At 38.3% G+C, this 59,360-nt stretch overlaps 1 protein-coding gene across 1 annotated transcript; it reads right to left on the bottom strand.

Annotated features, from left to right (window-relative positions):
• Positions 1-18,767: 18,767 nt before the first annotated feature.
• On the bottom strand, positions 18,768-48,217 carry LOC139735087 (ATP-binding cassette sub-family C member 8-like). Its single transcript, XM_071645860.1, has 32 exons — positions 48,143-48,217; positions 46,402-47,060; positions 45,746-45,994; positions 44,968-45,162; positions 44,146-44,307; positions 41,932-42,087; positions 41,271-41,405; positions 40,850-41,012; positions 39,709-39,749; positions 39,201-39,434; positions 36,577-36,750; positions 35,761-35,839; positions 33,473-33,575; positions 32,859-32,957; positions 32,232-32,397; positions 31,184-31,321; positions 30,445-30,713; positions 30,091-30,373; positions 29,401-29,564; positions 29,046-29,115; positions 27,702-27,859; positions 27,059-27,151; positions 26,691-26,793; positions 25,960-26,073; positions 25,298-25,409; positions 24,640-24,767; positions 24,145-24,223; positions 23,844-23,952; positions 23,392-23,495; positions 22,637-22,770; positions 21,399-21,461; positions 18,768-20,796 (listed from the first exon to the last, which is right to left on the bottom strand). The coding sequence occupies exons 2-32, from the start codon at positions 47,008-47,010 to the stop codon at positions 20,659-20,661; spliced, it is 4,824 nt and encodes a 1,607-aa protein (XP_071501961.1). The 5' UTR covers positions 47,011-47,060; positions 48,143-48,217; the 3' UTR covers positions 18,768-20,658.
• Between the last annotated feature and the right edge of the window lie 11,143 nt (positions 48,218-59,360).

Here is a 59,360-nt window from a genome sequence, read left to right as displayed (position 1 = left end):
TCAAAGACAAAGATGAAATAATTTCGGCCATTGCCTTTGCAGAGTTGGTTTTGTACATAGAATCATGCATGGACGAAGAAACAGCACCCGTATTCAAATTGGCTGATCTTGCACGACTGTATACATCAAGGCTTGAGGAGCTTGGTGTCAAACTAGAGGGAAGGGTACATACCACTAGACTCAAGGAGCGTCTTTTGGCCCAGTTTCAAGGCATGCGTGCGCAGAACATAGGACGAGATGTCCTGTTAGCTTTTGAAGAAGACATTGCCATTGCATTAGCTAGTGCATGCGAACTTGATGAAGACACTGATGCAGTTCATCTTGCACGAGCGGTACAGATTGTACGACGACACATCTTCGAGGGTGGTACAACAATTGCTGGGTTTTCAGCAGAAAGCCAAAAAGAATCGGTGTCATCTTTTCTACCTGCTTTCATTAGCATGATACTCGAAGGTCCTAATACTAAACACCAAGCTAAAAGGGTGAACCCTGCAGCACTATCAATCGCCCAGCTTTTGAAGTTCAATAGTGTCAAACACACCAGGACGGAAAACACAACTCAATCCTCCATCACAAGACATCACATTTGTCAAGAAACGCCTGTACCTGTATACATAGGACTTATGTTGCATGCTCATACTCGCAAGAGGGAATTGGTAGACAGAATTTCTCACCTTGGAATAAGCATTTCCTATGACCGCGTTCTTCGTCTTTCATCACAAATAGGAAGTCGTGTCTGTCAGCAGTTTCACAAGGAAGGTGTTGTCTGTCCTCCAACATTGCATGAGAAGGTGTTCACTACAGCTGTTGTTGACAACATTGATCACAACCCCAGTTCAACAACGTGAAAGGACTCGTTGCATGGCACTGCTATCTCCCTTTTTCAGCACCCCACTTCTGATAACAGAGGAGTAGAACGCAAGGTGGATACAGCCAAGGAGTCAAAGTACACAAGCACCAAATCAGTTGATTACTTGCCACACTTCTACACTGATGTGCCCCCTGTCGCAGGCAGTGTCAAGTCGTCATCCGTTACGCCAACCTCAGTGACATCTTTAAGCCGGAATGGCTTCAAGCTGCATGTTGAGGAAGAACACAAGTGGCTTGCTCATACAAAGCTTCATCTAATCATGTCATCTGTCGCACTGCCATTCTTCCCCTGTTCCATGAAAGTGCACACACAGCGGCAATGATTAAGCATGCTATGGGTATGGTCAAAGCTGCAATTGATCATCTTTGCCCTGGGCAGACACTAGTAATCACCTTTGATCAGGCATTGTTTGCACTGGCAAAGCAAATCCAGTGGAAGTGGCCAGAGAAATACGGCGAAGACAAGTTTGTGATCATGTTCGGTGGTCTCCACATTGAGATGGCAGCTCTGAAAGTCCTCGGAGACTGGTTGCAAGGCAGTGGCTGGGTGGAAGCACTTGTACAAGCACAGATGGCCACAAGTGGAACAGCAGACTCGTTCTTGAAAGCAGCACACATTGCTCGTACAAGAAGGGCTCATCAAGTTACAGCCGCTGCATTGTACATTCTGAAACATCGTGCCTATGAAAGATATGTTCTATCATGTGAAAGAAATGACCAGGAAACAACGACAGTGGAAGAATGGAGCAATCATCGATTTGAGACAGGCATCCTACACGATGTGCATCGATGCTCTAACAGAGCTAGCCCCATGGTTCTGTGCTCTTGATCACACAAACTACGCTAGATGGATACCTGTTCATCTCAAAGACATGGCTGAACTACCAATGAAGCATCCAGAAGTTGCCAAACAGTTCAGTGCCGGTAACTTTCGTAGTGAAGAAGACACAGCGGAAGTTCTCTGCTATTCCCATTGACCAGGCTCACGAGCAGAACAATGCCTACATCAAAGGAGATGGTGGAGCTGTTGGTCTCACGGAGAACCCTCAAGCACTCCGACGCTGGATGGTTGCAGGTCCAGAAATTGCCAGGTTAATCACAGAGTTTCAAGATGGACAGCACGGGGGAAGACAAACGATGGACAGACGTCATCACGACCAAATACCAAGCATGCAATCGTCATTTGGTAAAGATGTCGGCGCCCTTGTCAATGTGATTGAGGATTTGGGAAATCCCTTCAAAGAAGAGAGTACAGACTTGCTCAACCTCCAAAGCAAAGAGATTGCCAACAATGCAGCTGTGCAGACAATCAAAAATGTGCGCAAGATTGGCCAAGGCCAGTTTCAGACATTTGTAAAAGAATGTCTGGTGGAACGATCTAAATCCATCAATGTCGCCATTCATCGTAACCAGCTGAAGCTGTTCAAAAATGCTTCAAAACAAAGTGGAAGCAAGGTAGGAAAACACATGGCCTCCCTAAGAAATGATGTCCAACTTTTCTCCCGACTGTACATTGGCTGCCAATCACGAGATGGAAATCTTGATGAATTCTTTCACCACGAAAATCAGCAATGCCCTCCGTCTCTTTCTGATGGTGAGAACATCCATCTTGGAACGAAAAGTGATCTCGTGAAATGCTTGGAAGAACTTAATGTGGCACAAATTGAAGCTCCAGTGACAAGTTGTGTAATACTCGATGGAGCAGCCATTGTCCAAATGCTGAAACCGGCCACGGCAAAGAACTTCGAAGAATATGCTCATCACATCTTCATCCCGTACATTTCCTCACAGTTTCGAAATAATGTATCTCGGGTTGATTTAGTGTGGGATCAATATCACGTCAACTCTTTGAAGGGAACGGCACGGGCCAAGCGAGGCAAAGGAGTATGCAGAAGAGTTGTAGCAAAGGCTGCTATGCCAGGGAAATGGCAAGACTTCCTGAGGGTGGATGAGAACAAGATTGAACTTTTCACCTTCCTTTCCCACACTCTGCTGGAAGAATTCAAGCACAGTGAGCTCAAACAAATAGTCATAACTGACAGAGAAAGTGTTCTTACCAAGCCCAAGATGACAGATCTTGCCTCGCTAACTTCTTGTAACCACGAAGAGGCAGATAGCAGAATGCTACTACATGCCACCCATGCAGCATATCACGGTCATCAGCAAATCCTAATTCGGTCGGTAGACACAGATGTTGTCGTCCTAGCAGTGTCTGTGGCAGAGCAACTTGGCGCAGGATTGGAACTCTGGGTAGCATTTGGAGCAGGCAATAGTCTTCGATACTTAGCAGCTCACGAGATAGCACAAAGCCTCGGAACAAAGAAAGCACGCGCACTACCCATGTTCCATGCTCTTACAGGTTGTGATACGGTATTAAGCTTCGTTGGACATGGTAAGAAAACGGCATGGGCATGCTGGAGGGCATTCCCAGAACTCACTGATGCACTTCTGAAATTGTCTTATGCTCCAAATGACATTCCAGAATGTGTTATGCAATCCATTGAGAGATTTATCATCCTGCTCTATGACAGAACCAGCGCATGCACAGACATCGATAAGTGTCGAAGCAAACTTTTTGCAAAGAGAAACAACGTGAAAAAGATCCCTCCAACCAAAGCAGCATTGCAGCAACATGTAAAGAGATCAGCGTACCAAGGTGGTCATGTCTGGGGCCAAGCACTACTGACAAATCCTGATCTTCCTTCTCTAACTGACTGGGGCTGGACGATATCAGCAAATGGCCTGTATGAACCAATGTGGACAACCTTACCCGAAGCTTCTGAGGCCTGTCGTGAACTAGTAGCATGCAAATGCAAGACGGGGTGCATGGTACGATGCAAGTGCAAGAAGGCGGCTCTTGAATGCACAGCTCTGTGTGCCTGCCAAGGGGAGTGTTTGAAGAAATAACCTTGAGATTTCCTGTCACAACACAGAGAAATAGGTATGCATGTATAGCATATGTGATTTCCAAATTTTTAATGCTATACATACAATTTTACCCAAGAACATTTTTTTTCACTTTATGCTTCATGTCAATAATATGCACAAGCACCATTTCTTTATTGTTGTTGTTGCACACTGCAAGCAAACACTCTGAAACATATCTCGTTCATATTTACCTAAGCAAATTTCATACGAAATTAGACATGTACAACTGTGCACTGTCATTGACTCCTACTTTTGGATCTTGCAAATTTTAAAAAAAAAAATGCTTATGGCAGCCATTTTTAATAACTTCTGTGGCAATTAGGGAGCCCAATTTATGATGGTCCATAATGTAGATTTCGTTTAAACGTTATTGTGATCTTGTACGCAAATGGTATGGTCTTCTACCTCTGAAAGGAACAAATCTTAAAGGAAGAATGGCATATATGACTTCCGTTTTAAGCAATGGTTCTCATAGCTGTTGAGGGTGCAATTAAAGATTGCCCATGATCTAGGTTTATTGGAATGTAGTTGTCAACATGTATGAACAATCTTATAGTCTTTTGCATCTGAAATTAGCAAATATTTTAGGAAAAAAAGTATTTATGCAGGTGGCCATTGTGAAGAATGACTTACACAGCCGTTAAGGGCGCAGTTTAGGATTGTCCAGTATCTAGACTTATGTGGAACGTATGTAGACTTATTAGTTGTCTTTTTCTGAAATTATTATTTTTTCTTTTTATTTGTAATGGAAATATCCTGTGATCCCTCACGGTATATCGGAAAAAGACACGTTTGATTCATGTATGGATTTTTTTTTTTGTGTGTGTGTATGTTACTGTAATGTGCAATAGTTGCGTGTCATGGCATCAGTGAAAGGAAGCAGATTTTAGCTGTGTGTATGGGGGGAGGGGTGTAAGGAATATGTGCAATATGTGTTATAATTTATGGAGTATGATGTTGGGATGGATTGTATAAAGTAAGGTGTTTTAGAATTTGTGGTTATATGTACCTCTTGCAGCAATTGACTCTTCCATAGTTTTCTGTGTATGTACACAAATATTTTCATTTTTCCCCTCTTTGCACGTTCAACACATGACGCTATTCAGTCTGTGTTGTGATGTATGTTTAGTTCCCTGAATCTTTTGAGTATTCATTTGATGTTTCATATGTAATGTAATTTGTTATTTGTCTGTTGTCAATATGCGTTATGAATGTGTGACAAAATTAAATTTCCATGTCATGTTTTTACACATAATTTGGACAATAAACAAATGAAATGAAATGAAATGAAATAATCCTTCTTGAAAAATGGCATTGATAGTCCCTGAGCCATTTTGATAAATTGCAGCCATGGCCGTTGAGGGCAAAATCTAGGATTGGCCAGTATCTACATTTATGTGAAGTGTTACTCATAACTCATATGCACATTTTTATTGCGTCTACCATTGCAAATTTACAAATCTTCAAGAAAAAATGACGTCTATGGCGGCAACTTTGTAATATGACTTCCACGGCCATTGAGGGCTCCTGTGTATATTTATGTGGAACGTGTTGTAGTTGTCAACTTACAAACACCATGTTGCTGTCTTGCCCTTCTGAAGTTAGCCAATCTTCAAGAAAAAACAGCATCGACGGTGGCCATTTTGAAAAAATTGCCTCCAAGGCCGTTGAGGGCGCAATTCAAGATGGCCCAAAATCATTTTTTAACATAGTTGTCAATTTACATACACCACTCTGCAGTCTTGCCCTTCTGAAGTTAGCTAATCTTCAAGAAAAAAAAAATAGCGTTGACGGCGGCCATTTTGAAAAATTGCCTCCACAGCCGTTGAGGGCGCAATTTGAGATGGCCCAATATCAAAATTAATTTTGAAGATAATTGTCGACTTACATACACCATTCTGCAGTCTCTCCCTTCTGAAGCTAGCCAATTTCCAAGAAAAAAATAGTGTCGATGGCGGCCATTTTGAAAAATTGCCTCCACGGCCGTTGAGGGCGCAATTCAAGATTGGCCAATATCAAAATTTATTTTGAACGTAATTGTCAACTTATATACTCAAATTTACCATCTTGTCCTTATGAAGTTAGCCAATCTTAAAGAAAAAATAGTCTTTATGGCAGCCATTTTGAAAATTTCCTGCCACGGCCGTTGAGGGCGCAATTCAAGATGGCCCAATATCTAAATTTGTTTTGAATGTTATTGTCAACCTTTGTACCAAATTTGGTGCTTTTATCACAAAATGCACAATTGTTCGGCTATGCCGCTCCACTAATAGGTCTACAGTACATGTAGACAATGTGTGATTACATTTTCACAAAATTGGCAAAATATCAAAATGACAAGTTGTCACAAATGTGTTGAATGTTCATCTTCCTTGACCTAGGTTTAATTGGATGAATAGGAGAGCATGTATTTGGGGATTTAAGGACTTTAACTTGACTTTGACCCATTCATAAGTTTATGCATTGAGTAATTTTCAAGGTATGGAGAAAAAGTGCAATTTCTGTATTGAAAAGTTCATTGTTACCATTTTCATCTGGCCTTTGACCCTAACATTCATAGGATAATCACTGTCAGGCACAACATGCATAAATATGTAGTAAGTTTCAAGATAACTTGAGCCACTTTTGAGATATGGAGGAAAAAGTTAGTTCAGCACTTTCCCTTGATCTTTGACCTTTTGACCTTTGAGGCAAAAAAAAAAAAGTGCAGGTGGCAATTGGCAACAACATCGAAGTGGATAAGGACAAGTTCCACCTTGTTTCATCAGAACAGAAAAACTCTCGCTTTGTAAAGGAGCTAGGTGTGCTCCTCTTCGGTTCAGAGGTGTTAAGGTCCAGCTCCATAAAAGGCAAAGTTTGCCCTCGATTCAAGGATCGTCCTGTGAAGGTGCCCTTGGATCCTGAACGGGTCAAGCATGCTAAATGACGAAATACAAGCATGCTAAATGACGAAATATAAGTTTTCATTGTCCATATGACTTTGATTATAAAAGAAGGAGAAGACCGCCACCCTCGGAGCGGCGAGGAATATCCAACTTAAGAAGATCATGGCAAATAAGATGGAGAAGCGGGCTCCAGTGGCGACGCCAACAGCTGCATGCAGCCGTACGACCTGTGCCTGAGGCTGAGCAGGATGCCCCTAACCCACTTGTGAAGGCGAACAAGCGCCTCAAGATAGAACTGGCGTCTCTGCGCACCGAGGTGAAGAGCCTCAGAAATCTGAATCGTTGCCTCCAAGAAAGGCTGCTACACCGCTTGGAAGCCAAGCAGGACTGTCAGGACTGTCAAACTCCTGGTATGTACAATTACACATGCACCTTGATTTTCATTTTTATTCTAAATTATTGAAATGCTAATGGTATGAAATATTTAAGGTAGTTTGCTGTAAACTGTTCTAAAATCTAAGTAATATTTCAGTATTTAAAAAAGAATGTATAAAGTCTTATGCTGCATATATGGGATAGGTATCATGCACATTTCATCCTCCTTGCCTTGTCATATTTTGTCATAGTGCAGGTGGTAATTGGCAACAACATCGAAGTGGATAAGGACAAGTTCCATCTTGTTTCATCGGAACAGAGAAACTCTCGCTTTGTAAAGGAGCTAGGTGTGCTCCTCTTCAGTTCAGAGGTGTTAAGGTCCAGCTCCATAGAGGGCAAAGTTTGCCCTCGATTACAGGATCGTCTTGTGAAGGTGCCCTTGGATCCAGAACGGTTGAAAGTTTTGACTGGTGAGTGGAATCAAAATATGGTGTTAGATACCGCTCAGGGACTTCACATTGCTTTTATATACTTCTTATTGCTTTAGCATAAAAAATTCCATAAATTGTCATTTTCATGCTTGTTAAAGAAAAGAATCTGTTTCACAGAGGGGATGTGCTCAGTAATATGTGTAGGGTACAGGTTCATCATATGGGTAGTACAATAGTGTATATGAATACAGCTTTATATATTTTTAGCAATCCCTATAAATTTTAACACTTAGGAAATTTTGTATATATTTTGTATGATTTAAATGTCACTAAATTATTTGTTTTTGTTTACAAAAACAGATGATATGTATATGTAACACAGATGGAAACTTTTTGCTTAATAATGCCAAAAAGTTTTGCTTAGGAAGTTGCCTATGTAGAGTTTAATAATTAATGGTGCTTGTCCACAGTCAAAACATGTACATTGCCAGCATATACCACTTGTTTTTTCCCCTTCCACTTACATATGCAGCTCGCTTCGAACAACGACTTTAGAAGCAGCTGATCAGTGATGACGAAAGAAGGAAAGAGCTAGGAAAGCTGAAGGGATACCTGTGGAAGAAAATGATGGACCTATATACATAGGAATAATTATATTTCTGTGTGCATGACGGAGTTGGGCTGTTTATAATCAGCTGCTTTCGTACAGTTGTAGGTCCCTGGCAAACCAGTTTTGGTTGGGTGCAGCCATTTGTCTGCATTATTATGTACCCCTGATGCATGATAGAAATAAAGATATTATAATTGGTCTTCGGCATAATATCCATCGGATAATAGTATAGCATTCATAATGGGTGTATGTATTGTGCATTGATGGTAGAAAACATTATAATTATAGTATATCCATTCATTGTATTTTTGCTAGTAAGGAGTAACTTTAAAAATATTTGGAAAAAAAAAAGAAAAAACACAGATAAGTGTTTAAATTGTCTGTACCAAAGAAATGGCTTTATATGGTGTTGAAGTAATAATCATGTACTAATAATAATCATGAACTCCCGCCACACCCTGAACTCCCGCCACAGCCACAGCCCCAACACCGGTTCCAACCAGAATCCATGCGCCAAGCCTTGGACTTTCTCTCCCAAGTGAGGCAAGAGGTCCGGGAAATCAATTACAAACTGGATAGAATTGAACAGTTATTGATCCAGCCAAATGACCCTCCTCGAGCTGAGGCTCATCATGACATGCCCAATGCACAGGACGTGCCCAATGCACAGGACGTGCCCAATGCACAGGACATGCCCAATGCACAGGACGTGCCCAATGCACAGGCGGGAGACAAACTTGTAAATGAGGAAAGGGGAGAGAATATGCTGCCACATGACGTCATCGACGAACTTATTCACACCGATGTAAACTCAAAGAGAGTGAGAATCCTGGTGAAATATTTTTTCACCAATGACGAGCGAGTCAATTGTAATGTCTACAGCAGGAGGGGGAAGGATGCACTCAATCCCGTCAGAGTGCAATTGCTGAAAAATGCCTACGGTACGGTAACATCGGTACGGTACGGTAAAAGTTGTGCCAACGGTAAGCCCTCTCTTTTCCTAAGCATTTTCCTGGTAATCATGTCAGCTTTGCAGCGGTTTTCTAACGGTAATGCTTGAATGAAAGCAGATCGGTAAGATAATATTTTACTGGTAAGGAACGGTTTTCCCGGTAGAGCATTATAAAGTTACTTCATAGCGGTAGTGTATGTGTTTACTGTATTGTGAGTATAAATTATGCTTGTATGATTGTGTATATATTGAAAATTGTATTTATTTATATGTGTACATGTACATGAATGTACGTAATGTATCATGTATGTATGTATGCAGATATTCCTATGTGTACACCCATATGCCAACAAGAAGAATTTCCTATATGGACAATAAATGAATCTGAACCTGAATCTGAATTTGAATCTGAAAGGTATCATGCCAATTTCATCGTCCTTGCCTTGTCATATTTTGTCATAGTGCAGGTGGTAATTGGCAACAACATCGAAGTGGATAAGGACAAGTTCCATCTTGTTTCATTGGAACAGAAAAACTCTCGCTTTGTAAAGGAGCTAGGTGTGCTCCTCTTTGGTTCAGAGGTGTTAAGGTCCAGCTCCATAGAGGGCAAAGTTTGCCCTCGATTACAGGATCGTCTTGTGAAGGTGCCCTTGGATCCAGAACGGTTGAAAGTTTTGACTAGTGAGTGGAATCAAAATATGGTGTTACATACCGCTCAGGGACTTCACATTGCTTTTATACACTTCTTATTGCTTTAGCATAAAAAATTCCATAAATTGTCATTTTCATGCTTGTTGAAGAAAAGAATCTGTTTCACAGAGGGGATGTGCTCAGTAATATGTGTAGGGTACAGGTTCATCATATGGGTAGTACAATAGTGTATATGAATACAGCTTTATATATTTTTAGCGATCCCTATAGATTTTAACACTTAGGAAATTTTGTATTTATTTTGTATGATTTCAATGTCACTAAATTATTTGTTTTTGTTTACAAAAACAGATGATATGTATATGTAACACAGATGGAAACTTTTTGCTTAATAATGCCAAATAGTTTTGCTCAGGAAGTTGCCTATGTAGAGTTTAATAATTAATGGTGCTTGTCCACAGTCAAAATATGTACATTGCCAGCATATACCATTTGTTTTTTCCCCTTCCACTTACACATGCAGATTGCTTCGAACGGCGACTTCAGAAGCAGTTGATCAGTAATGATGAAAGAAGGAAAGAGCTTGGGAAGCTGAAGGGATACCTGTGGGAGAAAATGATGGACCTTAACAGTGATCAGTAATGACGAAAGAAGGAAAGAGCTTGGGAAGCTGAAGGGATATCTGCGGGAGAAAATGATGGGCCTAAATATGAAGAAGCGAGGGCGAGTGAGTGACACTCCTGAAGTGTAAGAGATATATGTGTGATACACATACAAGAGAACCGCTTTATGAAGGACATGGAACCGACAAACTCTCATTACGAGATACCTTTTCCAGTACAACTTCGTAGTAACCTATAGTATTTTAGCCCTGATGTAGCAAGATTTCAGAATAACAAGGTAAACTCTCTGGTCCCAAGGATATTGTTAATAACGAGGTTCCCCTGTATCTGTTGTGTGATTATACTCCAAACCATGAAGGCAGAGTACCACGGTACTCTTTGATTTATCACTAACCTTCCACGAGTTGGTTCCGAGGAGACGGCTGTCAGGTCAGTCTGGATAAATAATCCGGTTTTTTTTTCTGGCATACTTGGATCATTTCATCAATCATTCACGACGCAATGTGGAGCGCAAAGTTTTACTGATTCTGAAGAATTATGAGGCCTATATCTCACTCGCAGCAGTAGACAAAGCAAAAACCAATGATACAATGTATCATCCTTCTCACGATTCCCCCCGCACAGATCACACAAGTTTCAACCGCTTGATGGTCCCTACAAAAGAGCCTACTCACGTGCCACGGATGATAAGATGCGCTGTAATCCGGGCAAAAACATCACCATCTTTGCAATCTCTTCACTAGTGACCGAGGCTCAAATTTCATCTTGCGTTCCACGCACAATTATGGCAGGATTTCAGAGCACTGACATCTTTCCTTTCAACGGGGACGTGCTCACAGAAGCTGAATATGACCCCTGTGGCTGTCACTGACAGGGAGTTTGACGCAGGACAGATGGTAGAAGACAAACTAAAATAATAGACCCCAGGCAACCAGCTCAAAGACTTAGTCACTTAGTCAAAGACTTAATCACAAATATTTATTTTCCCACTCTATTTTTAGGTCAAAGTGAGCACTACATCCACTGCGGCAAGCACAGAGTCTACAACCAAAGTGAATCTGGCTTCTAGTAAGAATCCTCCTTCTGCAGGCCATAGTGCTGCCCCAGGACCAAGTTCGGGTAAAGACTCATCTTCATTGAGTGGTCAATAAGTTAAAGAGTCTATCACAGGGTACTGAAGTTGTTTGCCGCTTCATGGTCGTGTAGTCACACTTTTAGCAAGGAAGGGGTGACACCCAAGAGTACAAAGTCTTCATCACATGGCAGAACTCTTGCTGGGTCATCTCAACAGAGCACAAACAAGGCTGGTGGAATCTTCAGCAAGTTTCAGGATAGGAATAAGTTGTGCTGCTTGTTCATCCAAAATGCCATCCCAATGTACAATTGCCTGAATTTGGAGCTCCAAGAAAGCTCCAAAAATACATCTACTGTATGACAAACTACAACGCCTTGTTCATGATCTGTTAGTTCGCTTTGTCAAGCCTACTGTCATAGCTGGTACATCTAAAATCAGCTTGGTAGACTACAAGTCTGAAATGAATCAGAAAAGCAATGAAGACCAATTCTAGGAAATACAGTCCGAGAATTTCTTGCTTCGGGGAAGCTCACTCAAAATGAAAAGACTGAGTTCTTTGCAGCAGTCCGAAAGTACTCTGAGTCTGTGTGCAATTATGTTCTGGCGAAGTTATTTTTGTCCTATTTTCGAAATAGAATTGAGTGTATGAATGTGAAGGCAGCCCGGATCCATGGTTGGTTATTTCGAGTAAAGTGGACAAAGCTTAATACTTTGTCATTCATTCTTACACTAAAGCAAGATTTCACTTATTGAATAATTATGAATAATTATGTTAATGAAAACATATTTCTGTGTGCACTACGGAGTTGGGCTGTTTATAATCAGCTGCTTTTGTAGGTCCCTGGCAAAGCACTTTTGGTTGGGTGCGGCCATTTGTCTGCATTATTGTGTACCCCTGACGCATGATAGAAATAAACTAAGATATTATAATTAGTCTTGGGCATAATATCCATCGGATAATAGTATAGCATTCATAATGGGTGCATGTATTGTGCATTGATGGTAGAAAACATTATAATTATATTATATCCATTCCTTGTATTTTTGCTAGTAAGGAGTAACTTAAAAAATATTTGAAAAAAAAGAAAAAACACAGATAAGTGTTTAAATTGTCTGTACCAAAGAAATGGCTTTATATGGTGTTGAAGTAATAATCATGTACTAATAATAATCATGAACTCCCACCACAGCCTGAACTCCCGCCACAGCCACAGCCCCAACACCGGTTTCAACCAGAATCCATGCGCCAAGCCTTGGACTTTCTCTCCCAAGTGAGGCAAGAGGTCCGGGAAATTAATTACAAACTGGATAGAATTGAACAGTTATTGATCCAGCCAAACGACCCTGTCTCCTGCTGTGGTGGTGCACAGAGGTAGGCTCCACAATCTTGTCACTTTTCTTTCAAGCCACAACTTAATCTTCATGCAATAAACATGTAATCCTAGTATATCACTGTTCATCGCACCTCTGGGATACTTTTGTTTTGGATTTGATGACCGCTTGATGGATTTTTAGTGCAGCTATGACTGGAACTTTTTGTCTCTCAGCTTCAGCAATGTGGTCTCTGTGGCACTGTGGTCCCACATATTAAACTTCCAGTAAGTAACATGTAGTTCAATTCAGGGTAATTACTCTTTGCAGCCATAGACCATCTCCCTTCGTGCTTGATATACAGTATATCCAGGTCTACTTCTCTTATTTCACGGGTTCATCTGTTCATCATGCCAGGTCAAGGCAACACAAAGAAAGCAACGAGTGACGTCAGTAGTCTAAATTCAGACCTGGCTGACACGCTAAAACAACTTCTACATGAGGATGAATTTATTCAGGCACTTGGACGGTGTGTAGAAAAAATTCTCCTAGTGAGGATCGAGAAGAGTGAAGAGAAAATTGCTAAGCAGGAGGGTGAGCTTCATGACTTGAGGGTGGCCCTCACAAAGAAGGAGAAAGAGGTAAAATCTCTAGCCTCTTCTCTGGAAAAGCTCGAAGGCGAGATGGCAGCATTTCAGTCCAAAGCAGACGACCTGGAGCAGTACAGTCGACGAAATTCAGTGCGTGTATTTGGTGTCCCCGAAGGTCGTGAAGAAGACACAGATGAGCTAGTTGTTAAAATTGCATCTGAGAAGCTTGGGTACAACATGTCCAGGTCCGAAATCGACAGATCGCACCGATCTGGGAAGCCGCGCTCAGACAACAGGCCCCGCCCAATTTTAGTAAAGTTTTGCTCCTACAAGAGCAAGGCCATCCTGATGAAAAATCGTCGGAAGATGAAGGGGTCTGGTGTCTCAATCCAGGAGGATTTGACGAAGCTGAACCACAGTATCCTGATGAAGTTGGCAAATCACCATAAAGTCCATGCAGCTTGGTCAACCGACGGGAGGGTTATGGCGGCTCTGAAGACCACCCAGGATGGAGTGCACGTCAAGAAGGCCTTCACATCGCTTCAACAAATTGACACCCTGTAATTCAGATGCTTGCTATAATATCCAAAGAGACAAAACATGTTATTTTTACTCTAACTAAAGTCTCCTTTCCCAGGGGTCTATATTTTCTTTCTTTCTTACCATACCTTTACTCCGTTTTTGTTTTGTTTTTTTTTCCCCATCATGGGTCTTAGCTTAGATTTGCATCTTTTAAATGTTGCCGCTAACCATCGGCATCTCACTTTGTACATATATGGTTATATTACTTATACTCTTTGTGTTTACTTTTTATGTGTGCATGTAATTACGTGTGTATGTGTTTGTGATTGTGTATTTGTGCACGTGTGCTTGTGCTTGAATGCTCGAAGATACTATCTCAACATTTTGCTTCTTTATCTGGTGATTCAGTTATCTCATAGTCTTGTTTACATAACTGTTGGGTATCTACTGTGTTTTCATCTTTTTTTCCCTAATGGATGATAATTTTGATGATGTTTTTGATGTTGTAGGTAATGACTGTAGTTATATCAATTGCCCTGATTTTCGTTACAGTGAAAAAAATAAACTGTCACTTTTGCATGTTAATTCTAGGAGCCTTTATAAAAATTTTGAAGATTTTGTTGTGTTTTTATCCAGTATAAAATATGATTTCACTGTAATTGGTATAACCGAAACTTGGTTTAAACCTTCAACAGATGTAGCTATATTTAACATTCCTGGATATTCTTTTATTCAGTCATGTCGGTTGAATAAAAAAGGTGGTGGGGTTGCATATTATATAAAGGAGGGAATTGACTTTCGGCTACGAAGTGACTTATCTGATACAAATTTGTATTATGAATCTTTGTTTATAGAAGCGAATATTACAAACACTAAATATGTTATTGGATGTGTGTACAGAGCGCCTGGTGCTGATATAAGATCGTTTATTGATAGATTTGATGATACAATGGAAATTGTGAGTGCAGAAAATAAGAAAATATATATTACGGGCGACTTTAATGTAAATTTATTAAATATTAATGTAGATAATAAAGTTAAAGATTTTGTTGACTTTGTGACTTCATATGGTCTATTCTCCCTAATTAATAAACCAACTCGTGTTACGTCTTCAACCGCAACCTTAATTGATAATATATTTACAAACTGTGTTAAAGACCATTTTCATTCTGGTATTCTGTGCGCAGATTTTTCTGACCATATGCCCATTTTTAGCATCAATAAAGGTGATGCTGTTACAGCTGTTAACAGCAAAGGTAAAATATTTTGGCGTGTTATTAATGGAGAGAAGATTAATGTTTTTAAGCAAAAGTTATCTGACGTTAATTGGTCTTGTTTGTATGATTTGTATGATGCTAATGACTCTTATGAACAGTTTATTGATACTTTTTTAATATTATATGATTCAGTTTTTTCTTTAGTTGAGAAGAAGTCAAAGAAAAAATGTAGAAAACCATGGATTACCCCAAGCCTCCTGAAATCTATTAATCAGAAGCATAAGTTGTACTCTAGGTTTATTAAAGATCGAAGTGATGCAAACTTTAAAAAGTATGTGGTATATAAAAATTTGTTGACTTCTGCTGTCCGACAGAGCAAAAAGAGGTATTATGATAATGTTTTTCGGTCTACTCAATATGATATTAAGAAGACATGGTATCACATAAATGAATTATTAGGGAGAGGGAAGAAACCATTAATTCCGAGTGAAATGTACCATAATGGCATTACACTTCAGTCAGATTTACATAAAGCTGAATATTTTAATAAATATTTTATTGATTTGCCCTCAAAGATAACCAATGATATACCCGCTGCCAAAAGTTCATTTCTAGAATATTTATCTGTGCAAAGTCACTCCTCATCATTGTATTTTACTCCAACATCTGTTCATGAAATTATAAAATTTGCTACTGCCCTAAACCCATCAAAATCATGTGGGTCAGATGATGTATCTCCAATGGTTGTAAAGAGTTGTATACAGTATATTGCTGATCCCTTGTGTGATATTTTCAACAAGTCTCTTTCACAAGGAATTGTTCCACAAAAATTGAAATTAGCAAATGTAATCCTTGTATTTAAAAAGAATGATAGCAAATGTATAGAAAATTATAGACCAATTGCTTTGTTGCCCATTTTCTCAAAGATCCTTGAAAAAATTGTGTATAAAAGATTGGATGATTATCTTCAATCATATAGTGTTTTGATTCCACAGCAATTTGGTTTTCGGAAAAAATGTTCCACGAGCATGGGTGTCTTGAATTTAGTGAATACTGTCGTTAATGCTATTGATAGTGGCAGGTATTGTATTGGTATATTTTTAGATTTGTCGAAGGCTTTTGATACTATTGACCATTCGATACTCCTGTGTAAGCTTGAGCATTATGGTATTCGTGGGGTAGCTCTAGCTTGGTTTAAAGATTACTTGCAAAATAGACAGCAATGTGTAACGGTAAATGGAGTTAAATCACAGTCGAGGCAAGTAACATGTGGTGTTCCACAGGGCTCAGTCCTAGGCCCTTTATTGTTCCTTATTTATATTAATGACATTATCAATTCATCTAGCTTGTTTACTTATTCACTTTTTGCAGATGACACTTGCTTACTTGCCCACCACAACTATTTGTTACCCTTAATAAACTCTGTAAATGATGAAATTGGTAATATATTTGAATGGTTTTGTTGTAATAAACTATTATTGAATACTAGCAAATCTCAATATGTTGTATTTAGATTAAGAGGGAAAAGAATCCAAAATGACATTGTTCCACTGGTTATAGGCGGTAACCAGATTGATCGAAGCCAAAATGTATGATTCCTAGGCGTTATAGTCGATGAATATTTATCGTGGAAAGACCACGTCAGTTACGTCTGTACTAAAGTTTCTTGTAGTGTTGGTATCATATCCAAGTTACGTCTCTATTTACCAAAAGAAACCTTAATTACTCTGTATAATGCCATAGTTATGCCTCATTTAATGTACTGTAATGTAGCATGGGGAAATACTTATAAGACTCATATAGATAAGTTGATTGTTCTTCAGAAAAAAGCTGTAAGGTATATTACAAATTCAAACTATAGAAGTCCAAGTTTGCCATTGTTTATTCAAAATTATTTATCTTGAGTTGCTTGATTTTTATGTTTAAGACACAAGGTGATCCGAAATCTTTCAAGAAGGATGCGTTTGTGTTAAATTCTACCGTTCATGCTTATAATACGCGTAAAAGTAATCTCATTCATCAACCCTTTGCAAGAACTCAAACTGCCCAAAATTCATTTGTATATGTTTGTATTAGAGAATGGAATAATTTGCCATTGAGAATTAGGTCAGCCTCATCACTTTCCAACTTTAAACGTACATGTCGCATCTATCTTGAGGGAAATTTGTAAAACAAGAATTGATCAGGGAAGCTGAATTTAAAAGTATAGTAAAATAGAAAGTATCTTTCTGCAATTTCATGTGAATTATATGTACATGTATGTGCATGAGCGTTTTTGTGACACGTGTTTGTGTGATTGAATGTGTGTGTGTGCGCATGTGTGTGTGTGTGTGCTTGTGTTGCATCTGTCCTATGTAAATATGTTACTATTATACTTCTTGTTAATATGTTTAAAACTTTAGTATGTTTTGCTTTGTTTTATATGTTTATCCGGGACCCCTATTTTACAAGCTCTGCTTCTTTTGGGGTCCCAAACCATTCATTATTCTTAATGCTGTATCCTTTTGTAAAATGTCAAATGTTTAATGAATTGGTTAAATAAACTTGAACTTGAACTTGAACCCTCCTCGAGCCGAGGCTCATCATGACATGCCCAATGCACAGGACATGCCCAATGAACAGGACATGCCCAATGCACAGGACATGCCCAATGCACAGGACATGCCCAATGCACAGGACATGCCCAATGCACAGGACGTGCCCAATGCACAGGCGGGAGACAAACATGTAAATGAGGAAAGGGGAGAGAATATGCTGCCACATGATGTTATCAACGAACTTATTCACACCGATGAAAACTCAAAGAGAGTGAGAATCCCGGTGAAATATTTTTTCACCAATGACGAGCGAGTCAATTTTATGTCTACGGCAGGAGGGGAAAGGATGCACTCGATCCCTTCAGAGTGCAATTGCTGAAAAATGCCTATTTCAGATAATAGCAATACGCCTGCAGGCATGCGGGAAAATGAGTGGGCATGGGTGGTAACAAAGATTGATGAGGACACGAGAAACATGAGAAAGGCTCTAAAGAGAGTCCGTGAGCCAGAAGATTAAGCCCCCACCACGTCCCCTCCCCCCTCCCCCCACCCCCTCACTTTAAAGTTGTTTGCCGCTTTAAGGTCGTGTAGTCACACTTTTAGCAAGGAAGGGGTGACACCCAAGAGTATGAAGTCCTCAACACATGGAACAACAGTTGCTGGGTCATCTCAACAGAGCACAAACAAGGCAGGTGGAATCTTCAGCAAGTTTCAGGATAGGAATAAGTTGTGCTGCTTGTTCATCCAAAATGCCATCCCAATGTACAATTGCCTGAATTCGGAGCTCCAAAAATACATCTACTGTATGACAAACTACAACGCCTTGTTCATGATCTGTTAGTTTGCTTTGTCAAGCCTACTGTCATAGCTGGTACATCTAAAATCAGCTTGGTAAACTACAAGTCTGAAATGAATCAGAAAACCAATGAATACCTGATTCTAGGAAATACAGTCCGAGAATTTCTTGCCTCTCTGAATCAGAAATATGTGTACCTCCCAAAAGTTATGCTCCTGGTGCTCTTTATCGCTCGCAGCAATGCTTCGGACGAACGTCCTACGGCTTTTCAGCCTTGTGAGAAGAAATGCAAAATGACTTCCGATCAAACTTATCTACTGCAACCTTTATCGGATGTACTAACGCAGAAAGCTTCCATGAATAGGGCTTGCTTCCAAACCACTTTTCCTGATGCTATTCTGGAGGCATGTAAAAAGGCAGCAACCAGCTTCAAAAGATAACTTACAGTAAAAAGAGTCATCATGTTCATTTTTGAAACTACAATGCTCTCTGCCATTATTCTAACAATTTACCTAGATGTATTAAATGTGACTTAGAAACTTATGTTAAGAACTTAGCTGTCTTTTTTTTTAATCAGTGACTGTGAGAACATTGACTGGAACTCATCTGTATTTGGTCTGTTAGAAGCAGTGTGGAAATCAGACAGTTCCGTCGTAGGCTTGAAGAATATAGCGTCTAACTTCCTGAGCTTTGATTTATTTCTGGCTATTTCAAAGCCAATTTTCAAAATTATGTCTGTTTACTACATGGTTCAACTCTCTAATAAGTGACGCAAGTCTCAAAATCTGGTTCAACTCTAGTCATACTGCGGTAGTGATGAGCCAATTGACTTTTTTTCAAAGGAAAGTTTGTTTGTTATTTAATTATGCAATGATCTAGAATGGATTTTCATATGTACAAGACTGCACTATAGTTGTACTTTAATGTGGTAACAAAGAAATGTAATAAACAAGTATTAATTAGGAAATATTCATAAAAATAAAAAAGTGGCTCAATAATATACTCCTACCTCTCTCCTACATTGTTGTTTTTATTCTTGAAGTACGTTTCATGCAACTCGAACGCTTGAAACAGCATCATACTTGATAGATGAAATCGGTTTTGACTGAAAGTCATATTGAAACCATATTCTTAGCTGAGGCACACCTTAGGTTTTCAGATCAAGCAGCCTTACTGTAGAAAAATTTGACTGGCTGCCATGCAAGGATAATTTGGTATCTCACAAATTGCAGATTTTCTTTTTTTTGTTGTTGTTTTTTTTTTTGGTGTTGAACACACTCTGTATTTCAGCTTTCAAGGTTAAAGTATGATAAAAAATTTTGGAAATGCAGTGTAGCATATTTTTACACGGAACAGGAGCAAGTATATAATATTATATACATACACATTTTCACATATTTCGCAAAACGATTCTTTTTTTTTCCTGCAACGCAATCGAAAAACCAAATCTCCCACGAATAACATTTTCAAATGTTTTAAAGTGAGATATCGCTGCATTGCCTACAGTGGAAGTCCGTTTTTAAGGCTTATTTATTGTCTTCTTTTCTTGCACATTTACTCACCAGTATAAATGCTAATTCAAGAGACATTTAGTTTATTTGCTCCTTGTGTCCTCGAGTCCTGAGTAAGCCTAATGTCAGATCTTAGTAAAATTGCACAAAGAAGCAAAAAAAAAAAGTGTTGCATAAATACTGCCATCTTTAGTCGCACCTTGCATTTTGTAAGGTAATAATTATTCCTCAAGCCTCTACTCTAACAGCGCAATAATGATTCTTCATTATCTAAAATCAACCATTTTTATACAGATGGTGCACTACAGTTGCTACATGATGCAATAGTTTTTCCATAAATTACCAGTAATTTGGCACTGATCCATTCCGGCAGCATTTCTTAAGTACAATCTTACACCAGCTATAGGTGACAGTTGTCAAAATAATTCAAAATTGCACAAAAGTTCATGAAAAAAAACAACACACTAATATACATACTAAAGACTGTATTCACAGACAAAAAAACCTTGAACAGTATTGCATATACTCAACGCTTATTTGCCCGAAGCATGGAATTCAAGAGATGACAAGGAAAAAAAAAAATAATACAAATTTGGGTTCCAAACTCTTTGGATCTGAACAGCTTCCTGATAACAGATCACAGAGCGTTGTCGATGAGAAAAGCCAACTCAAACTTCTCTCCATAGAGTATGCCGTTAAAAACCTTGTTCTATACCTGGTAACTAAGGGAGCACATCTGACTGAAACTTCTCTAATTCCGCATTCCACCTGACTTCACTTCCCGGCCTGAACGAATGCCCGAAACACGCTGCCGTCGGTTTCCAGTAGATTCTCTGGCGAGTCGTACTCAATGACTCTCCCATCACTGAGGGTCAATATCTTATCGCAGCTTGAGATTGTACCCACTCGATGCTGAAACAGAACGTGAAGAAGAAGAGATCATCACATCGATAAGAAAATGATTGAAGGAGATATTTTTTTATTTTTTTACCACAAAATCCTACATTTTAGAAGAAAGCAAGAGCTTAAAACGCAGAGGGGTGCAGATATGGGGTATGAGTTTTCTTCAATTTGTATGCCCTCTGTACAAATGGGATATGTAATATTGTAACTGCTGATCTACATTTTTAAATGCATGTGGACATGTTTGCTAAAAATGTAGATCAACAGTTGCGATCTTACAAATTTCATTTTTATTGAGGGCAGGCAAATTGAAGAAAACTTGTACTTCATCAAACATTTTATACCATTTGGTCCTTATGCACTACTGAATGCCATAATTCGCCAGAATTGGATTTTGTCTTAACCAATAGACCGAAGAAAGACAAGCTAGCCCTAAGTCTAGGCCAGGCTGTTTAGGTAGATGATAGAGCCGGGGGGGGGGGGGGGGGGGGGGGGGGAACCTAGGTAGGGTTAAGGGATAATGTCAGGATGTCATTTGGGCAGAAAAAAAAGTTGATAAATCAAATCAAGGCAGAATAAGTCTTCTAATAGCATCAAACAGTTTAACTTACAGCAATCGTTACGACTGTGTGATCTCGAAAGACATCCTGCACAACATCTTGCAGCACCTGGTCCTGTACAAGACATAAAGTAATATTTCACATTTTACATAATGTTACATTTTTATCATATTTGATATCATATACACAGCATATATATGATGATCTTAAAACCAATAAAGTACAATATTGTAGAAGTAATCTACATGTCTTGCTCATTTTGTCATGGTCAATGTGCCAACTACAGTGTAAGGTGAAACAATAAGTTATCAAATGCGTATGAAACAATTTTGTGCCCACTTATCGCAATGATATTGTCGATCTTTTCAAAAACAAGTAACAACATGTGTGTTTGCACTTGGAGGACACAAGAATGACCTCACTCTTTTGCACTACCGTATGCATCAACTCTGCCGTTTGAATGAGATAGAGGAATATCTTTCACAATGTTACGTTCAACATTAATATCGAATACAGACTTCACTTTGACTTTAGGCTGGTAGTTGGGTTATGAAATCAAACATTGACGTGATTGAAACCATTATCACGATATCGAACAAGCTGCAGAAAAGTGGTTCAAAATCACTGCTCGTATAAATGGAACAAAGCATAGTGGTACGGTGATATATTGCTATAATCTCTGGAGCAGGGGTTCGAATCCTGCCTACAGGGCGTACACCCAAAAGCAGTGTGGTTCACCCGATGTGCGTTTCATAAACCAAGTGCTAAAATGGGCAAGTAGTAATGCTGGGTAATTAGGATATAATTGTGGGGTCCCAGTGGGAAAGCAGTTCCGGCACTATAAGAATAATAATAATAGCAATAATAATAATAATAATAATAATAATAATAATAATAATAATAATAATAATAACAACAATAATAATAACAATAATAATAATAATAATAATAATAATAATAATAATAATAAATAATGATAATAATAATAATAACAATCATATTAATAATAATAATTAATAATAATAACAACAATAATAATAATAATAATAATAATAATAATAATAATAATAATAATAATAATAATAATAATAATTAATAATAATAATAACAACAATAATAAAAATAAAAATAACAATAATAATAATAGTGGCCTCTTATAATGCGCTGAAGTCCATCAAGAATGGAGACAATCACTGGTGAGCAATAAATCATTGTCATTATTACTAACTCAATTAATGATTTGGCACAGGTTATGGGTACAAGTTGAGAGCCAAAAGGAGATATGTCACCGTTTCGTGGTCAACTGAAGCCGTTGCTTCATCCATTATGACGATCTTGGATTTCCTAAGGAAGGCCCGTGCGAGGCAGAAAAGCTGTCGCTGACCCATGCTGAAGTTCTGACCGCCTTCGGTGACTTGGGAATCTGTTGGGGCACCAAGGGAGGGTTGTATTTTGTTTTTGTTTTTTGTTTTTTATCAGTATAAGGAGGCAAGACTGCCAATCATATGAAACAGTTTAGCAAAACTTTTTGTCTATCTCGGCAAAACAGTTGGCTGTTTTGCAAACTGATAATTGTGTGGGCACAATTAAAAAAAACTCCCACTCTCTGTGAAATTTAGTCAGACTGTCTTGTCTTGATACAGTTTATTTGTCTGTTTGTTTTCTTTTCGCTTGCTCATTTTTGCATCTTTTCTCTCGAAAAGGAAAACATCTTCATTTGTCACAAACAGACCGGGTTGATAGTGTATAAATTATTTGGTCATCACTTCCCAATACTAGACAAGATTTTTAATTTCATCGCTGTATTTATTTCCTTCTTAAAACAAATTGGAGTACCAAAAGAAAAGCTGCATTTACTAGTCACATTTAAAGCTTTCAGAGTGAATGTGCTTTCAACGGCTCCTTGCTTGCTAAACCCAAGGATTAGTAGGCCCTATTGTCTTGCATTTATTAAAGTATGTTTCCAGTATTTGAAATTTTATGACTCGAGAACCATTTCCAGAATCACGTATGAAATCCCACAAAGAATGATAAAAAAAGTCACCCAATCCTTGATCAAGTTGTCGAACCACATCTGCTAATTGGGCAATCTCCAAGGCGTGCCAAAGGTCGTCGTCTTCTTTAGTTTTTAGCGGATCGAGGTTGTTCCTGAATGGAAGCAGCAATATCTGACATAATCTATCGTGATATGACTTGAGACAAAGGTAGTCTAGCCACAAATCCATCAAAATTATCCATAATACATTGGCACAAAAACATTAGTTCACACTAAAACTTTGGTAAAACATTACTGCATTTCCGTAAATTGTTCGAACATACATAGAAGATTACTACAATTTCAATCAATATGAATTATACCAATCCAAAGAAAGAGGCATAGGCTTAAACATCAATAAATACGAAACTTGAATGTACCCCCCAAAAAAAAACAACAACAACAACACACACACACACAAGATTTGATAACAATGCCACCGAAAGGGCTCCTGGACTAACCTGATGGAACCAGTGAAAAGGAATGGATCTTGAGGAATGATGGACACCCGCTGGCGAAGGGTTAAGAGTGGAACCGATGCTATGTCCACTCCATCAATCAAAATACGACCTGCAAGACATTTGAGGAGATTGCAACCAAAGATCTGTAAGGATAACGACTGTCTAACATATCTCCGTCAAAATAGAATTCTACAGGATCTTCTTGAGAGTAGGTTAATTTAGATTTGGGTATAGATGCTATATATACTTCGGTAATCTCTCTTTGTTTCCCACAAAGATATTGTGAAAATGGATTCCTTACCTTTGAATGTATCTATTATCCGGAGTAAAGCGAGCGTGAGCGAGGATTTTCCACTTCCGGTCCTCCCACAGATACCAAGCTATTAGATTAAAGATGACATAGCATGTATCATTCATCAGCTTAAAACATACAAGTGTATTGTGATGAATAATTCATTTGAGAGGACGATCATAAGCTATTGCTACCAGGAGGTGTAGCATTTCTTTGCTCTAATTAAAACAAAGAATGTCAGGTATGGATTTTTTTGTTAACAGTAAAATACACACACTACTTTGAAGTCTAAGGTTAACACAAACATATTATACAAGTACATGTATTCGTGCATATTCCCCGCCACCACTGATTATACACATAGTATCCCTACGTCAGGCAGTTTTATCTGGAGCATCACTCACGCTTCCAGCCCAGTGAATCTAGGATACAATAAAAGGGATGGGTAAAGCACCTCAGAAAGCTAGGGTATAATAACGTATATCACGCTTGAAGAAGACTGACCTTGTGACGCGACGGTATTGATAAGGTGATGTCGTTCAGGACGGCATCCAGAGTGAAGTGGTATCTGGCGCTGATGCCTTTCAGTTCTATCTCACCATTCTCTGGCCATGTTGACGGAGGATCCACTCCTAGCATGACAAACCAATGCAACTCTCTTACATCAACAAACATTGATACATAATCATCCACATATCAAAGTATCATGCACTTCATTTAGTATTCACTATCGACCCTGCTGCGCTTTTCTCTTTCACCATCTCTCCATCTTCCTTTTTCTTTCTTTTTCTCCTTCTTATTTTTTCCTTTCTTCTTCTCCCCATCATTTTTCTTAGTTTTCTCCCAAAAATGTAATGGTAGCTTCCAAGTGACTTTACAGCCAAGTTTGCGAGTCAAGAGACCTCTATTTCTACATTAACTTAGTGAGCTTTGTAGCACCCATCACGACAAGGAGCAAAGTTTAATACTAGTATGTGATTGTTTGGTCCCATATGGTAACTAAATCTGTAACATGTACTGGAAGCGTGCTTGTGGTCACCTGTGTGCGTGTGTGCATGTGTGTCTGTGTGTATGCGTGTGATGTGTAAGTGCTCAAATTATAGCTTACAACAGATTGGGCACGGGCAAGTATTAAAGTAGGAGTGGCTCAACTTCTGCTTACCTGAGTAGTTTTCTGTGGGAACCTCCACATAATATTTTACCCTTTCAACAGCATTCATCTGGAGCTCAACAGCGGCAGCCGCATTCAGGCATAAATCCATGTAAAGGGAGATCTGAAAGAGGATGAACACAACATCACATATACTACATTCATGTGGAGAATCTATCTACTGATATCTATCCATCAAATCTTAAAATTTCTCACTGTAATACAGAGACTCCAACCCCAAGCACCTTCTGATCTGGAGATTCTCCCGCCTGAAACCCCTAGCAAACGGGAGGCACCAACTTGTTTCGCGCACATCATGAGCGTGAAGTGTGAAGTTCCTTGCGGCCGAGGTCCAGGGCCCTGGAAGCTATAGGGTCATAGATGCTCTCTAGTGCTATCTAGGGCCTTTTTTTCAGCATTCGATGACACAAAGTAAGAAATCATTTCAAGCGGGAGACACAGAGCCAGGGCGGGAGAAATCAAATCTCAAGAGGGAGAACGGGAGATTTTGCAAAAATGGGCTTTCGGCAGGAGATTCCCCGTCGAAAGCGGGAGAGTTGGAGTCTCTGGTAATATTATACATTCGATACTGGAACGAAATTAGAGAGTTCCATTACTCATTATTTCACTTTTTTAATGGTGAAATATCAATAATTCATCTCCTGCTTGATTACCTGGAGGGAGTAGGAAATTGCAAGGCCGACATAGCTTGCCTCCAAGCCAAAGTAGAGCGCCCCAAGGAGTGAAAACAGACTTGCAAAAAGGACTGTCACGGCTCCAAGAAAGTCCTGCGCAAAGGGAGAAAGACATGGTTAAAACCTCAAGAATTCGAACCTGCATACAAAGCGATGATAATAAAGGAGTCACAATAAAATGAAGAAATCATATGACACTTGTTAGCTGTTCTTCTCATTCACGGCAAACTTTCACTCTGATGCGCTATGAGAAATAGCATATATTTCAGGGTTAAAAACAAGAACAACAACATTATAGTAGCATACATAGCGAAAAATAAAATGCTTCAGTGATGATACCACAGGTAATAATCTGGATTTCATCGGGCATTAAAGGTGATTAATGAGGGAACTTATTTTACAGTCTCGTTCATTTAATCAAAGTATTTTGTCATTTTCAACAGAACAAAGTTTTTATGTACGGAACTGAATTTGCAATTGTAGAGTTTACATTTTGTCTTGGAGTACTTTCTTCACAGGCTTTACCGCTAACATGCAATGTGATTTGCTTTTGTAAATAATGATAAAAAAATACCAAAAAAAGTCTCACAAGTATAGGGACACTAGAAAAGGTCATTTAAACATCTTGTTATCGCAAGATATGTCCATTTGTATGCGTGAACAACTTGATCCCCCTGCCAGCCGATGTTTGCCTTGCCCACTATACTCACCAGTCTAACTATTATCCATCGTTGGGCGGCAACCATGTAAACACTCGTCTTGTTGTTAATGAGGATCCGATCGAGAACCGTCTGAAAGAAATCTTTCTCCATCCTGGTCATAAAACACAGAGAAACACAACGTTTTCGACATGCCAGCAACGCTATACCCATCGTCATATACACTAAATGATGCAAATACTTATACTTGGAAATTGTTGAGATCAACAATAACTTAATCCTTCAAGAGAAGAAAGAAGAAAGGGAAAAAAAAATTTCACCATCGGAATCTGTCATAACTGTTTGCGGTTAAATTAATGCCTTCTGTATCAATAAGCACACGAAATCTAGCTGGAGAAAATATATAAAGGTTGATATACCTAAAAGCTCTGATGGTAGACAAGCCATCCAAGGTCTCGGAAAAGTGAGCAAAGACGGGAGACCGTGTCACACTCATACATCGCTGAAGTTCTCTGAAGAAAGAAAATCCATGAACAGATCATTGGTGGTCAAATTCTAATAGCACCAGGAGGGCATTTCATGGAGCATTTTTGTCGGATATTTTTCTGACAAACTGTTACAAGTTACAGAAATCCTTGCATCTGATTGGCTGAGAGCAAATTTGTCCAACAAAGTTGTCGGACAAAATGCTTCATGAAATGCCCCCAGTTTTCGGAATCATGGACAATTGGCAACTATGGAACAGTGTGAATTGATTTGAAACGCCCAATTTGTCAAGTGCATTTCACTGTTGCTATGTGACCCCTTAATGTTTTTCCGCCGAATTATACGCATGATCACAGGACGTCAGGTTCGTCGAGTGTTTTTCTTTTTGAATGTCGGTTTGCTGAGTAACGCTTTGTTCGGCACACTGAAAACCTTAATATGTGTCATTCCTAGGCAAATCATATGTTGGGGTCCAAGTCACAATAGTAAACTCTAAACAATTAATAAGACAGGGAAAACACACACTACAAAACAGACTGAAAAACAAAGCACAAATAAAACAAATGAAAATATTACCTTGACGTTGATACGTAGTAAACGATAAGGAGTACGAAGACAATAGCGACGGGAATGACGAAGAGAATGAAGTACGGGCTGACTGCGACTACAACCACTAAGGATGAAATAACATTAGCCCCAAGAAAGATGACAGTCCGTATTGATATGAGTAGGGCCTGAACAGCAATAAGCAAATAACATAATTTATTGCATCAGTGAATAATTGCCGAACGAACAAATCAAGTGAATAAACTAGTAATTCACCAAAAATATATAATTTTATGAATGCTTGAGTAAACTGTAATGAAAAGGTACAATGATGAGATTCAATTAATTGTGAGGTGTGCGCTAAATAACATTTAATAATATTAAATGTTTGTCTACAAGCAGCCTTCTCTTCTCCTGAAGAGTTTGTTAGTATTATATTATTATGATCTGCTATGATGTAAAAAGTGATCCAATAGACATCGACACACGTCACATTTTCTTCTTCTTGTTCTCTAAAAAGAGTTGAACACTAACTCACGACCTTCAATACTGCTTTGTTTCCATGAAAACACATGCATAGATACGCCACAAACTGCTCATATGAAATCTGACAGGCAAATCCCCAACAACTCCAGCATCACTATCAAAGGGATGGTATATTTTCGATTAAGATGGGGTTTCAAGTTTCCTACTTTTTTTTTTGTGGGATAATGAGAAACCTCGTAAGAAATATGAAAGAACACAATCATAGAGAAGAATTCAAAGTTTATCTAAATTGGTGAAAATTGGTTTTGAAATGGCTGAGATATCCCTTACAAAGCGATCCTCATAAAATCGGGACCCACATTTCAATACAGCTGTAGTAGGATCGCTTTGTTTTACTTTGTTTTTGGATATCTCGGCAAGTAGATTTGCATCAAATAAACTTTGAGTTCCTCTTAGGATTGTAAGCTCTTTAACATTTCAGAAAGCGGTTTCTATGTATCTCGGAAAAAGGTTAAAAGCGGAATTCCCATCTAAACCAATACTATACTATCCATGTAAACTAGATCTAACTTGCCTTACTTTTACTGTCTCTACGGAATTTGCATATTATGTGGAGCATAACAATAAAAAGATAAAGATATACCAAGATGAGAGTAGTAAAGTGATGAAATGTTGCCAAACTGCATCACCCTCGTGAAAAAAGAGCAAAAATATAAGTAACGAAATAGATATGCAAATAACACTTGATTGCAATCCCAATTTATTTATACACACAAAATGACCATACATACTCTTCCTATGCGATTGGATGGGCAATACATTGCAAAACATATTCCCCCCCCCCCCCCTTCCCCATCTCTGTCTGGCTTGCTATATTGTCTTTCTCACCTTGTCAATCAGCTGGGTGTCATTCGAAAAACGGTTGAGAATTCGACCAGCTGGGGTGGTGTCAAAGAATCTGTGGTATTACGACATCAAGGGGGAACAGAGACTTCAATGAGCAATCTGATCTTACAGCACACTCAGCAAACTTGATTTGCTTCCATGCATTGCAGGACTGAATTTACTTTACACCCCAACGTCATTTACGCTAAATAAGCTGTTTCATTTACAACAGCTTTTTAATGAGATCATGAATTCAGTTGGTTCACAAAATTAATTTCCATCAGTATTCATGATTGAGTGCTAGAAAACCAAAGCTATCCCTACCTCTTAAAACCTAAAAATTGTCTTCCCTGCTTACCGCATTGGAGCTGACGCCACGTTGTCCAACATATCCATGTGTACAGACTTGGCGGCGTGATAAATGCCTACGGAGATGCTGACTATACACAGGACATTGAAGAATAGGTGCATTCCCGAGAAGAGAGCGTACACTGATATAAAGTAGTCATTGTCGTGTGTTTCCTGAAATTAATTAAAACAGTAATCAATACATAAATAATCGAATGAATGAGTTATACTTGTTTGGTTTATAAAGGAACACTTTAATGGGTAGAAAAGTAACACGTACAAGTAAATGGATATCATCCATTTGATAGCACACCGCAAACTCTACCTCATGAACAAATCTTGAGCAAAACAATTAGGACATATGCACGGCGCATTACTGAAAATAAAACTGATTCTTATTCTTAAATCCCACGCTTCATCAAAATTACAAGCTTTTTTTTTTTCGATAAAGATTTACATTGTCGTGATGTTTACGTCATGATTCTACCAAGGGCAGTTACAGATGTATAACTTGTAGGCGCAATGACAATAATTATAACACACAAACTACAATTAGTTTGAAGAATAAAATGCAAGCAAACAAAACGCACGAATGAACCATAATTGTGCGTCAACGCTTATGCCTACTTACATCTAAATCATCGTTTTAAAGTTTAATAATGAGACAAAGTGCTATCACCAGAGCTCTCAATGGACCAACCTGAGTAAAATTAGCACCGGTATTGACATCAGACCACTCAGCCAGCCAAAAATTTGTCGCTATTTCGAGACCCGACGTGATGAGAAGAGCAGCAAATAGCACGAGAGTTGCCAATTTGCTGACGGCTCGCAGGTAATACCAGTAGATTCGATAAGATACGGAGCCTTTCTCCTGGTCTTCTCTGGTAATCAGCCGTCCCTTTTCGCTGTCTACTGACGGCATTTGCATGGAAAAGAAATAAATGTTCAAACTCGAAATACACAGGGACCGGATAACATTGGCACTACATTTGTATAAAAATTGACAAGCTCAAAATTTTACTTCTTATCACTGATCTGCTCCTATTTTGATCACGATAACAAACACACCCACTCACTTACAAATCTATATATTAAAATCAAACAGTTCGGTGCCCTACCTAGAGATGAGATTTCCATGACTTGCATCTTGCTCGACCGTCTTCTCTCTCTGATATTCTCCCCACTTGTTTCCGGTTCCCCTTCATCATCGTCGTCGGTGCCAAAATCCCCTCCCTGCCAGTCGGGAGTGAAACCGGGCCCAACTTTCTCCAGTTTGTCTGGGGTTCCTTCCCAAAAGATGCGACCTTCTTTCATGAGGATGACCTACGTGCAGATGACATCAAACACAAAATTACAACACATATATACTGATTGTCAGTGAATGTGATTTCAAAACCTAGGATATCGCTGGTTTTATCTGAATTCAATGAGAAAAACTTCTGATCACAGCATATGCCGGGCAATTGTAGGTAGTACTTCACACAAAGCATTTAAACATGTTCAAGCTTGCGACAGTGACTTTATTTGCATAATACGGTATACCAATTGTCAGTGAAAGTGATTTTAAACCTAGGATACTGCTAGTTTTGATCTGAATTGAAAAAAGAAAAAGAGAGAGTAAAAAAACTTGAGATTCTCATTACAACATATTCCAGGAAATTGTAGGCAGTACTTCACACAAAGCATATCCCATTTAAACATGTCAAAGCTTGTAACAGCAACTTTATTTGCATGAGCATAAAATCACTGAATTTTATGGGTCCAGAAGCAAGTTGTTCATGTTTTATATTCACCTTGTCAGCCCTCCCCAGATACCGAAGTTGATGAGTGACGAGGATTACAGTTCGCTCCTGCCTCTTCAGGATGCCCGTAATGCCCGCTTCAAAGAGATGTCTGCCTACGTGTGCATCAAGCGCCGACAGAGGGTCATCCTACCGAAACACATAATAGAAAGACATTAGAACAGACACAACTGCTTTAACAGTAGGGAACAGAAGTGACTCTGAAATGGATGACCCACAACTGTTTGTGCTACTCATGACTTTGACTACAGGGGATATTGGATGTTTGAACACTTATACAATGATCAATCGATCGGGAGGCATCAGCTATTAAAACACTATAGTAATTCTAAACGCCATGGTGGTGACAATGTCAAAGTACAGCTGTCTACTGCCTCTTAATGAACAGATTGGGATCTTTAACGTAAGGGAATGATGCCCATCATCAATCAGATGGAGCCCACATCACATCGTGACTGGAGCTTCAGTATTGTAACAATCATCTGCAGCGAAGTGCTAGCTTATCCAGTAGAACTATTAAAGTATAAGGCAAGGAAGAAGAGCCTTGCTTCATATCTGTTATGCTGCTAATGTTACAATCTGTTATTGAGCGTTGGCCAAATTGAATCATTCTAAGTAGGCGTAGACCTAAATAGAATGCAGGCAGGATTTGCTAAAAAGCTTTCCACTACGTTTTAGAACGTGTGACACGTCGTGGTATCCCTGTGTTCTCACTGTGCCTATATAGCTCTACCACCACACCGCCCTCTGGTAACCATAATATCTTCACACGTTCTTTCACACGCTCCTCCCAAACTTTAGAGTCACTGGCCTGACATTTGTCATCACCACCAAAAACAAATTAAAGTCTGAAACATAATACCACTACTCAAGACAGTTGCAATGGCAGCTCACGATGAAAAATGAGCAACATATAATTCACTTAGGATTCTAAAATTTCCATTATAACAGAAAAAAAAAAGTTATGCGTGTACTTGAAGAGCTACAAGCAGAGAACATGTTGGGAAGGGGCACGTGGGAAGGGTAAGATTCAACGTACAAGAATAACTATCTCGTTGTCAGAATACATGGCCCTGGCCACGCTGACACGCTGTTTCTGTCCCCCACTGAGGTTGATGCCTTTTTCTCCAATCTCTGTTTCGTCCCCGTCTGGGAGAAAGGCTATGTCAGGATCAAGAGCGCATGCCTCAATTACGTCACGATATCTGTATGACGGATGCAATTGAAGAACAATGCATCAACAAACACAGCCAGGAAGTCGCCTACTTTCGTAATATGGGACGTGCTCTTTCAGCATTATGCTACGCTTGCAAAACAAACAGTGAAAACAAAATCTATTTAAAGAAAATATTGACTTGAGAAATGACCCGCCCTTTTATATACTGATAAGTATCAAGCTGGTGTGCAGTTGCTTTGAAAACTCGATTCACGAGCGGAATTGAATGTAATCATGAAATAGGCAACAGGTTTTATTTGAAATAATCTGTTGATCTCTTCAATAAGTAACTGTCACTCATGACGCTCCACAGTATACAAAAATGGTGCTCCAAAACAAAACCAAACATTTCCATTGAAAGATAAAAAAAGGGGCTTATAATGAAATGTAAAATATATTTCCATGGAGAGCGAGGACATAATTCTCCAGTGTTTTGAGAACGAAATGTACCTGTCATGTTTGTAGGGTCTTCCGAATGTGATGTTTTCCTTCAAAGATCTGTTCATCAACCATGCCTTCTGAGGTGCATAGGCTACTCTTGAGTCGTTCCTGTAAAATTTTAAGAAAAAAAAACCAGCAACAAATAAACACGAATACAATGCGAAAAGCACTTCTAAATCAGACTGACCTTGTTCAATGCACTGACTTTGATCTGGGCCATGCTGAATAAACCTTGAGATCAAACATGAGTCCGAAAATTAAACATAAGTCTCTGAATATTCAATTCTGATTGGCTGGTAACTGATTTACATTTTCTGACTTATGACCGATTGCATCTTTTTTATGCAACAGCCCCCGGGTACCATGAAACCATAACATAAAAACTTGGCAACGAAAGCAATGTACATCCTTCCATCCATTCTTATTCTAGATTTGCATATCATTTAAATGTTGCTAACTAACTTTGCTTTCTACTAGCACAGGAAGTCTATGATATTGAAACTCACAAGACCATAAAAATGTTCAAAACTTTGGCCTTGCGCAGCTCATTAAGGAAATGAGATAATATACGAAGTGTTATTATGATATAGCATTTCAGTGATTTTAATCACATTGGAGCTAACCTAATTTGTATTTGGCCGTGCAGCGTTGTCATTTCCCCAAGGATGGCTTCCAGAAGACATGATTTGCCGCTCCCAACTGATCCGGCAACAATTGTCAGCTTACCTGAGAATGACACAAGACACCGCATTGAGGTATATCACTCGAAAAGTCCATGCTTACTATTAAGAAGTAATAAATCTTCCTGGATGTTATGCTTACAGTCAAATCGCTATGTACAAAGATGTGCGGGAGGGGGGGGGGGGATGTCCAAAGGGCTATTGTACGGTCTTCCTCTCTTTTTCTCTGAATATAGTACTGATCTCAAGTTTAGTGCCTGTTTGATACCCTTTGGTGGATTTTTAAAAAAAAAAAAATCGTAACAAAACAAAACAAACTAGAAATATCACTGAAGGTAATTAATACCCCCGCCCCGTGACGACAGTCTTACCCAAGGAATGATCTTTCCTTGATCTTCTGCCATTTAAATGCTGTTACCATGGCAACGCAGCTTCCGACACGTTCGAAAAATATGTCTTGCACATCTTCCCACCAAGACTATTGTGTGTGCCACATTTCATAAGCTTTTGTCAAAAACTGAGGAAGTAGTTCAATCCACAAGATCTTTCCTTGATCTTCCGCCATTAATATGCCGTTACCATGGCAACGCAGCTTCCGACACGTCCAAAAAATATGTCTGCACATCTTCCCACCAAGACCAATGTGTGTGCCACATTTCATGAGCTTCAGTCGAATACAGAGGAAGTAGTTCAATCCGCAAGATCTTTCCTTGATCTTCTGCCATTTATATGCCGTTACCATGGCAACGCAGCTTCCGACACGTCCGAAAAATATGTCTTCCACATCTTCCCACCAAGATCAAGGTGTGTGCCACATTTCATAAGCTTTGGTCAAAAAACTGAGGAAGTAGTTAAATCCGCAAGATCTTTCCTTGATCTTCTGCCATTAATATGCCGTTACCATGGCAACGTACTTTCGGGTACTGTCAAAAAATGCGTCTTGCACATCTACAACCAAAGGCACACATCTGTACCAAGTTTCATGGAAATTGGGCAAAAACTGAGGAAGTAGTTTGCAACACAAAATTTTCCATCATTTTGGCTCATAATATGTGAGCTGTTACCATGGCAACATACTTTTTGTCACTGTCAAGAAATGTGTCATGCTGACCTATATCCTAAGACAAGCATTCAATATGAATTCCATGAGAATTGGAAGAACACTGATGAAGCAGTTTTGCCATGAAGCATTTTGCCCTATATTTTACCAATAACATGCCATTACCATGGCAACGCACTTTTTGCCACTGCGGAAATATGTGTCTTGCACATTAACATATTCAGATGAACATCTGTACCTAATTTCATAAAAATTGATCAAAAACTGTGGGAGGAGTTCGCGACGCAAGATTTGTACCCATTTTTGCCCATAATATGCCGTTACCATGGCAACATACTTTTGGGTACTGTCAAAAAATACGTCTTGCACATCTACAACCCAAGGCACACATCTGTGCCAAGTTTTATGGGAATCGGTTGAAAACTGAGGAAGTAGTTCGCGACGCAAGATTTGCAACGGACCGACCGCCCGACCGCCCGACCGCCCGACCGCCCGACCGTCCGCTGATTCCTATATACCCCCTTCAAACTTCGTTTGGCGGGGGTATAAACATGATTGAGGATTTCGCTGCGACTCACACAAAATGAAAGAACCATCACTCGTACTCTTTACTGCATTACAGGGAAATCTGTCAGAACCAAGCCTACCTCCATCTATCGAAATATTATTGATATGCTGCTGACAACATCATTACGGTACATAATTATATTAAGCATAATTATACTATGTGGATAGCTGATAACATCAGGCCTTGGTTCTAATCCCTGAAACTGAAATTGCGAGCTTGTTAACCTGTACAGATTCAACACTATGCATTTTCTCTCTTTGTGTCTGCAAAATGTATTTTCTTTCCTAGAAAGCAAGGTCAGTTTCTTCATGGTCGGATGTTTTGAATTCTTTTCAAATGACATTTTTCATAATTTTTCGTACAATGACATATTCTCATCATTCACGTACAATGACATATTTTCATCATTTCACGTAATTTTGCTATACATGTTATGAACAACTTAACTTGATGAACTCGGTGTACGTTTACTAATTCATTTCCACTGCAAGAATTACACATATCATGTGAGTAGGTATATATGGAAGGACTTTAAAATGATGCATGAAATGTTATTCTTCCTTTGGAGCTTTATTATGACTTGGCCAAACCTAGAAATGATACCTCGTGGTATGTTGACGTTGATGTCCTGCAGGCATGGACGGCTGGACTCTGGGTCCCAGGTGAACGTACCATTTATTACCTGTCATTAAACATACATAGATAAAAGAAATTGACAACCGATAGCAAGTATTTTATCGCTATCAAAGGACATAAGCAAATTAGTGTGCAATTAGAAAGGTATATACTAAGTAGTGACGTCAGTGATACAAGTACAAAATAGAATAGGAGACATTCATGTCTGGTTGAGAACGCTGAAAAACAACAACTGTGTCATCATCGCGATGACCACATAGACTAGTTTACTAGTGTATTCACATTTAATGGATGTTTTCTGGGTCCTGCTATGACAAGGGTGTTTTTTGGTCCTATGACAATTGATGAGATTCTTATTTGACTTGCTCTTTTTTTCAGTTTTCCATAGGCAAGACTCAACACTATTACTTCTTGTTTGTTTGGGTTTTTTTTACCTTTTGGTGGCCTATAGTTGGCTCCCCAAAATCATCAAATATCATTCTTTGGCGGCCCAACATTTAAATTTGGTGTCCACAAAGATTTTAAAAAACGAAAGAATTTAATCTAGATTTCATTTTAATCTAATGAAACATTAGAATAATACAATGAACTGTGATTATTATGTGAAAATTAGCAGGCATGATAATGTGTTTCATATACCACGTGCTTTGATCAAGAAGAAAGCAAGAAAACATGCAGAAATGGAATAATTTAATAAAACATTAACATGAATATAACCCTTGATAATCATGTGGAAAAAATAGGAGATTTGATAAGGGCTAATGACTTTTAAGCCACTAATACCTTGATAGCGACTTCCTCTGGAAGAACTGAACTAGCACAGTTCGATGAGGTCGCTCCAACATTGCCATCATTACTGGGTGTTTGAAGAAATGGTGAAAACACATTTTCGGAGTCATCTTCACGGGGCGAACTTTCGTTTATTGTCCATTTTCTGCGAACGTCGACGACAAAATTCTGTAGCATGTTTTAAACAGTCAAGAGAAGACAGATATCTGCAATTTTAACTCAGAGAACATGACCTACAGTATACAAAATTTCTAGGTCCACTCTATCATTTTATATTCTTTCAAATCTTGTCTTTTCCCACACTGTTTGGAGTCAGTGCACAGTGATTAATATCTGCTCATTGAAACACTGCTGTAAGCCATGAAAATTACAGGAAAAAAAATGGCAGTACGATAAGATGCATGACATACAGTACCATGTTTGCGTACGTCTGTAGGGATGATCAATGATCACTTTCTACGAATTCTATAATAATAATAATAATAATAACACAATACATATATCAGGATACTTAATATGGATGTTTCTCAGCGCACAGTTTACGGGAAAATGAATACTTAATCCAAAATAATACAAATTATCTTTTAGTGATCGTAAATTCTGTAATCTCATTGGTCAATCAACCACTGAATATATCCCGTATTCCGTGATAAGGTCATATTGTGCGCATGCGCTAAATCCACCACTGAATATATTCCGTATTCTGTGATAAGGTCATATTGTGCGCATGCGCTAAATCCACCACTGAATATATTCCGTATTCCGTGATGTGATGACCATATCACATCGCTAGCTGCGCGTGTACCAAAGACGCTTGACTGAAAAGATAGGAAAGTGCGCGCTAATCCTGTACAAAACAAATGGACAACGCGCGGTACTCAAGCGTATTACGCACATCACCTGAGACCACTCACGCAAAGACGCTTGATAAACGACAGCAGCAACAACAACTTAAAAGACAACGCGTCTTGGGTGATACAGATGTGCGTCTTTGCCTGAGCTGAGATGCGCTGTCTCTGAAGATGTTTTTATCTGGCTACTACAGTATCATGGCATGTACGTATGCGCGCATTAATCAGCTCGCGAGACGTAAGTCAACATGGCTGACAGCTGGCGATTTCAACATCACTCACGAGAGGAAATCAGCGAGAAGATTAGCACGTACACTAAAAGATAAAATCGTTACCCCCTGCTTGTTCTTACGAAATACGAGAAATATCTACGGTCTGGTGCCATATTCCATGAGGCCTCTGGCCTCATGGAATATGGCACCAGACCGTAGATATTTGCCCATATTTCGTGAACAAGCAGGGGGTAACTAATAATACACGTACCCCAAATAGCGTATATAATTCAAACAATAAATACAGTGTATAAGTACGATAAATAAATGCAAAATATCAATGTCAGCGTGCACTTTCATCAACCAACCCACAACTGGACCTTACAAAAGGACTATATACTAAAAAAAAAAAAAATTTTCAGCAGAGTTTTATACTGATTAACAGAAGTGGCTAGATGTATATAGGCAGGTAGAGGTGGCGCGATCGCGATGAAATTTTGCAGGTGTGAGACCCACGTCAAAATCTACAAGATTGTGTCATAAGATTTTTTAAAATAATCAATTTCTAATTTTAATTTATTAATTATGCAAATTAAGCTCAAGATCATATTTTAGCCTAATTAAAAGCATTGAGAGTCTAATTTTTGGACCTGTAAATCTGTTTTAGCATATTCAACAATTGTACATCACAAAAACTTCCAAAACTCACTTCAATTCTTATGTATTTTATTGTTTCAAGAATTTCTTATATATTTCGTTGTTTTTCAACTTTTGTTTTTTCTTTGTTTTTTCATTGGAAATTGTCGCTGACCACTTTTTTACCATAATTAGCACCAAATTAATCAATGAAAGTTATTAATTGTAAAAATAATCAGGTTTTTATGACTTTTATGACAGAGCACTGTTTTCCATAGGAAATGTACACAAAATCACAAAATTGTGCCCGTTTTGGGGCGACATTCCGTTACAAAAATGGGCGTGGCTTCGCAAAAGCATGCGCGGACGTTGCAAATTTGGTCTCAAAAGTTGCGCGAGACTTGAACAAAGAAAGTCAAGAAGCCTCGCGACGTGGCCTTCTCGCGTTACAGAATTATAGCGCGAAACGTCGAGGGGGGGGCGGATTCCACCCCCCCCCCCCCGGCCCTTTTAGGATACAGTACTGGTTTAGGTGGGGGTTCATGTTTTGAACATTCCTAAGTGAGATACTGAGAAACCTCTTATGAAATATGAAAGAGCATGTGATTTTACGAAGGATTCAACATTTGATGAAAATTGGTTATCAAATGACTGAGATATCCAAAAAAGTAATAATAATAAAAGACTACAGGCCACGCCTTTTATTAGGATCTCTTTGTTTCACCTTGTTTTTGGATATCTCAGCCATTTCAAAACCGATTTTTGTCAAAAAGACTTTTGATACCCCTCAGAATTGCATGCTCTTTGACATCTCAGAGTGGTTTCTGAATATCTCGCAAAACGTTAAAAGCTAAATCCTCACCTCGACCAGAACTGTACGCACCCTTTAAGAGTGTTTTCTTCTTGTCACAGTACTCACTGATTCACTAGTTTCACTCCATTCATTAGCGTCAGGCAGCCCTTGGCGGTCAACTTCTGGTGCTAGGAGAAACGCTTGAATTCGATTGGAACTCACGTAGGCTGCGATATTGAGACTGACTGTGTATGGTAGGGTGAACATCGGATCGACGAGGGAGTAGAAAAGGTACAATGATGAGAAGGCGACATCAGGTGTCAGATCTTTGCCAGTCAATTTCGAAAATATTCCAAACGACTGGGAGATGTAGAATACGAGATGAAAGGGAAGAAAGTTGAAGTTCTATAGGCATTCCCATGAGAGCCTGCTTTATCAATCTGGATAATGCTAATTTAGCAAACAAGCATCATCGAACTGATACTTACGAAGAGGTTGAATAATTCAACAACGGGAACAATGTTCACAACAATTATCTCTGTTGCTTCCAGTAAACACAATAACTAGGGTAATATACACACGAGTGTACTCAGTATATAAATCCCAGCAGGCATTGCAATAAAGTATCACTTACCACTAGCTTTACGGCAACGGGCACTCCGGTGTTGATCATCCCTGAAAAAAGAAAACACAGACAATCTTACACTACAAGTTCTATAATGACGTGTACTTTCCCAGTTATTCCCTGGTAACAACGTAAGTAAAACAACATGTCATCAAGGGAGGCGGGAAAGTAAAACAACAAAACAAAACAAAACATGCTCGAATCGTACGCCTACCTTTGCTATCATATCACACCTGCAGAAACCGGGAGTGCTCGACTGGCAGGAGTATATAAAGAGTTTGATCGCAAAATGCTGATTTTGCGATCAAATATACCAATAAGCATTTACTTTAACTGTTCAAGTTTCATCCCCCTGATCATGAAATATAATGGATATCATTCTTTTGCCATTGCATCTCCTATTCTATGGAATAGGTTGCCAGACAGACTTAACTGAAACAGACACTGAGTACATTGTAAATTTGCTGAAAACTCACATCTTGTCTGATGTACAAGATGAGAGTTATATAAAGCGCATGGAAAATCTTTTAGATTCTTATGAGCTTTACATTTATGTAAATTATCATTATTATAATCACCATCAGTAGTAGCAGGAGTAGTAGTACGATTAGTAGTGGTAATAGTAGTAGTACGATTAGTAGTGGTAATAGTAGTAGTAGTAGTAGTAAAATATATATGTATAACATATAACAAAACAACAACACATATAACAAAATAACACTCTCCCAAGGATACCTGACAAGTTGCATAACTTGGAATATTCTTGAAGGTATTGTTGAAAAGGCCTAACCTTTTCTCAGCATTTTGTTTGTTTGTTTTTTGGCACATTTAATTGAAAATAACAATTCATCTCAAATTGCCAAGAGTGGAGTTAGCTCGTTTTGCAATCAAACTCTTCAGATGAGAAAGAAGCATAAAGAGAGGATGAGGACAGGAGATAACTAAAAAGAAAAGAAGGAAAGAAAGGAATGCGGGAAGGAGAAATCTGCAAGAAAAGATGAAGAACTGGTAAAGAGGAGAAGAAGGAACTAGTTAGCAGAAGTGCATGAAGCAGAACACTTTTGCATGCTTGGTCTTGATGGCATTACACTTGTAGTTAAATGAGAAGTAGATAAGGTGAGTGTAGGGGTTAACAAAGTAACACGCTTACAATTTGTCGCCTCAACTGAATACGCCTTCCAAAGTTTGTTCAACTCCTTTCCTCTCGCGGATTTCACGAAATCGCAGTAAAGGCGTTCCCAGCCGTACAGTTTAAGAAGCTTCATTCCCTTTAGCATCTCACTAGACATGTTCATACGTTCATCAGCGTGAATCTAAGGGGGGAAATGAACGTTCAAGCACATGCCTTTATTATAGAAGTGTCTTGTTTCATGCACAAAGCACACTAAAATGTTTTTTTTTTTGTTCTTTTGCATTTATGACTCTCAACTATCATTAAGTAAACACAGTTTGATAATGGCTTTTCTTCATTATGACGATAAATGATGTAGTCATCATCATTTTCCGTGTATGGATGAACCAAACATGTTCACCTTAACTAATTTGTGGGTAATTCTGTCGAAATAACTTACCATGATTTCTTTGTCATATTTTGTTTTGAGTCCCGCAAGAAACAGTTGAATTGGAATGATGATGATGAAAAGAGACGCTCCAATGAGTGACGGCACTCCAAGTTGGCAATATAGGAGGTAGAGAATAACCCCAATCTTGAAAAGAGAAGTGGTGATATCAAAATTCAATGTCAAACATGCTACTGTGATTTGATACAATTTCCACCTTTTCCAATGTTTTCCAATGGTCTTCGAAATATAACGTTTACAGAAATGGAGAAATTTCAACAAGTGATCAGATGTCAATACCACAAGACTAATATCACATGGGGGGGGGGGGGGGAGGGAGGGGGTCATTAGACGAATTGCCTGACTGAATGAATGGGATGTATGATAATGTTAGTTCTTAAACAAGACATTCTAAGATATATTTTTCAGTAAATGATTTCGAAGTTGTACGAGTACCAAGGATACAATTTAATTCAATCCACTTTCATATTTCTCAGAGAAAAATACATCAAGTATAGCAAAATAAGATGATACAAAATTAAAATGACAATGATGATAAAAATGATTACTACATCTGACAGTAACTACAACTGACAGTATTCCCATAAGATGTAAATTATCATATTGTTGTGCAAATTTGTGAAATTGACACATCTAAGTAAATTTGTTTTACCTTTACAGGAATGGTTAGCATTTCAATGCCCATTTTGAAGGCCCCTTGAATATTAGCTGCATCGATGGACATGTGGTTGGTGATCTGGCCAGTGGTCATGAGCCCACCAGTTATTGCGTAAGACGAGAGTCGCAGAGATTTCTCATAAACCATGCTCTGTGAAATAAAAGACATTGTAATCTTCCATTACTACTAAAAAAGTTCTTTTTTGGAAAGGGGGCAGGGCAGGGGTTGATATGTTCAGCAATTTTAGGATCCTCCTTGACTCTGAGGACTAAATCTGCAACTAGTACACGTCACAAGTATTTCTCAAGTGTTGCATTCATTTCATTGTGCCATGAAATAAGCCAAGACACACGAGCACAAAAATATCTATAAACACACACACACACACACACACACACAACAAAAAATTAACACAAGATCAAAAGCAATGCTCATGCTACAATCACATCTACAGTACTTAAACTATGGAAGTATAGTTCTATGGTTCGACTGAAAATCGCTAAACACACAGACACACACATTTCTGATTCATTGAAGTCTGAAACAGGATGTTTTCCTGGTTGAATATCTTCAGAATAGTGACAGCTAGATATTCAAGGATTAACGCCTCAGGCAAAATTGCGTTTGAGTGAAAAACTGGGAATTTCACAATTTATGTACAAACTAGAAATGTCGCTATGGCGACTGATGCCTCCGCCATAATGCATGATTCTCCCAATAGGCGTATAGTACAATGTCTTCACAATCTATGATCCATGACAGTTTCACATAACTGGCAAAATATCGAAATGACAGGTTTGTCAGAAATGTCTTGAACTGGGTTTGCTATAATTTTCTAAGAGTGCAGGTACACATATTTGGGGAATTGAGAATTTTTACTTGAATATGATCTGACGGACCTTTTTCAAAGTTTATGCATTGAGTAATTTCCAAGGTATGAAGAAAGAGTGTAATGACAGTACAAAATAGATTTTTTTTTTTTTTTTTTTTTTTTTTTTGGGGGGGGGGCATTGAAACCTGGCCTTTGACCCTTAACCTTTGACCTTTGACCTTCTGGCTGGAAATTTCCCGGAGAATCTCCATTAGGTAATGCATGTATTAAGTTTTGAAACTAATAATGCAAGCATTGCATATACCACATACTAGTACATGAGGGAAATAATGAAATTTGAGGAGTTGACCTTGACCTTTGACCCCCTGACTATTGACCCATGACCCCTAAATTCCCTAGATAATCCCTGCCAGTCAGTACATGCATATGTACCAAGTTCCACGAAGATACATTGAACCATTTGCGAGAAAAGTGATATTGCAACATTCTCACCTAACCTTTGACCTTTTGATCTTTGACCTTTGACCTTATGACACAAAACTCTCTCTGGAGAATCTTTTATGCAATAGTACATGTCCACACCAAGTCTCAAGAAAATACCTTTGGGTATTGCATAGATATGGGGGAAATTGCAACATTTGTAGCATTTGACCTTGACCTTTTGACCTTTGACCTCTTGCCAATGTCACTAAAATCTACTCAACTAATTGTCCCATCATACATCAGCCTTGGACCAAGTTTGGTGAAAGCTGCTTCATCCAGTTTTGAGTTATCACGTAAACAGATAAATTCTAGGATTTGACCTTGATCTTTGACCTTTGACCTGTCCGATTTCACTGAAAAACTAATCAAGTAATTGTCCCATCATACATCATCCTCCAACAAAGTTTGGAGAAATTTGCTCTATCCAGTATTGAGTTATCGCGTAAACGGATACAATTTCATGATTTGACCTTGACCTTTGACCTTTAGGCGATTTCACCCAAAATCTAATCAAATAATTGCCCCATCATACTTCATACTTGGACCAAGTTTGGCAAAATTCCAGTAAATATTACTCAAGTTATCACGTAAACGAAAGCGGACGGACGGACGGACGGACGACCCGAAAACATAATGCCTCCGGCACCACTTCGTGGCGGAGGCATAAAAATATGGTAACTTATGAGGGGGTGACAAACTCACTTTGCCATTTGCTTATTCAGATTGACCGTTCAAGAACTGTTTCCCGAAAAATTAATGAAACTTCATCATGTCATAACTTCCCTATTTTTCATCCGATTTCGATCAAAATTAAACCGTTGAATTTGATACATTTTACTCTTTCTTATCAGATTAACTTAATATTTGGACTGGATTTCCCCTCTAACACTTACCTGAATGGCGGATCTCACATGCACAGCTTCAACGAAGCAGCAGTACGCGCAGCTCTGATCAAAGACACTCATGAGGACCGAGGCAACAAATAGAAACCCAACAAGGATGAACCCGTTTGCCAGTACTTGGTTTGCAGTGACATAGTGATGATATTCATCACTCTGGAAGAAAAAAAAAATAATATCATCGTAAGGAAGATCTTTATACTCATGATAATGTAACAGTAGATCTTGCCCATGAAGTCCCATTTTATGTGGTCAAGAGAAAGTTTCCAAAATTGAGGAGAACAAGAGCACGCCATAATGTAATCTGCTTGTGAAATTTTATATGATTTTATAAAAATGACTACATGGCTGGTATCTCTTTCCTTGAAAGCTTTAAATGTAATTTTGGGATTGTAGCTCCTTGGGCAGAATGATGATGTAAGCCTGTAAATTACAATGATCTTTTGATGACATGCAAACTGACACTCGAAGTTCAAAATACACTTATCACAAATTTCCTGTATTTTCTCATTGGTACATGTAACTCATTAGTTTTATTCTCATTTACGATCTATGACGCTGTCACTAACTCCTTTACTGCTGGAGCAACAGGTATGTCATCAGTGGTAAAATGGAAAGTTCAAACACTAACAAGAGTCTCCGAATCATCTCACGAACGCCATTTCGTGGTGCCACTGACATTGTGTACAATCAAGTTAATAATGGCAAGGACTAAATCAGCCAAAAAGGTCTACAGAAATATAAAAACAAAAAGTCAGAAACAGCAGCCACTGATCAAATCTCCCAAATCTAAACCCTGATTGCGTGTAAGCATACCTTGCCTCCAGGCTCAACAAGGTCGTCCGGTGAAGCCGTGACATAGAGAATGATACCACTGATGCAGAATGGACTGACAAAGTGAGCTGCATCCCCAAGCAATTTCAGAACGTATCCAAGGAGCATGGTCGTTGCGTAAGTCCTCCAATACACACGATATATACTGACATCACTTCCTGTCCTCTGCGCACGTGTCTGTTATTAGTTTGAATCGTTTCGAAAGTATCAAAATGGTTACCAACACCATACAAACACAGCTACTACATTTCGGCCATACTTCAATGGTCATGTCAAGATATTGCGAGCAAATCAATGCAGATCAAGAAGAACGGCACACTTATTGTCATCATGGAAAGACATTACAACTTGGACAGCATGCGATCACCAAAAGATAGCGGATCCCTTTTCATGGACACTTTGTCTTCAGATCGCTTTCAGCGTCAGCTGAAATCAAATCCCCCGTTTTGATGTGGAGAGCAAAATGCGTCATTAATGTCTAGGAGACGTTAAATTGCTTCACGACAAAATGTAAATAGTTTTAATGCAAATGCCCTATTTATTATAGTGACCTATAATATTACTGAATGTTCAGACTCGTTTATAAGATGAGACTTATCGTTAAAAAGCAAACAAACAAAACAAATACAACCCAAAGAATCGACAGTGTACAAATTTCTTATCATGACCTCTTCTGGTGGATGCTAAACTGGCAAGGTAAAGTGATATATCTTTCAGAACTCTTGATAATTTTTAAATGATCCCCACGCCCATGCCTCACCTTCTCCCTCGTGAAATTTTCCTTGAACTTGCAGTGGGTGAAGGTGGATGTGTGGCACTCGGGCATGGTCCCGAGATCGGCCGGTTCGATGGGCTTCCGGTAACCGACCTTGAAGAGCCAGTTCAACCACCAGTAGGTCACGGCTGAGAGCAAGGTGGAGAGTTTGTAGGAGTACCTCATCGAATTGGGTGAATCACTGGAAGACAGTGGCACTGTTGGCTGGTAGTTGGAAGGCACTCTTCTAAATATCTTGATGTGAAAGAAAAATCCAACCAATGCTGACGACAAAGGTATATTCGATTTGTCATCGCACAGCAAAGAGAAATGTGCCGACTCAACGTATCAATCCAGATTCACAAAAAAAAAAAAAGCAGACAATGCACAGTGTACAGTTTTGATGTTCACTACAAGTACATGTATGTTTATGATGGCATTATTTTGGTCAGTTGTTCTCCACCACTGATTATCACGCAAGGAATCGCTTCTAATTCAATAACATCTCCATTTTCCTGTTTGGTTTGTTTTTAAACTGTGCTAGAACTGCCTGTAAAAAAACTAAAGACTGACCACACATGCATTGAATGTGTGGCAATAAAATTCAGAGATTGGTAGCCTTATAAACTGGTATATTGCACAAATCATTAACATTAACTCACCAGTCTATACAAGAGTGTCGTTTCAAGAAAAAGCATGGCTGTGAACAACGCAGCTGCCAACGTCATTAAGTCGAAACAAAACACTTGCCACGATGCGAGACCCAGTCTCGATAAGTACACCAACTTTAGCATAACGGATACTAACGATGAGAGCCAATATAGAAGTAGAAGTAGAATCATTTTGTCCGCTCTCCATTTTTCCATCATGTGATAGTAAACGAGTGACATCACGCTGGACACGGTCAGCAAGGCAGCCGGGATGTACAGGTGTGGCTGGTTTGGGAAACCGTATTGCTTGTGGATTCCATTGGTCAGTACTCCTTCTGCGATCATTAGGAGGTCTACGACCAGGATGATGAAAGTCAATATCCATCTCGTCACGTGACCAGGTAGTCTGAATACATAATATTTCGATTGAGGTTGTTTTCCGTATAGCGAACAATGACGGAAGCAGAGCAAAACAGCAGAGAAGAGGACAATAAAACTTGCCTGCGTCAATGCAATGCATGTGTTTACTTCACAAGCGCTGTTGAGGAAATCCGCTCTAGGTACCGAAGAATTCTTTCCACAAAACCAGTTCCATGTTGAAGACATCATCATGCCGGTCATAAGCACATCGTGACACGCACACTACGCACATTATAGCTGATATCCCATACCTGAGAATAAAAAAAGGAGAAAAAAGATAACATGTCAATTATTTTCTTTGGTCAAAGACATGCCTATTTAACATTATCAAACCTCGCACAAAACCATAAGGTATGAAATACATTGAAAGATTGAGAGAACACATCAAATGAAATTATAATATCAAGGCAGATTTTGTCACAGAGCGCTGCTTTCTGCTTCCAATTCTAAAGTTTTACTTGAGCACTCAGATTGGTTTATACTGTCATGTAAAGGTGATGTCGACAATCAGTCTGCATCATAATTCATGGATTATCTCAATGCAATGACACCCACAGCTGAGAGAGGATAACATTCAGTATTTTCGTTTGGGTATACGTTTCCAGCGTATGGGCCATGGTGAAATTTTAATAAATTCCATACCTAAGGCTAAAAAGCCTAAGGAACTTTTACTACTTGGAAGAGTTTCTTATGTCCCCCACCAACTTGCACAAAACAAACAAACTACTACCGGTATTCCTTTTTACCAATAATAAACTAAATAAAGGTTATGCCATTTATGGGAAGACTTCCCAAACCTCATCCTCATGACCGGGCTTTATTTAGTCCACCATCTGCGAAACCCCCCCCCCCCCAAAAAAAAAACAAAAACAAAAAACAAAAAACAAAAAACAAAAAACAAAAAACAAAAACAAAAACAAAAAACCCAGCAACCTAGCAAACTAGTTGGGGGGGGGGGGGGCATAAGGAACTCTTTCCTACTACTGTCCTCTTCTCAATTACATTGTTCCAAACAGGCCTCTTTATCTACCCTTCGCGGTACGAAAATTGGGCTGCACTTTATCAGTCGCACGCTACAAGAGCGTGCATCGCACCAGCCGCTCTGCGCCGCCCCGGCCGGTGCATCGGCTGGCTAAGCCAGCGCGGTTCCGTTAGTTAATCCACCTAGACGTTACAGTACTAAATATCATGCATGTTTGGCTAGTATGCTTGTGAGGTTTGACGTGGGCCATTGGTGATAATGTTCCCTACAAGAAGAACATGAGCAACGATAATAAATATTATTCATTATAGAAGGAATAAACAGAATGGTATCATTATCAAAATTTCTAACCTGACGCTTGCCACGTTTATCAGCTGATGTCTCGTGTCTCCAACATTGCACCATTTCCAGGGTTGTTCCGCTTTAGTCTTTTCCCAGCCGTTTATCGACGCGGAGGGGTTACACACAGCTACGGTCGCCAAACACAAGCACCGCCTATATGTGCAGTATACATCCCGCTATATGTGATACTCTTTGATAACAATATTGTTTAGTTGTCAATTTATTAATGTGTACCCAAAAGAGACTGACGGCTGTTTTAATTTGCTGAAGTTGCCCTTCAAATGATTACATTAAAGAGAATTAACAATTTGAAATTATGCATGCTTTACGTGATATTGATAGCTTGTGGTGTTTATATACTGATTAAATTCATCAACTTATGAAAACTTGATTGTAATGACGTTTAGACTATCCAGAGCTGTCTCGTGATGGGTAGAAATAGTTCAACACAGCCAGCTTCAGAGCTATCTATGTGACGCCATGTATACACAGATCTCCTAATGATATGCTGGGATTTTTTTTTTCACAAGAACGTTTGGGAAGTTATAAACGCAGCGAAAAATAAAGTTGTGATAAGAGTGACTATCATTCATTTGAACTGTTGATTTTGATCAGGTCAAATCCAACAGTATGTTTTCCTCCCGATAACAATGGCAATGATCAATATGATTTTCACATTACTCACGAATGGATGAACAGTAGTTAATAAAGACTTCAAGATATCGCGAATTTCATCATCTCTTTTTTTTTTTTTTTTTGGAGGGAGGGGGGGGGGTTGGGGCTCAAGGACTAAACAACTCTTATACTTTCGAACGTGTTCATGAAATATTAATAGTATTTCAAAGCGAACTCTGTGTAGGCCCAGAATTTTGTAGCTTTTTTTTTGGGGGGGGGGGTGTTCTTAAGACTTTGTTATAGCATGATTAACTGATAAATGGACTAAACGTTCATTACGAGCTCAAACCGAGGGTTCATCAAATTTCGGGCATGAAACTTGCCTGAATAGCATGACCGTCCGATAAAGGTCCCTAGGAGACTGTAGGGTGTGAGATTATCATCATACTGCTTTGATAAGAAACAGGGAAAGAGATAGAATAGATAGTAATAGATTGTAGAGAATAGATAGTAATATATAGATTGTAGAAAATAGGACAGAGAAAGGAATGAGTAAGAGAGGACACCCCCCCCCCCCCCCCCCCCGGGGGAAAAAAAAAAACTCTTGGGCTGTATGACTAGTGGGCTGTGTGATTCATTGATGTCAAACTCGTGACGTGCACCCGATCATATTGGTTTAGATTAGGAAAGCCGTTGGTTATTGCAAATGAACAGTGTTTAGGGCAGCAAAAAAAACAACAAAAAACAACAAAACAAAACAAAGCCAATTGCCCTTTTGTTCACAGACATTATTCTCGAAAATATATTTTCCGTCGATCTTGATGCAATCGGCCCATTCATCGCCTTCCAGCAATCCCTATACATAAAGTATAACTTCTTCAAATCGTTACCGATGAGGGCATGTCAGATACTACCTTCAGGCGTACTCACTGGGTGAGAGCGCTACGCGAAGCAACGTTCAACATTGCTTTACAAAAGTTATGTTTTATATCCATTCCCAGTTTCAGAAATTCCTATCGGGAAGGTGCACTATGGGAGATAAACACCTCCCTTCTGTTCTCACATTAGTTACTGAAAAACGTGTGTAATTGTAATCTCTCGGAGTGTTATACTTTCTTTATCATAGCTTGGAAATCATACCTTGGAAGTGGACTTAAATTTATACCAAACTTATTTGTCCCTCTTCACCAATCAGGAAAGCTGATTAATTTCTGTGTGACAGGTTCCATGCAGCTGGCGCACCCGTGAAGCACATGGACAGTTGAAAACTTAATCAGGGTAAAATTCATCTTGCTTGCCCATTTTTTTTATGCCTCCGCCACGAAGTGGTGCCGGAGGCATTATGTTTACGGGTTGTCCGTCCGTCCTTCCGTCCGTCCGTCCTTCCGTCCGTCCGTAATGAATTTTGTGGCAAGCGTAACTAAAAAACCTTTAGAGGTATCCAAATGAAACTTGGAATGTATGTGTATTAGGGGGTGAAGTTGTGCCTGTCAACTTTTGGGTGCACATGCTCAAGGTCAAAGGTCAAAAGGTCGAGGTCAAATACATAAAATTTCACTATTTCCTCCATATCTATGCATTGCCTGAAAATATCTTCTTGAAACTTAGTGTATACATGTATTACCCAATCAAGATTCTCTGGTGGAAGTTTGGGGTCATGAGGTCAAAGGTCAAAAGGTCAAGTAAAAATATTAAAATTTCACTTTTTTCTCTGTACCTTGGAAATTGTTCAAGGTATCTTCACGGAACATAGTATGTATACATGTATACTGACTGGCAGTGATTATCTAGAGAATTTAGGATTCATGGGGTCAAAGGTCAGGGGTCAAAGGTCAAGGGCAACACTTCAAAATTTTACTTATTCCCTCATATTTATGCAATGCCAGCAGGATTATTTTTTTACACTTGGTGTATGCATGTATAACCCAATAGAGATTCTCTGTTAAGTTTTTTTTCTTTTTTTCGCAAAGGTCAAAAGGTCAAAGATCAAGTGAAAGTGCTGAACTGACTGTTTCTTCCATATCTAGGAAATGATTCAAGTTATCTTGAAACTTACTACATTATTCATGCATGTTCTGCCTGACAGTGATTATCTTAATATGAATTTAAGGGTCAAAGGTCAGATGGAAATGGCAACAATTTACTATTCCATACAGAGGTTGCACTTTTTCTCCATACCTTGAAAATTACTCAGTGCATAAACTTATAAATGAGTCAAAGTCAAGTTAAAGTTCTTAAATCTCCAAATAGGAGACTATTCATCCAATTAAACCTAGGTCAAGGAAAGTGGACATTCAATACATTTGTGACAAACTTGTCATTTTAAGATTTTGCCAATTTTGTGAAAATGTAATCACATATTGTCCACATGTACTATAGACCTATTAGGAGAACCATGCATTATGGCGGATGCATACCAGTCGCCATATAGCAACATTTCTAGTTTTTAATTTGTTTTGAATGTGTTGATTAAAGAGCTCTCTATATATCACCATTAATCATGATATTTTACTTGATAAATTACATCATTACGGAGTGCGTGGGAAGGCCTTGGAGTGGTTCAGGAGCTACCTCATGAGCAGGAAGCAATATGTGTCTTTGAATGGGTATAATTCACAAATGTTAAATATCAAATGTGGGGTCCCTAAGGGAAGTTTATTAGGTCCGCTTTTGTTTCTTGTTTATATAAATGATTTTTGTAGGTCATCAGATGTTCTTTCCTTTATTCTCTTTGCGGATGACTCAAATTTAATTTTTTTTTGCACAATAATCCTCTTACTCTTGTAAATATAATAAACTCTGAATTAGAAAATGTCGCCCAATGGATAAAGGCAAATAAATTATCTCTCAATCTTCAAAAAACAAAATATATGTTTTTTTTAGCAACTCTATAGAGAAACCACCTGTTGACATTGTTTTTGATGGGACTTTACTGGAAATTGTTTCCCATATTAAATTTCTGGGAATAACAGTTGATAATAAGCTTTCATGGAAATTCCATATTGATAGTATATGTAAAATTATTTCACGAAATATTGGTATAATCAACAAGGTTAAATTTTGTCTTCCTTTGTCGTCCCTTATTACATTATATTCATCTCTCATATTGCCATACTTAAATTATGGTATTCTTGCTTGGGGAAATACATATCAAACATTCTTAGATAAATTACTTTTATTACAAAAGAAGTCACTCCGTATTATATGTCATACTGCATTTCTGTCTCATACTGACCCGTTATTTTTTGAAAACAAAATATTGAAAATCAAGGATTTGTATCTGTATAACCTAGGACAATTTATGTTTAATTATGATAAAAAAAAATCTTCCAAATATATTTGAAACAATGTTTCCGAGAAATCAGTCCGTTCACAATTACCCAACAAGGCGTTCGAATCAGTTTCATTTGCCCTTTTTCAGAACCCTACTGGCTCAGAACACCTTTATTTACGATGGGCCAAAGTTTTGGAACTCACTTCCTAATGATATTGTAACAGCACGAACTTTGAATTCTTTCAAGAATAAATTGAAATTATTTTTATTGAAATCTTATACCATATTACCGAACTAGGTTTGTTTCATCAATTAAATTAAGTTATCACTTATCTTTACATATATATATATATATATATATATATATATATATATGATATGATATGCATTAATCATTACACATCAACTATTTTCTGTTATGAGAGTAAAATAATCTGTCGAATATAAGTTCTCCTCAAATATGACAGTCATCGAACAATGCATCATTGTGTCTATTCTTTGCTTTTAATATGTCCGCTCTTTTGTAGTTTTTCTGGTATTTGTACCCAATCCTTATATTCACAATATCATTCAAGGGTGCGTCTTATTACTCCTATACATCCTGGAAATCTGTTTGCTTGTGTCCACGATGGTGTGTGTTGCAGTTTCATTTTCTTTTGTTTCCCTTTTCTCTTTTTTTTTTGTTCTTTCCTGTTATTTCATTTCATGTCAGTTGACATTGGTTTCTTTGATTTTGTTTCATATATTTGTTTGTAGTTTTATGAAGCCATTATTTGCTTTTTATGTATTTCTGAGGGTCCCATATCGTACAAGCTTGGCTTTTTAGTGGGACCCTCCATTTCCATTCCCATCCGTGTAATATGCATATGTATACACCTTATAAATGCAATTATGTCGTTACTCATCATCACATGTATCTTGTTGATGTACGTTTATCACTGCGCATAAATCAAATATACCTATCTCCAAAGTTAATATTTTTTTATCCAAATTACTACAAATTTGTTTTGTTTATGCATTGAATATAATTTCTCCTGTTTATTTAATGGAAATGAAAATAAAGTCGAACTATGAACTATTGAACTATGAACTCTATCATGTATATGGTAGACTGTTCCATTAAAAGATCACTCTTTGAAGAAAAAAAAACACCTTGAGTATTCCTCGGCTTGTCTTGACATGCTTCTTATGCCTCCATTCTTCCATTTATAAACAAGGTTAGTTTAACTATAATAACAATTATCTGTATATTTAATATCACGTGCTTATAGCATATAACATTAAATACTATTCATGAATACAGCAATGCTTATGTATCCGCAAGTTCAAGCATAAAAAAGATATTACAAATACATTACATACATTGCATACACATACACACGCACACTCACACACACACACATATATGTATATATGTATATGTAATATGTATATATATATATCATATGTAATATATATATATATATATCATATGTAATATATATATATCATATGTAATATATATTATATATATATGTTATTGTATATATATATATATATATATATATATATATATATACACACAAATGATTTTATTCATAATTATTTGTGACTGGGAAAATCGTTACACTAATAAAGAATGTTCACAAATCTTATCTTTTCTCTGGGAAAAAGACAACATGTTGAAGACGAGCCATTGGCATCAGTAGGACGCAGTGATGCAACTTATGTTCTTTATTAGTCAAGACTTACAAACCATTGTGATAATCATTTCAACATGAAAAGTCGAGCACTTCCTGAATAAATTTGTCGTTTCGCACGCACATCCATTGGAAATCCCCCTTTTCCATAAGTAGTGAGTGATAAAGCTCTATTTCTATCGTATACGAACTGAGTATAATGGCAGGTACACTGCTTTTAAATATGAAAGCATCAACGCTTCATAAATTCTTGAAAAAATGTGTGCTTTTATAAACACATACACTCATGCACACTCAAGTACTTGAAGAAGCATATGCGTCAATGTAGACGTTACTTGACATTTAAAGGGATGGTTTGATAATGGTTGAAGGATTCAGCTTTTAACTTTTTGCGAGATTCTTAGAAACCACTTTATAATGTTAAAGAGCATACAATAAAGAGATGGTGGGCCCAACCTTTTATTACGATTGTGTTGTTTGGGATGTCTCGGCAATTTTTAACACAATCTTAATCGAACAAACTTTGAATTACCCATAAAATCATATAAACCCTTCAATATTTCATAAACACTGATACAAGGTTTGTCATTATCGTTGGAAACTTGAACCTCAATCTCAACCGAAACTGTACCATCCCTTTAAGGGATGCGTTATTAATCAATCGGATGATTCCTAGATGATAACACAGTGCGTGCTGCCCACGATAGTAACGTTCATACATAACATACTACACTTAGTCATACCATGGAGCTACAAACGAAAATCTCCGTGGTCATACAAGCAGCTATTCAATTACAATTACCATGCAAGTGCACAATGAGAAATTCGATTAAAATCAAACAATTAATGAGAGTAATAAAGGGTCTCTGTATGATCTGGAGAACAAGGAAAAGTAGAAATTACGCGGTGCGTAATATATGTCCGGAAGTAGCATTTTGTAGCAAAACGTACAATATAGGCAAAAAATCAAGGTCAAAGGTCTAAGAAGTCAAAGGTCAAAATTATGTGTAGAAGTTTTGAAGCCCTCACCTAGTGCCATCACATAAAGCAAACGGAATCGAAATCGGGTTAGAAATGGCGAAGGAGTAGCATTTTGTAGCAAAATGTACAATACAGGTCAAAAATCAAGGTCAAAGGTCAAAGAAGTCAAAGGTCAAAATTCTGTGTAGAAGTTTTAAAGCCCTCACCTAGTGCCATCACATAAAGCAAACGGAATCGAAATCGGGTTAGAAATGGCGAAGGAGTAGCATTTTGTAGCAAAATGTACAATACAGGTCAAAAATCAAGGTCAAAGGTCAAAGAAGTCAAAGGTCAAAATTCTGTGCAGAGGTTTTGAAGCCCTCACCTAGAGCCATCACATAAAGCAAACGGAATCGAAATCGGGTTAGAAATGGCGAAGGAGTAGCATTTTGTAGCCAATGTACAATAAGTTTCAAAGCTCCCATGTAGTGCTATCATATAAAGCAAACAGAATCAAAATTGGCTCATAAATGACAGAGAAGTAGCAAATTGAAGATTTTGATCACACACAGACGCACACACAGACAGACACACGGACACACACACGTACGGAGCCCGTTTCATAGTCCCTTGCTCGAACTCGTTCGGCGGGGACAATAAACCCTATACTCTATTATACCTGACTTTGATATTGTTTGCTGGGAGGCAAGTCGATCATCATGACAATAACTTGCATGTACAATAGTGTACAGTATCAACCGACTGCATTAGATCATACATAATATACGCAGGTTTGGTGCAGCACTTTCGCAAATCAATAAGATTATCAGTCTTATTATCTTTGCATAACACAGGATAAATTATGAACTCAAGATACTGAAACATATGGAACGCAGATGTTAGTTTGCAATGATTTTACGACATGAATACAAGTTTTTCCCATTTATGGTACTCAAAATAATCAAAACCAAACAAGGATATACATGGTATCTGTTAATGTATTAGTTACAAACTCCATGACTATCAATTTTATTGTAATTTTCAAAGAAAATTTCAAAGCCGTCCAATATTGTAAAACTCCACGACAATATACAAATGTACATGACTACCTATAAGTTATGACAATTATCACAATAAATAACATGCATGAGAACAGTTGCATGACGTAAATATATATACACGAAAGAAATGTTATTGACACACAGTATCGTATATACAACTTGAAATTAAAACAACTCAAAAAGTATGTCTTTACATTCTTTAACTGACACTACCAGGGTATGCGTTACTGTAACTTGGGACTCTTCAAGAATAGTGTTCCCTGCATGCTCAAATCCAATCCGTTGCGCTCATACATTCTTGCTTGCACAATACAGGTTCACCCAAAACCTCTCTGTCCTTCTTTACCCATACAGGTGCATTATTACTAGGTATTGGCAGTGGAAGGATCCTATGGCAGAACGGAAATCATTTCCAAAATGAGGTTATATCGTATACTGTACCCTGTGTATAGATAAGATCATTTCAGATTTAGACATTTTGGCGTCGGAGCAAAACGTCACAATCAATAGATAGTGCAGTCGGTTAAAGTGTTTAATGTGGTTTGTAACGCACATTGTATCCATCAGTGCCAAGTCGGTGAGGTATTAAAAACAAAACAAAAAAAAAACAACAAAAAAACGTTTCTATCATTCACGCATAATGCAGACATTTATGTCGCTCACTTATACTCGCCGGTAACTTGATATAACGGACAAGAAGCGAAACTATAAATCCGATTGTAATACTGGTAAGCAACTTGTATCGCAGTTCATCAATTATTCATTCAGACTCTAGACGTAATTGGAAAGGCTTACCCCCTCTTCACTCTATACATTTAAACGGTTGAAATCGTCTATGTGCGACAAAGTTTATGTTTCATTAGCCATCTAGGCCTACTACACTAGATCTCGAAGCTACAGTGAAGCTACATCATAAAACATAATCAACTAAAAGCAAGACATGCCGTGGTACAATGTATTAAGAATCATTTTATCATCAAGCAGTCATATTCTGTCAATGATGAACGAAAGAAGCTGTATGCCGAGACCAACTCCGAAGCGCAAGCATTTCAGGTGAACTTTCAGGAAATGATCCAGGTATATGAAAAAAAGTGTTTCATTTCATCACGCAACGCACTTCCAAAGGTCGGAAAGTTGTGATTTCAGCAATATGCGTGCCTCTACAAAGTATAGGCATTGCACAGAGTTCAACATCCCGGTTATAAACACAGCTGAAAGATAATGTTATGTTAGTCTTTCTGCTGATTTCCTGACAGTTCAAACTATACAGCATCATTGTTACCCGAACAAGGAAATGATTTCAGATCCTCGTGTTCCGTGTTATGTGTTTACTTTTTTGTTTATGTGCGTTTCTGTGTGTGCGTGTGTCTGATTGTATAATAGCAATTTAAAAAATTACCTTGAATTAACCCGTTCCTTCCGCAATTCTCTGAGTACCTTTAATGCCCCCAAACGAGATTCTTTTCGCCCGCCGACAGAGAGGCACACAGGTTGGTAATCCAGCTGTGTGAAGGCAGTGAAGCGGTTCATTGTTTCCCACTTTCTACAGTCAACTATAATTATGTGCCCGTGAACAATTGAAATATCGATCGGGTGCGAGGTATGAATAGAGCGTGCGCTGATGAGCTCTCAGAATCTTTTGTTCTACACAAAACCAGGTACCTGAATGAGGTGACTGGGGTCAGCGAACCCGCATTTCTAACTGATCTCAGCCTTGATCATTATGTACATGTTCGTACGAGTTTACAGCAGAACAAGCAAAAAACTAAATCAGGAAAAGGTACATAATACTGTAAAACCCCCTTTTTTAAACAGCAGGAGAACAAATCCTGATAGAATAAACTCTGATCTTTTTATCAAACCCAATTTTCTGAGCATTCTAACACAAAGAAACATAAATTTAGGCCACTGAAGCAGGCACCCTTGTCTTCATTTTGGGAACCTGGTAAACCAGGTTCCCGCATATCAGTTGCTCCCACGGGAACCTGGTAAACCAGGTTCCCGTAAGGAACGGGTTAATACACGGTGCAATTCATCGCCGATGTTTTCAAATAATTTGATGACTCGGCAAGCGAAATCATGACTGCTGGGTAACGATTTTTTCTTCATTCTTTTTCTTTAATTATTTTTGTTTGTCATGTTGTAGAGGTCCAGACATTAGTATAAGTTGAAAAATGAAAGCGCCAAAATGAACCGCTCTCTATGTCAAAGAGGCTAATTGTTCTAGATATTGAAAGGCGAAATTTGCCTCATTGTGATTTTCATCTTTCAATAGGTATTTAAATTCACAACGTCTTACATTTAGATTTGCTATAATTATTCAAAACGGACATCGTTGACTCGATATCAGAATAAACGAGAGGCAAGTGACAGCGAATGCGGTGGACGAATAATAGTCTGTCGACTAGAGAAATCAAGGAGGTGTACAACAGAGGTACAATCTAGTACCTTTATACTTGGAGAAACTGAGAATATTAACTAGTAAATACATTTGCAGACAAGCAATGGCAGTGAGCAGGTCCCACAGTGCTCCTTCTTCCACAAGCTCAAGCACAATGTAATTTTAGATTGGTGTCAGGATGGAATCTAGATATAAAACACACAGAAAACTATCTGCGGCGTCTGCCTCACCTTATACCAGTGCAGCCACATGGTTTTATAGGTCAACAAAGACAATATAAAGTCGACATTATGGCAATTTTACCAAATTACAAGTGAATGAAATCGCCATTTCCTGAGGTTTTTTTTTTTTTTTTTTTTGGCTATAAAAGCTGTTGTGATTATTTACTTATTACTTTTTTAGAATAATCTTTGGGGCACCAAAATTGATAACAGTAAAAATCTTGTGAGACCCCATAGAACATTCCTTTATTATACTTTATCGACCAACACACACACACACACACACACACACACACACACACACACACACATATATATATATATATATATATATATATATATATGTACTATATATACACTGATAAATATATGTTTGTTTGATTGTTGTTATTGCCTACAAATTACTTTGCACAAAATTCTGAAAGTTTACATATAGAATCAATTTATTTTGCGACAATATTATTCTGCACGATCTCTTCGAACTTCAAACAAAGGCATAGATTTATTGGCTGCTTGTCTGTTTCTGTTATTTTGCTTGGGCTGTGTGTCCCCATTTGTTGTATCAGGATATATATCATTGTTTGTTCTCATAAAAAACATAAAGCAATTGGATGTCGTGTGTTAGGTGTGCCTTTGTGTGTATATCATTTCCGCTTTAGACTCAATATCTGTGTTTATAAGTATTTGTCAATGGTTCGTTTTATGCATTCAAACTGTAAATAAAAAACTGAAAAAAACTATCCCTATCTATCCATCTAAAACAATCAATCTATCTAACTAACTGACTATATATATATATATATATATATATATATATATATATATATATAATCTATCTATCTGTCTGTCTGTCTGTCTGTCTCTCTTCTCGCTATGCCTTCAGCACCCTACTAGGTGGAATGCACGCATTACATATTATTTCTTTCAACAATCATGAATATACCACTATCTCCACGCTAATAATTCAACTCAGCATGCAGATGAAATCCATCGACGTGTTGCATCAAGTATTTCAG

Source organism: Diadema antillarum, unplaced genomic scaffold (assembly GCF_040938485.1).
Source record: "Diadema antillarum isolate AM-2024a unplaced genomic scaffold, OU_Dant_1.0 seq00000563_RagTag, whole genome shotgun sequence".
Taxonomy (NCBI): domain Eukaryota; kingdom Metazoa; phylum Echinodermata; class Echinoidea; order Diadematoida; family Diadematidae; genus Diadema; species Diadema antillarum.
The sequence above is the reverse complement of the archived record's forward strand: the minus strand, read 5'-3'. Positions and strand labels throughout refer to the sequence as shown.

Coding starts and splice junctions, on each gene's coding strand:
- LOC139735087 (XM_071645860.1), bottom strand. CDS start 47,010: ATGACCGGCATGATGATGTCTTCAACATGGAACTGGTTTTGTGGAAAG. Junction 24,768..25,297: donor TCCCACAGAAAACTACTCAG/GTAAGCAGAAGT, acceptor TTGTCATGCTAG/GAGTGGATCCTCCGTCAACA. Junction 23,953..24,144: donor GATAATAGATACATTCAAAG/GTAAGGAATCCA, acceptor AATGTCTTGCAG/GTCGTATTTTGATTGATGGA.